This window comes from Jaculus jaculus, chromosome 15 (assembly GCF_020740685.1).
Source record: "Jaculus jaculus isolate mJacJac1 chromosome 15, mJacJac1.mat.Y.cur, whole genome shotgun sequence".
Taxonomy (NCBI): Eukaryota; Metazoa; Chordata; class Mammalia; order Rodentia; family Dipodidae; genus Jaculus; species Jaculus jaculus.
Window position 1 is genome coordinate 72,583,618 of NC_059116.1, and position 70,339 is coordinate 72,653,956.

Below are 70,339 nucleotides of genomic sequence, written 5' to 3' on the forward strand. Positions count from 1 at the left end.
CCTCCAGGAGGCATTAATTCCCAAATCTCTATCAGCTGGGAGCCTAACATTCAGAACACTTAAATTTATGGGGGACACCTGACTCAAACCCCCACACTGGGCAAGGGGTCAACCTGAGTTCTTATACCCAGGACACATGCAAAGCATGTGTAGAACCACACACCTGTAATCCAAGATAGGAAGTGGAGATGGGACCATCTCTGTAAGTTCCCAGGCCAGCCAGCCTGGTGTGTGTTGTGGGGAAAAGCAGAGACCCTGCCTCAAGCAAGGTGTGTAAGGTGAGGGTCAACCCCCAAGCTTCTCCTCTGATGTCCACCTACTCACTGTGCACATGTGTGTGGCCACACTCTCACATACACATAAAGATGAAACAAAATGTAAGAATGGTTTAGTCATTTTTCTTGTCACCCAGCATTGGCTCTTGCTTTGCCCACTTTATCTGCTGACTTCCTTGGTTCTATGAGTTTGTCCTTCAAAATAATCTCTCCATCCATTCTTTCTTCCATTAGGTGTCATCTATTACCTCCCACCAGGGCTCCTGCCATGGTCCCCTGGTTAACTCCATTTCCTCCGTCTTTCTGTCCTCCAACCGGCCACAGGCCCATTGTCAAACCTATGTCTATGATTTCTCTACTAAGGTACATGAATGTCTTCATGCTGGGTACTGAGGAAGTCCCAACTTTTTGACCTGAGTTCTCTTTCTAGTTTTATATGTTGTCTACAGCCTTTTTTAGTTATTTCTATTTTTACTTATTTATTTTGGCTTTTCGAGGAAGGGTCTCGCTCGAGTTTGGGCTGACCTGGAATTCACTATGGAGTCTCAGGGTGGCCTTGAACTCACAGCAATCATCCTACCTCTGCCTCCCGAGTGCTAGAATTAAAGGTGTGTGCCACTATGCCTGGCTTTTTTTTTTTCAATTTTTTTTTATTAACAACATCCATGATTATAAAAAATATCCCATGGTAATACCCTCCCTCCCCCACCCCCACTTTCTCCTTTGAAACTCCATTCTCCATCATATCCCCTCCCCATCTCAATCAGCCTCTCTTTTATTTTGAACATCATAATATTTTCCTCCTATTATCATGGTCTTGTGTAGACAGTGTATGCGTAGCTTTTTTAAAAAATATATTTTATTTATGTACTTATTTGAGAGAGAGAGACAGACAGACAGATAGGGAGAGAGAGAATGGGCACACCGGGGCCTCCAGCCACTGCAAATGAACTCCAGATGCATGTGCCACCTTGTGCATCTTTATTACATGGGTACTAGGGAATCGAACCTGGGTCCTTAAGCTTTGCAGTTAAGTGCCTTAACCATTAAGCCGTCTCTGCATCCCTACATGTTGTCTACATAGGATATGCTAGCATAGAACCAGCCCAGGGCTCCTCCATCCCTGCTGTCAAATATGCCCGTGCCCTTCCCTCTGTCTGCAAAGCCCTTGCTCTTCACGGCGCTCTTCCTAGGAAAGCCCTGTGAAGGGGCTGTGGGCGAGGCTCGGTGATGACACGTTGGCTGAGCATCTGCAGAGCCCCGAGCCTGATCCTCAGAACGGTAAAAACAAAACCCTGGTGACAGCCGAGCTGCGAGACTTCCCAATCTGCCTTGTTCTCATCCTCTTTGTTTCCCCCCCTAGCCAGAGTCTCACTGTGGCCCAGGCTGACCTGGAACTCCCTCTGCAGTCCCAGGCTGGCCTTGAACTCCCAGTGATCCTGCTACCTCAGCCTCTCAAGTGCTGGGATTAAAGGCAGTTTAACCTCTCATTTAGTTTCATCTCCCTCATCACACATAGCAGCATTGTTATTTTTCCATCTGATTCATTTTTCCTGGAGGACTCTCAGCTTTTCAGGGGGCTAAGGTCTGGGTCACTCACTTCTGGGCAGGCCTTCTGCATCCCAGCTTTAGATTTCCCCTGATACTGACGCTCTATGGGCTTGTTGATTCTATAGCTGAAAAGCGTATTTATCATTAACTGAGCCTTCAAAGACCGTGACTTGAGCCTCTTGGTCACAGGAGTCTCTACCTCTAAGAAGTCTACACAGCAGCACCAACAGGCGACACTTCATTCTTTCTTCCTATGTCATTTTTTTGAAGAAAGGGTCTGAAGACAGAGTCTCACTCTATAGCCCAACCTGGCCTGCAAATCACCGTGCAGCCCTGGTCATCCTCTTGTTTGGCTTCCCAAATGCTGGGAACACAGGCTCATTTTCAAAGGTAATGAACACAGACATTAAAGGTGGGGAGAGAGCTCGCCAAGTCAAGTGTTTGTCTTACAAGCATGAAACTGGAGCTCAATCCCCAGAAGCCATGTGAAATTCGGGGTATCATGGCACACACATGTGATTCCAGAGCTGGAGAAGTTGATTTAGGAGGATCCTCGAGGCTTACTGTCCACCCAATCCAAAATAATTGGTGAACTCCAGGCCAGTGAGAAAGTCTGTCTTAAAAAAAAGGTGGGCAGGGGCTGGAGAGATGGCTTAGTGGGTAAGGCACTTGCCTGCAAAGCCAAAGGATCCCAGTTCAATTCTCCAGGACCCACGTGAGCCAGATGCACAAGCGGACGCACACATCTAGAGTTCGTTTGCGGTGGCTGGAGGCTCGGGTGTGCCCATTCTCTCTTTCTCTCTCTCTCTCTCTCTCTCTCTCTCTCTCTCTCTCTCTCTCTCTCTCTCTCAAATATATAAATAAAAATAAAATATTTTAAAAAAAGAAAGGTGGGTGGCACCTAAGGAGCAGCATGTGAAGCTGTCCTCTGGCCTTCACAGGAACACACACATGCCTGCATGTGTGTACACACAGTGACACACATACAAACACATGTATGCGTGTGTGTACACACACAAACACATACATACATATATTGCCAGATGGGTCTTTCTTTTTGACATGAATATGTGTGGTGTATGAACATGTTTGCGTATACGCACATGTGTGCACATGCATGTGCAGGTCAGAGGATGGCATCAGGCGTCTTACTTGAGAGTCTCTCACTTGAGCCCAGAACTCACAATCTGGCTAGTCTAGCTGTCCGGGAAGCTCTGTGATTAAAGCCAGGCCAGCACAGCCACCTGGCCTGTATGTGGGTCCCAGCAATGTGAATTTAGACCTCATGCTTGCATAGCAAGTGCTTTCTCGGTGGATGAGTAACTGAGTCATTCTAATAATACTCACAATGACCATTTGTGAACATTTATACCATGCCTTGCACCCACAGCATGTTATCACATTTCATTTTCATAGAAACCTCCACTTGACAGATGAGAAAAGGTATTTCCTAACATCCAAGAACATGTGATTTCTGCATTCTTACTGGACCCTTAATGAGCTCGTCTTGAGTTCTGGGAGCGTAGGGAATCAAATGGCCCTTAGCCTTGTGCCTAACCTTGAGACGATCCGAGTTTATGCAACCACAGGTCGTCTTTGTGATGGGGCACTCATGTGGAATTTACCACTTCTATTAATCAGCTATGGCCACGAGTCAGTGTGGTATCAGAGGCAGAGAGGCAGTCAAACCTGTTTGACTTAACGCCTGAATCACCGCTTTGCTCATTGTCGAAGACTTCTGCATCTTCCCTGCAGCACCGAGCGTTCAGCAGTGTCTGGGACGCAGTGAGCACCGCGTGCTTCCACGGATCCCCTTTTAGACTTACCGCGCACATCCACCTGTAATGCACAAGCGCACGTTTGCCGCACCCACGTGGAAACACATCTTTGAAAAGTGCAGAAGGCAAAGCTCGTTTTCCCTCCAGTATCCTGCTTCCGTCGCGCTCCAGGAAAGTCAGAGAGCTGAGTCCTAATCCATGGATGGCTGAGGGCAGCTCCTTCCTGGATAACGTTAGGAAGTTGGTGTGGATAAGAGCTCAGGGGTTGGTGAATCGGGTCCCAGGGGATTTTCCAATGTCTCGGTGCTGCATAGAAAACACGAGGCCAGCAGCTCTGCGAAGCCGAGGCCTCTGCACAGAGAGGAACACGTCACCACCACCGCACCCGCTCTGTCTCCCTGAGTGGAGGTCTCTTTCTGAGACGTGATCAAGGCTGGTCCCCGACCCAGACATCAGAGTCAGAATGGATCTCTCACCGTCCTTTTCCTCTAGTGAGCTCAGCCCTAAACAGAAGCCGACCTTACAAAGCATTCTCTTTCCAAGTAATGAGGAGGTTGTGTGAATACATTCAAAATACATTATAGGGCTGGAGAGATGGCTTAGCAGTTAAGGTGCTTGCCTGCAAAGCCTAAGGACCCAGATTCGATTCTCCAGGTCCCATAACCCAGGTGCATATGATGGTGCATGCATCTGGAGTTCGTTTGCAGTGGCTAGAGGACCTGGTGCACCCAGCCCATTCTCTCTCTCTCCTCCTTCTCTCTGTCTCAAATAAATAAAAATTTAAAAAAATTAAAAGAAAAAAATACATTATAAACATGTATGAAATTGTCAGAAAGAAAAATAAAGAACCCTCCCGCAAAAAGTATTCTCTTTCCTACCCAAATATTGGGCTTTTTGTTTTTCCCTTTAAAAAAATATGTATTTAGTTGTTTGTTTGTTTTTTTTTTCAATAAGAGAGAGAGAATGGGTGCACTGGGCCTCCAGCCATTAAAAATGAACTCCAGGTGTGCGCCCCACTTTGTACATCTGGCTTTATTTACGTGGGTACTGAGGAATCGAACCCAGTGTTTTAGGTTTTGCAGGAAAATGCCTTAACTGCTAAGCCATCTCTCCAGCCCCATATTTTTTACTTTTTATTTTTATTTGTTTGCTTGCTTATTTACTTACTTACTGTTTTGTTTTGTTTTGTTTTGTTTTGAGAAAGAATGTCACTCTATAGCCTAAGTCAGCCTCATAGAACGGCCTCAAACACATGGCATTTTCCTGCCTCAGCCTTCTGAGTGATGGCTTAAAAAAATGAGTCACCACACCTAATATATATATATATATATATATATATATTTTAACTTTATTTTTGTTTTGTTTTGGTTTTCGAGGTAGGGTCTCACTCTAGCCCAGGCTGACCTGGAATTCACTATGTAGTATCAGGCTGCCCTCAACTCACAGTGATCCTCCTACCTCTGCCTGGGATCAAAGATGTGCACTACCACACCCAATTATTTATTTTTAAAATGGTAGGGGGGGATCTGGAGAGATGGCTTAGGGGTTAAGGCACTTGTCTGCAAAGCTTAAGAACTCAGGTTTGATTCCCCAGAACGCACATAAGCCAGATGCACATGGTGGCCCTGCAGTATCCATTCTCTCTCTCTAATAAATAATTTGTTTTTAATGGGCCCTAGTTACGAGGCTCAGGCTGGACTCAAAAACACAGTCCTAACTGAGTGTGGTGGCTCATGCCTTTAATTCCAGCACTTGGGAGGCAGAAGTAGAAGGATCGCCATGATTTAGAGGCCACCCTGAGATTACATACTGAATTCCAGGTCAGCCTGGGCCAGAGTGAGACCCTTCCTCAAAAAAAAGGAGGGGCTGGAGAGATGGCTTAGCAGTTAAGGCGTTTGCCTGCAAAGCCAAAGGACCTCAGTTCGATTCCCCAGGACCCACGTTAGCCAGATGCACAAGGGGTACATGCATCTGGAGTTCGTTTGCAGTGGCTGGAGGCCCTGGCACTCCCATTCTCTCTCTCTCTCAATCTGCCTCTTTCCCTCTCTCAAATAAATCAATAAAAATAAAATATCTTTAAAAATCAATGCAGTCCTCCTGCTTTCCCATGTGCAGGTGCTCAGAGGACAGGGACAAAGGGCCAAACATGGCTCCGCACAGTGGATGTGGAGATCTGCTCTGCTGGATGGGGAGGAGGGAAATCCTCATATTTCAAGGTAACGAATAAACCTAAGCTGATCTGCATGTAGACTTGGAATGCCGGAGTGAGCATGTACGTGCGTGAGCACAGACGTGCCTACTCAGAAAGATACAGACCCCCACTTTCGGGATGACCCTCCTCCCTAAGCTGCGGCTCTGCTCTTGTCCAGCTGCGTGCCTGCCTCTTCTGAAGACTCCAGAATGCACCTGGGTCCACGTCCAGGCTCGTGTCCACACTGCCAGTATTTACTCTGGACACCAGCAGTGTGTTTAGAAACCAGTTCAAACAGAGCATTATGTTACAACAGTTTTCAATATGGTCCAACTCTTTGACTTCATTCTGAGCTAGACTCACACTCTTGAGGATAACAAAATAGCCCACAACGGAGCCAGCAGCTCGCTGCCGGCTCTACACCCTTTACCTAAGGACCCCTAAGCCATAATTACCATGCTATCTGGGGGCCTTGAAATGAAGAAATTGGCTCAGAGGACGGTGAGGCCCATTGCTGATATCATGTAACGAGTGAAAGTTAGGACAAAGACTAATAACCTCACATTCTGCATATTTTTCACCACTTTCTTTCACAAACCTAGTGATTCCAAGAGGAAGGCAAAAGTTCAGAGATCAAATCCAAACTGTTGGCCGAGATCCACGTTTCTTCAAACTGATGCCTGTCCTTCTTGCCCTTTATAGCACGTACAGAGAGAGATGCAGATGCAAACCAACCTGACTCAGACTTAGAGCAGGGATAACAGTCCCTAGGGACTTAGTATGGCAGTAAACATCTAGAACCCCAACACTTGGGAGGCTTAGTTAGGCAGGAGAATCTAAAGTTCAAGGCCAGCCTGGGCCATATAGGAAGACCCTGTCACAATAAATAAATAAAACAAAGGCTAAGCACCGGGGTACACGCTTGTAATCTCAGTACTTAGGAGGTAGAGGCAGGAGGATTACCACAAGTTTGAGGCCAGCCTGGCCAATGTATCAAATTCCAGGCCAACTAGGGCCACTTAATGAGATCTTGTCTCCAAAGGAAAAGGAAGAGAAGAAGCCGGGTGTGGTGGCACATGCTTTTAATCCCAGCACTGGCGAGGCAGAGGTAGGAGAATTGTGTGAGTTCGAGGCCACCCTGAGACTCCATAGTGAATTCCAGGTCAGCCTGGGCTAGAGTGAGACCCTACCTCGAAAAACCAAAGGAAAAAAACAAAAGAAAGAAAAGGAAAGGAAGAGAAGAAAGGAGGAAGAGGGAATGGGGGAGGGGACAGCGGAAGAGTGAGAATCTCTACCACACCCTCCCAGGCTCAGGGACCCTTGTAGAAGAGGTGGCAGAAAGTACGTAGGAGCCCAGAATGGGGGGAGTGTTCTGGAATGCTGCCCTTCAGACACAGATGGCCATGGCACTCATGGCCTCACAGTGGCTGTCACTATCTACACAAGACAGGATTAAATGAAGTCAAAAAGAAAATGATGAGATGAAAATAGAAGAGTGGGCTGGAGAGATGGGTCAGTGGTTAAGGTGTTTGCCTGCAAAGCCTAAGGATCCCAGTTCGATTCCCCAGTACTCACATAACTTCAGATGCACAAGTTGGCACAAGGGTCTGGAATTTATTTGTAGTGGCTAGAGGTCCTGGCACACCCATTCTCTATCTGCCTCTTTCTTTCTCTCTCTGTCTCTCTCTCACTCTCACTCTTAAATAAATAAAAAATTTTTAGAAGAAGGACTAGTTGGAAAAAAGTTTCAATGTAGGGAGATATGGAAGGGGGCACAAAGAAAGGTGGAGAGAGGGGATTATGATCAAGGTGCATTGTGTGTATGAATGGAGGTTGTTAGTAAAAAGTTTAAAAAGAAGCCTGGCATTGTGGTGCACACCTTTAATCCCAGCATTTGGGAGGCCAAGGTAGGAGGATCACTGTCCGCTCTACGGAAGCCTGGTGTTAAAGAATGAATTCCAGGTCAGCCTGAGCTACAGTGAGACCCTACCTCAAAAAAAGAAAGAAAAAAAGAAAGAAAGAAAGGAAGGAAGGAAGGGAGGAAGGAAAGAAGGAAGAAAGAAAGAAAAAGAGGGAAGTTTAGGGGATGTACAAAAGAATGTCAAAATCAGGTATTTTGCAATTTGTTGTGGTTGTTGTTGGTTTGTTTGTTGTTGTTGTTGTTTTCGAGGTAGGGTCTCACTCTGGTCCAGGCTGACCTGGAATTCACTCTGTATTCTCAGGGTGGCCTCGAACTCACAGCAATCCTCCTACCTCTGCCTCCCGAGTGCTGGGATTAAAGGCGTGCGCCGCCACGCCTGGCTGTATTCTGCAGTCTTATTGACCAATTCCAGTTGCCGGCATCTTCCATATCCCTGTTAGTGCCTTTACACAACTCACTGGTTCAGTGCACAACAGTACCTTGTTAAGTACACAAGCTGCTCACAGAAGGAAAGGCGTTTGGATTTTCATGTGGTTTTGGTTTGTCACAAATGCCTCAGTATGTTCTTCTGTCCCGTGGATGCATACCACCATATTAAGTCCTTAAAGTTCTAAGCAGAGAGAGAGAGAATGGGTGTGCCAGGGCCTCCAGCCAGTGCAAACAAACTCCAGATGCATGTGCCACTGCATGGCTTTACGTGGGTAGGGGGGGATTGAACCCAGGTCATCAGGCTTTGCAAGGAAGTGCCTTAACCGCTGAACCATCTCTCCAGCCCCCTGAGTCATTTCTGATGATTTTAAGTGGAACCACGTAGTCAATGAAACAGGGGTGAGTTTCAGTGTGATTCACAGAAGTATTACCCAGCTTTTTCTGCACAGCACAGACTGTGACCAGTCTGTTTCTCAACTCCCAAAAAACGTTTCATGCCTGGACCCCGGATGCAAGACCAGTCCAGAGCAGACGCTTTCTATTTGACACCTGGGGACCTTAGACAGAATTAATTCAGACCTAGAAACAAGTGTACCAGGCAGGTTTCCCCAGTAGCACCCTCCCACTTCAACAGCCTTCCCTTCCAGTATTGATTGTTTCCACCCATTTTTGGGTGGGATTTTGTTGTTGTTGTTGCTGGGGTTTTTTTTTGGGGGGGGGGAGGCTTGGTTTGGTTTGGTTTTTAGAGGTAGGGTCTCACTCTAGCCCAGGCTGACCTGGAATTCACTATATAGTCTCAGGGTGGCCTCAAATTCACCGCAATCCTCCTACCTCTGCCTCCTGAGTGCTGGGGTTAAGGGCATGCGCCACCACGCCCGGCTTCCACCCATTCTTCATGATTCCATCCTCCCTGCTGACTCTAGACAGTTCTTCCAATGTGGGATTTTATCTTGAATCAATTCCTTGGATTCTTGGTTCTCCAAAGAATTGGAACATGGGTCTCAGCATGAATGTGTGAGAGCAATTTTCAACACTGTTCCTTTAGGGCAAGTGAAGGTTCTCAAACCAGGTCTCAAATGGTGGCATCAGGTGACTGTGAACAAATCCTGGACATCTCTACTCTCCCTATCCAAATGGTCCTTGATGCTTAAGACTCCTTTGACTGCAGCCAGCCTTTAACTAAACAGGGAAGCTTGGAAGGTCTTAAGTGATGAAACAGATAGTAAGCTATCAGTAGTGTCAGTGGAATTGATCGATCCAAGGATATTGTTGTAAGCATAGTTCTAAAGGCATTGCATAAAGTATTTTCACTTAATGCTTACAATGGCTAATGCATGGGCTACATCCCCTCATCTCACATGAAATCAACGAAACCGACAGAGGAGTCAGAATTTGTAAGGAGGACACTTGGTTCCACAATATGTGCCTTTCCCCACTATGCTATAGCTAGAAAGGTGAGGTGACAGGTGACTAATTGTTCCAGGGCTGTCCTTGACCATGGCAGCTCGGTTTGCAGATCAAGGAGATCTACTTGGTCCTTCCTATCCTTATCTCTTCCCTAGTCTTCCATCAGATAAGTGGCTCTGGATGGTATGTCCCCTGACTGTCTCCTCCCTCCCCTGAGCCCTCATGAAGATTAAAAACTAAAGGCAAACTCGCAGCGTTCTGAAAGCTAGGAGCTGGGTGGAGTGGCGCACACTTACGCCGCCTCACGCAGTGCTGGAGGGGGCGATCTGGAGTGGTCACGCAGGGCTTCACAGGGACGCTGATGTCAGCCTAGCCTATGTGAAGCTGCGAATGAAAACCGACAAGTTGTCCCCACAGGCTGGGCCTTTCCCAGCCCCTTTGTTCTCCTCAAGTCAATGGCATCTGTGATCTGTGTCCTCAGGAGTCCATCTTATGTTTTTAATGTTTTTAAATATATTTTACTTATTTGCAAACAGAGAGAGATAAAGTGAGACAGAGAGAGAGAGAGCACAAATAGGTGCTCCAGGATCTCCAGCTGCTGCAAACTCCAGATGTGTGCACCAATGTACATCTGGCTTTACATGGTACTGAGGAATTGAACTCAGTCATTGGCTCTACACGCATGAATCTAAAGGCTGAGCCTTCTCACCAGCCCTCCTTTTTATCTGGTTAGATACTTATTATTTATTTGCAAGGAGAGAGGTGCACACAATGAGAGAAAGAATGGGCATGCCAAGGCCTCTTGCTACTGCAAATAAGCTCCAGGTGTATGCAGCTCCTTTTTTGGGGGGGGGGGTTGTTTTGTTTTTCCCAGGTAGGGTCTCCCTCCTCTAGCCCAGGCTGACCTGGAATTCATTATGTAGTCTCAGGGTAGCTTTGAACTCACAGCAATCCTCCTACCTCTGACTTCTGAGTGCTAGGATTAAAGGCATGCGCCACCACGCCCAGCATCTAAGCCAAGCCCAGCAGCTTGATTCAGAAACCAAGACAAACCAACCACAAAGTACACAGATGAGCTTTCCAGCTGGTCAACCAGGACAAATGTACCACCAGCTGCAATGGTGGCATGTCAGTGATAGGGGAAACCAACTGCTCTTTGATTTGACTTGAGGCCCGCTCCATGGGAGGGAATTTCTGCCTGGTACTGAAAACCTAATCAAAAGCCTATGGCTTCAGAGGTCATAAACCCTAAGAGTAAATTACTACTGCTGTCCTGCTAAATGGATATATTATTTTCACAAAATTGCCCTGTAAATATTTGTGTTTATGCCCATATGTTAATGCTACTCTCACTTTTGGTTAGAAAACTTCTCTTTTCAGGTGGTAGTGACCACTAAGGTGACTCAAAACTCATGAAAGTGCTGAGAAGAAATGACTGAGGAGTGTTCAGCACTGAGACATCTCTATCACAACCTCCAAGGCTCCACTGCAGAAGAGGTGGCAAAAAGTACCTGAGAGTCAAGGGAAGGGAGGAGCGCTTTGCAGTCCTGTGCTCCCGACACAAAGCGCTGTGGCGTGTATGACCGTGGTGGCTGATGCTACTACAAGACCTGCTTGCGGAGGGAAAAGGTGATGACATCAAAATAGAAGAGAAGCCGGGCGTGGTGGCGCACGCCTTTAATCCCCGGACTCGGGAGGCAGAGGTAGGAGGATCACCATGAGTTCGAGGCCACCCTGAGACTCCATAGTGAATTCCAGGTCAGCCTGAGCTAGAGTGAGACCCTGCCTCGAATTTTTTTTTAGTTAAAAAAATAATAATAGAAGAGAGACTAGATGAAAAGAAGAAAGGATTCTTTGGAGGGGATGCTGGGTATGAGGAAAGGGAAGGTGATGGAAGGGGATTATGATCGTGGCATATTGTCTGTACGTAGGAGGGTGTTGATATAAAATTAAAAAGTAAAATAAAATGTTCTCCCCCAAGTAATTCTGTGGGGCAGGGGATCCTGTTAAACCCATCATCTCCGCCCTCATTTCCCAGACAGAGGGAGGAAGATTGTCTTTCTTTTCTAGGCCCATCTAGAATTTCAACAGGGCCAAATCATATTAATTAACAGTAGCCAGGCTCTCTCAGATCTGGGATGAAAGGCAAGAGGCCGGGTAGAGCATACAACTATTAATATTATTATAATTATCTTTTATGACAGCTCCACTAACCTCTATTGCTCGGCCCTGGTTAATTTCTCCATTGTGGAAGGAGGGCTCTTTTATTGGACCAAGTGTCTGGTGATTAGTTTGGTTGACTTTTACCAGCCTAGACATAATCAAGGGTGGCAAGTCTCTACAGAGTGTCTGGAGCCCCGTTATCTCTCTCAAGTGTAGGGCAAGCTGGCAACAGGAAGGAGAAAGACCTTTGTTTGAAGCTCGTCTGGTGGGCAAGTGTCTTCCTTCACTCTCAGAAGGGGAATTTCTTTGTTTATTTGTCGACCATTTTCTAGTACTGGGGATTGAACGCCAAGGCCTCACACGTTGTCAGCAAGCACTTCACTGAGCTATAGATAGCTACAGCCCTTTTAATTATTACTACATTGAGCCAGGACCTGGGTACATTGCCCAGGCTGTGCCCGAATGTGCTCTGTAGGCCAGGCTGGCCTTGAACTTGTGATCTGTCTAAGTTTCCCATGTAGCCTGTACCATCAGACTTTCTGGCTTTGGAAAGAGAATGCTTTATTTTGTTTTGTTTTGTATCTTTGAGGTTCTCATGTAGCCCGGGCTGGCCTCTAGTTCACCACATAGCTCAGTATGATCTTAAACTCATAATCCTCCTGCCTCCACCTCCCAAGTATTGGGACGACAGACATGAGCCAACACTCCTGACTTGGAGGGGGTCTCGAAACTGGAGACTTCCTCCTGCAACACTGGACTATGTTCCCCAAAACTGCTAATGAACACCAAGCAATCAAATGTAAACATAGCCTTCCTCTACGGCGAACACTCCCTGAGGGACCTGTGTGGCCCTGAGCTGTGGCTGTGAATGGTCACCCCGCCATGACCTTCGCTTGCTATGAGATGTTGGTCAAGTAACTTAACCTTTTGGAAGGAAGGGTTAAACGGCGAGGCCGCCTTACAAGAGGGAAAGTGCTCGACAATCACTCAGCACAACCAGAAAGGCACTAAAAAAAAATCACAAGGACTTGGAATCTTCTTCTTTTTGGGGGGTGGCGGGGGGGACAGAGTCGTGCTCTGTATGTCTACCATGTAACCCTGGATGGCCTTGAGCTCTTGGTCCTCCTGTCTCAACCTCCCTAGTGCTGAGATCACAAGTTGTGCCATCATGCCCAACTTGGCTTCTATTTTTGTGCATCTGGCTTACATGAGTCCTAGGGAATTGAACCTCGGTCCTTTGATTCACAGGCAAGCTCCGTGACAGCTAAGCTAAGCCATCTCTTTAATCCGGCTTCTAATGGTTTTTCTTTTCTTTTCTTTCTTTCTTTCTTTTTTTTTTTTTTTTTTTTTTTTTTTTTTTTTTTTTTGAGGTAGGGTTTCACTCTAGTCCAGGCTGACTTGGAATTCACTATGTAGTCTCCAAACTCTCAGTGATCTTCCTACCTCTGTGTCCCGAGTGCTGGGATTAAAGGTGTGTGCCACCACGCCCAGGTTCGGCTTTTTTTTAAATAACTTTTTATTGACAACTTTCATAATTGTAAACAATATCCCATGGTAATACCTTCCCTCCCCCCACTTTTCCCTTTGAAACTCCATTCTCCATCATATCTTCTTCCCCTCTCAATCAGTCTCTCTTTTTCTCTCTCTCTCTCTTTTATTTTGATGTCATGATCTTTTCTTCCTATTATGATGGTCTTGTGCAGGTAGTGTCAGGCACTGTGAGGTCATGGATATCCAGGCCATTTTGTGTCTGGGAGAGCACATTGTAAGGAATTCTGCCCTTCCTTTGGCTCTTACATCCTTTCAGTCACCTCTTCTGCAATGGACCCTGAGCCTTGGAAGGTGTGATAGAGATAATGCAGTACTAAACACTCCTCTGTCACTTCTTCTCAGCACCATGGTGCCTTCTGAGTCATCCCAAGGTCACTGCCATCAGAAAAGAGAAAGTTCTCTAGCCAAAAGTGAGAGTAGCATTAATATAAGGGTATGAACATTAAGAGAAGTGCTTACTGGGCAGTTTGGTGAACAAAGTGTATACTTTTAGTCAGACAGCAGCAGACATTATACCCTTAGAGCTCATGACTACCCCTGTTTTAAGTTTTCAGTATCAGGGATGTATTCCCTCCCATGCAGTGGGCCTCCAGTCCAATTAGAGGGCAGTTGGTTTCCCCTATAACAGACGTGCCACTATTGCACCTGTTGGCTCATTAGGCCTGGCTGGCCAAATATAAGGCTTGCAGTGTCCACTGTTGGGTATCTTCACTGGTGATTTCTCTCTCTCCCATTGAGCTGCGTGCAGCATGGCTTTTTCCAGCTTTCTGTCAGCTGGTCTACGTGGAGGAGGTTTCCAGCACAGCCCCAGCAGTAGGCTTCTATTTCTGATTGAGGAGGAACAGCCTTGCACAGTACAGAGCAAGAAGGTAGTGCAGCAACTGCTCTGGAGATGAGCTGCGAGTTGATGTGGCTTCTCTCTGCTTCTTTATCCTCTTAGGGACAGAGGTCATAACAGGTGCATCATTAGACTGTTGGGGGCAATGAATGACATAGGAGCCAGCCTGGGCTAAAGGAAATGCATGGTAAGTCATCAAGATTTAAGCTGGCCACAAATATAGCTAAGTAACTCACTGACGAAGGAAGAGCCTCCATCTCAAGGAAACCGGTGCTTGAGAATAGAGAAGACCACTAGAGTTCTCCTCTGGCCTTTGCACACACATGCACATCTGCACCCACACTCACGCTTATATCACACATCACACACAGAGTGCACACAAACACAAGTGAAAATAATAAAATTAAGTTAAAGTTCCCTCTAAGTTGTGCCGGGGAATAACCCGAGTGCACACACGTTGCCACGCCTGTGCCCCAGCTACTGGCAGGAAGGGGTGTCCGCCCTGAAGCTGGAGCCACGGTAATCGGAGGGCAGGAAGGTTGGGCTGGAGGGGCACATGGGGCTCTTGTATTAGACATTCCATATTTTGTATGGACAGTTTGATCCCTTAAGCTCTGAAAACACCCAGAGGGCAAACTGTCAGCACCCTGCACAAGAATTTTGCCCTGAACAAAACGACCTTTAATTCTTAACTGGTTTCATATTCCACATGCATATTCCTCTTTGGTCATTCCCTAACATCTTAAATGCATTTATTTGCTAGTAGGGTTTGCGTTCTCTGGCCAAGAGCCACTGATTAACATCTAGTCTGCAAACCATGTAGAAACGTAATCCTTAACAACATGGGGCAACTTCCCAGCAAGCCAACACATTGTATTGATTTGCAAGCTGCAGTCCAATTTGAGCATCCTTTCTCACTAAATTATAGCTGGCTGTCTGCAGTGAAAATTCAGCATCTGCCATTCAGACCCTAGCATCAAGGTGTAACCCCTTCTTGTCAGATCCTCAGCAGACATGACATTCAGAGGGGCCAGGCTGGGAATGGCGCTCTCGGTTGGCTTGTGCCTAGCATGCATGAAGTCCTGGGTTTGAGTCACAGCAGCACATAAACGGAGTATGATGGCACATGCCTGTCATCCCAACATTCAGCCTTCAGAGTGCTGGGATTAAAGGGTGCACCAGGGGCTGGAGAGATGGCTTAGCGGTTAAGCGCTTGCCTGTGAAGCCTAAGGACCCCGGTTCGAGGCTCAGTTCCCCAGGTCCCACGTTAGCCAGATGCACAAGGGGGCGCACGTGTCTGGAGTTCGTTTGCAGAGGCTGGAAGCCCTGGCGCGCCCATTCTCTCTCTCCCTCTATCTGCCTTTCTCTCTGTGTCTGTCGCTCTCAAAATAATAAATTTAAAAAATTAAAAAGAAATACTGTTTAAAGGGCGCACCAGTATGCCCAGCAGAACTTCTTTCTTTTTAAGATGTGATATCAAGGAGAAGTTCCATCAGGGAGATCTTTCTCTAGGAATGAACATCTTTGCTCAGTGGTAAAGCAATGTAGGGTTCCCCTAAGTTTAAGACTCTGGGGGTTAGGGAGATGGCTCGGCCCTAAAGGCACCTGTGCACCAAAGCCTGCCAGACTGGGTTTACCTCGCCGGCACCTATGGAGAGTCAGATGCAACGCGGCACATGCATCTGAGAAGCCACCTCAAAAATGGGGAGCGCAGCCAGGAGAGCCCACAACCCACAGGCCAAGTAGTCTGATGCTCATTTGCAATTTGGCAGCTGCAAAAACCCCAGTCTGAGAGAAGACTATGCAGACATCTCAAAGGGGTTGTCCTCTCCCTACACACGCCAAGTCACATTACCAAATAACAATTTTAAAGACTCTCCCTGTTGTATTTTTCAATTTTTTTAATTGTTTAACACCAAGAACAGATGCACCAACACCCCCACAATCTCTGGGGACAGGCCTTGCTGTGTCCCTGAGTAACTGGGATAGACCCCCGGCTTCAGTTTCCCAGGCGGTGGCCCAGAGATGGCTCCCGCGCAGTGCACGGCAGGGCTGTACAGGTGGGAAAGGGTGGACTGAAACGGGCCTCCTTCTTCCCTCCTCTCCTTGCCCCTTTGGCCAGCTGGCTTTGAGGGCACACATGTTGCCAGGGCTCCTCTATCTGGGGGAATGGAAAGCAGAGACACTTAATCTCCAAGCTTCACCTTAGACACGGCGGTAGTTGAAACCTCCCCGTGCACCCGAGAGCCGCTGCTGCTGCTGCTGAGCAGGGCACGCTGCACTGCGGTGAAAATGGGGTGCATGTGTGCGGGAGGGAGCAGGGGAGTGGGGCTGCTCTGAAACCCAGAAGGGAAAAGCCACGGAAAGGGCCCGTCTACCCCACAGCCTGGCTCTTAGGTGTGGTATGCCAGGGCAGCAAATGTGAACTCAGCTCTGAGCTCCCTGCTCCTCCTTATGCCTCGCAAACACCTGAGTCCAAGTGCGGCTCTGGGCGCATCTTAGTACCTGTGCACATGGTAACCCTCTTTAGGGGAAGGCTGACTGCACGTGTAGTTGAATTAGATGTCCATTTGCTTGGTATGATCATTAGAAGCCAAGGAAGGCTAGCTTTCTCTTTCTCTCCCTCCCTCCCTCCCTCCCTCCCTCTCTCTCTCTCTCTCTCTCTCTCTCTCTCTCTCTCTCTCTCTCTCTCTCTCTGTGTGTGTGTGTGTGTGTGTGTGTGTGTGTGTGTGTGTGTGTGTTTCCAGTGCTGAAGGGGGAATCCAAGACCTCACACGTGGACATCCTAACCCAGAAGCTTGTGTCTCTCTCACCCAAGTACATTCTCTTCATCACTGTAAAATTCTATTCTGCAAAACCCCTTTCATTTGGGTAAAACCTGGACATACAAATGCCTTCATTTACATACAATTTTTCCCTTTTTGCAGGAAGTTGAGCTCAGAGCCTCCCTCACACATGCAAAGGAAGCACTCTACCTCTGAGCTACATCCCCAGGCACCATTTTCCTTGTTATTGTAAAACCAAGTCTCACAAAGTTGCGCAGGCTGAACTTGAACTGTCTTCCTGTAGCCAAAGTAGACTTTGAACTCACAATCCTCCTGGGATTATATGCCACCGTGTCTTGCTTATATGTAGTCTAAAAAGCAGATTTGTAGTGATCTCTGTCATTTTAGTAGTCTCCGCCATTACAGGAAGGTCCCAAGTAGCAAGTTGGTTTAGAAAGTTTTCCCTCCTGCCCGACAGAGAGACCTAAAGCCCCAGGGTCAACACGCCTCAAGACCGTCCTGTCACACCGCAGGAGCAGGCCACCACACCCTCCTTTCCCTTGAGTGCTGGAGACCCCCAAGTTCTGGACCCTCTGCCGTCAGTCACCCTGGAATGAGTCTTAGAAGCCAGGTGCTGTGTTACTAGCAAACCTCAGTGACCGCCACCATCCTGGCCCCTACTGTCAGGGACAGGCTACTCCTAACTGGTTCTAATTTGTGTGACTTTGGACAAGTTCTTTTTCTTTCCTAGAATATCCACAGGATGGATAACAGCATTACAGAGCTTTTCTTTCTCCTTTTTCTTTCTTTTTTTTTTTACTTATTTTTTTAATTAATTTATTTATTTATTTATTTTGGTTTTTCAAGGTAGGGTCTCGCTCTAGCCCACGCTGACCTGGAATTCACTATGCAGTCTCAGGGTGGCCTTCAACTCATAGCGATCCTCCTACCTCTGCCTCCCCAGTGCTGGGATTGAAGGTGTGCGCCACCATGCCCGGCCCTTTTTCTTTCTTTTATATAAAATTTTTGTTTTGTTTTGTTTTTGAGGCAAGGTCTTACTTTGTAGTCCCAGACTGGCCTTCAACTCACGGAAATCCTCCTACCTCTGCCTCCCAAATCCAAACTCTAGGATTTTTTTTTTTTTTTTTTGTACAGACTCTCGTCCAGGCTGACCTGAAATTCACTATGTATTCTCAGAGTAGCCTTGAACTCTCAGTGATCCTCCTACCTCTGCCTACTTGGGATTAAAGGCATGTATCACCACACCTGGCTTTCTTATTTTATTTATTTGCTAGTTTGTTTGTTTATTTGAGAGAGAGAAAAAGAAGAAGAAGAAGAAAGAGAGAGAGAATGGGTGCTCACCGGGGTCTCCAGTTGCTATAAACTCCGTAGGCATATGCCACCTTGTGCATATGGCTTACATGGGTCCTGGAAAATCGAACCTGTATCCTTGGGCTTTGCAGGCAAGTGCCTTTAACTTCTAAGCCATCTCTCCAGCCCCCTCGTGCTTTCTTTAAAATACATTTTAAAGGGGGCTGGGATGTAGCTTGCTTTTCATGTGAGATGCCTTGAGTTTGGTCCCCAACACAAAAACAAAAATAGTATTTGGGGACTTTTACAAACTTTGTCAATAAGTATTAACTAATTTTATCTTCAGAAAAAATAATGTAAACAACCTTTGAATACTTTGAATTCTCCAGAAGCCCATTATGTCCATAGGGCTTCCCCGACCCTCAGCACCACCTAGAAATAACCAAGATGGGCTGGTTTCTTTGTGGGACTACCTGGTAGTTCAGACGCTTAGTTGCCACCAAATCCCTGTCACCAGGTCCTCTCCACAGCACGCCACTGAATCAAGAACTCGGTTTTAGGAACCAGTGGCTTGGTGTCTCCGCTGGGCACCTCTGAGTTTACAGTCACAGCCCCAAAGCCACTTCTGCAGCGGCAGCATCTCTCCTCCGGGTGTCTGCACATCTACATGCCTTTGGGGTTCTTGCAGGAGACCAGGCCTCCTCCACGGCGCCCGCCGGGAAGGTGGTGTTTTGTAGGCATGGCTTTGGCTGCGCTTCTCTTGGGGACTTTGGCTTCTGTGGGAGAGGCTGGGGTTGGGGGAGGGGGCCCACTCTCCAAATCCCCTCTCCAAAGCACAGTCTAACAAGCCATGCACACAGACATGACAGGGGATTGGGGAAATGCACGGCAGACAATGTAGCTAATGTACCAAGATCCCCTGCAAAGAAGTCACAGGCGAGTCAGGAAAGGACCAGGGCGCCCGGAAAGGAGGTGCTTTTTATTATTTATTTATTTATTGAAAGTATTGATCTACTTCCTCCATGTGTCCTCTCCTCTCCAAAGGGAAAGAGAAAGAGCAATTCAGGCAGAATTTCTTACAGGACAGATAGGACCACGAACCTCCTGCCAAAATGAGCAGGACAGATCAAGCCTGTGTATCCTGCGTAAGCAGAGCCTGGACACATTTCAGAAAAATCAAACAGTCCAAGACAGAGGCGCTGACTCCAGTCAGAGGTTGACAATCATAAAACACAAGTTAATTTCTGTTTTATGAGATAGTATGGCTGGGCGTGGTGGCGCACACCTTTAATCCCAACACTGGGGAGGCAGAGGTAGGAGGATTGTCATGAGTTCAAGGCCAGCCTGGGACTACATAGTGAATTCCAGGTCAGCCTGGGCTAGAGTGAGACCCTACCTGGAAAAACAAAACACAAAGTATAAATAAAAATAAACAAACAAAAAAGATAGTCTGAAGCACCAATGACGGGGGAATCATCCAGACCTTTCTGGAATCCTCTGGATGATTTTCACTCCAGGCTTCTCAAATGCCACTTTTGAAAATTCTGAGCCAAGCTTGATGGCCCATGCCTTCAATCCCAGCACTTGGGAAGCAGAGGTAGGAGGATCACTGTGAGTTTGAGTTTAGTCTGGGACTACATACTGAATTCCAGGCCAGCCTGGGTTAGATAAGCAAGACCCTACCTGGAAAAACGAAATATATATGTTGGGGATGTAGCTCGGTTGGTAGACTATTTGTTTAGCATGTATGAGGCCCTGGATTACATCCCCAGCACGGCAAAAACCAAGCATGGCAGGCAGTATTGACCCCTCTACTTGGGAAGCTGAGACAAGAGGACAGTTAGCCGGAGGCCAGTTTGGCCTGGGCTACAGTCTCTCTCTCTCTCTTTTTATCTCTCTCATGCAGAAGTGGGTGGTGTGTTGCTCAATTGATTTGGGTAATGAACAAAATTTTTGTCCTGGAAATAAAATTACATTGTATCATTTAAATGTTTTCTTTGGAACTTTCAGTCTCTCCTTGGCTTGGAAATAACAGAGAGGTCGACAATGACTATTATCCAGGAAAAAAAAAAAATCACATAAAATGGCTCTAGAATAATAAAGGAGATTTAGAGTTCACGATATGTGACACGGGAATGGAACAAAAGAGAAAAACGGAGTAGTAAGGTCGCTAAATCTTTGCCATGTAAATAGGACATTTTGCTGCCCTGAGGAACACTACAGCCTGGTAATGGACTGTACCTGAATTTATGAGTTTGAATTTGATGAGCAGTTGTTTTACAAAGTCAGGTTTGGAACTGGGGCTGTAATTTAGTTGGTAGTGTTTGCCTAGTATGCATGAAGCTCTGGTTTGATCCTGCACCCCAAATGTCACACATGGAGGTACATTCCTGCAGTCCCAGAACTCAGGAAGTAAAGGCAGCAGGATAAAAAGTGTAAGGTCGGGCTGGAGAGATGGCTTAGCGGTTAAGCACTTGCCTGTGAAGCCTAAGGACCCCGGTTGGAGGCTCGGTTCCCCAGGTCCCACGTTAGCCAGATGCACAAGGGGGCACACGCGTCTGGAGTTCGTTTGCACAGGCTGGAAGCCCTGGCGCGCCCATTCTCTCTCTCCCCCTGTCTTTCTCTCTGTGTCTGTCACTCTCAAATAAATAAAAATTTAAAAAAATATTTAAAAAAAAAAAGTGTAAGGTCATCCTTGGCTACTTGGCAAGCTTGTGGCCAGCCTAGGCTACATGAGACCCTCACTCAAAACAAACAAAAACAAAAAACAGACAGTCCCTCGTCAGGGGAGTATGCAATGCCTTTGCACAATTTTAGACATTTGAAGTAATGACATGAAATCTCATGATGAGGAGTAAGCTTTGAAAACCATTTTTTTGTTTGTTTGTATATTTATTTATTTATTTTTAGAGGTAGGATCTTACTGTAGCCCAGGATGGCCTGAAACTTGCCCATTAGTCCCAGGTTAGCCTCAAACTCACAGCAATCCTCCCACCTCTGCCTCCTGAGTGCTGGGATTAAAGGTGTGCGCCACCATGCCTGGCTTGAAAATCATTTTTCAATCTTAGAGACTAGACATTTGTCTCAGAAGGCAGGTTTTGGGTATTCCCAGTTCTAACATGACTTCTCTGCTTGGGGGATCACCCAGACACCACAGTTCATGCATTCTCTTAGGGGGAGTAACAAGGTAAATGTCACAAAGTAAGAATGACATAGTTGGTGTCTTGGCTTATTTCCTGGTCTGTTTCTCTCTCTCTCTTCTTTTTAATTGATTTGGGATGGTGGCGCACACCTTTTGAAATATTTTAATTTATTTATTTATTTGACAGAGAAAGAGGGGAAGAGAGAGAGATAATGGGTGTACTAGGGCCTTCAGCCTCTACAAACTCCAGAGGTGTGCACCCCATTGTGCATCTGGCTAATGTGGGTCCTGGGGAATCGAACCTGAGTCCTTTGGCTTTACAGGCAAGTGCCTTAACCTCTAAGCCATCTCTCCAGCCCTGCTTCTTTTCTGACAGGATCTCACACTCCCACACGATGCGCCTCAGCCTCCTGAGTGTGCTGGGTCCACAGGCTTGAGCCACCCCACCTGGGCTATTGTGTTTTCCCTTTCAAAATGTGGGGTTTCTATTGTATTTTATTTGCAAGCAGAGAGATACAGTGAGAGCGAATGAGCATGCCAAGGCCTCTTGCCACTGCAAGCAAACTCCAGATGCATGTGCCAAAAATATTTTCTCACATATTTCTTTACATGGGTACTGGGGAATCAAACCTGGGCCATCAGACTTAGTAAGCAAGTGCCTTTCACCACTGAGCTGATTCTCCAGGCCCAAAATAAAATTTTGTTTGTTTTGTTTTGTTTTGTTTCAAAGTAGGGTCTCACTCTGGCTCAGGCTGACCTGGAATTCACTATGTAGTCTCAGGGTGGCCTCGAACTCAGTGATCCTCCTACCTCTGCCTCCCGAGTGCTGGGATTAAAAGGCATCGCCAGGGGCTGGAGAAATGGCTTAGCAGTTAAGGCGCATGCCTGCGAAGCCTAAAGACCTGGTTCAATTCTCCAGGTCCCACGTAAGCCAGTCTGGAGTTCATTTGCAGTGGCTAGAGGCCCTGGAGAGCCCATTCTCACTCTGTGCCACCATGCCCGACAAAATAAACATTTTTTAAAGTAGCTTTTATTTTGTCAATGTGTGTAGTGAAGTGCGTGTGCATGTGGTAGATGTGTGTGTGAGCGCGCAGATCTGTGTGTGCTGAGCACGTGTGCGGAGGCCAGAGGGAGACATCGGGCGTTCTCGTCTATCCCTCTTCTGCCTTGTTCTGCTGAGCCAGAGTCTTTTGCTGAACCTGGAGTCCAAGTGATGCTCCTGTCTCCACTTGCCGCAAGGCTGGGGTCACAGAGATGTGAGGCCAGGCCCAGGTGGTAACATGGGTGTGGGACTTGAAGCCGGGTCCTCCAGTAAGCACCCTTACCTGCTAAGCCATCTCCTCAGCCCCTGGTATTACTATGGACTTTTGTCTTGTTATTGTTGTTGTTGAGAGGCAGGGTTTCACTCTAGCTCAGAATGACCTGGAATTCACTATGTAGCCTCAGGCTGGCCTCGAACTCACAATCCTCCTACCTCTGCCTCCCAAGTGCTAAGATTAAAGGCATGTGCCACCACGCCTGACTACTTTTTTTTTTTTTCCCCCTGAGGTAGGGCCTTGTTCCTGTGGAAGCTGACCTGGAATTCACTAGGTAGTCTCAGAGTAGCCTTGAACTCACAGTGATCCTCCTACTTCTGCCTCCCAAGTGCTGGGATTAAAGGTGAGCACCACCACACCCTGATATTTATTATTATTGTTATTATTGTTGTTTTGAGACAGGGTCTCATGTACCAACTCAGGCTGACCCAGAACTCGCTGTGTAACTGAGGATGATCTTGAACCTGGAATCTGTGGTCCTCCTGGCTCTACTTCCCGAACGCTAGGACCACCAGCTGCATACACCAGTCTGATGAGGTGCTGGAGCTGGAACTCCGTGTTCAAACACACTAGGCAAGCACTCTGACTGAGCCACAGCACAGCCTTAAACAATGGTTTTGCATGAATTCCAACCCTGGCTCTCAACAGGTATTTGTTGAGTACGTGAAAGAAGCGCTTATTTCTTTATTTTTGCTTTCTCTGGTTTTGTTTTGAGAAAGCTAGCCTGGAACTCACTATGTAGCCCAGTCTGGCCTCAATCCCTTGAGTGCTGGGATTACAAGTGTAAACCACCATGTCCCTCCACTCCTCTTGAAAAAAGTGTTTAAATCCAATTGTTTTTACCTCACAAACTTCTACCGTTAAGTATGAGTTCATAAATAGCATAACTAGAGAGTTGGGGTTTTTTTTTCTCCCCCTGTTAGGTTAAGCTTTTTAAAGGTTAAAGGAAAAAACCCAAATCACATGTGGTAGCTCATCCATACCTATAATCCTAGCAATCAGGAAGCTAAATCAGGAGGATTTCCCCAAGTTTGAGACCAGCCTGAGCTACATAGCGAGAACCTTGGGCCAGCTCATGTTACACTAGAAGATGCTTCCCCCCCCCAAAAAACAAAAAAAGCCAGGTTATGGTGGTACACACTTTAATCCCAGCACTCAGGAGGCAGAGGTAGGCAGATCGCCGTGAGTTCAAGGCCACCCTGAGACTACAGAGTGAATTCCAGGCCAGCCTGGACAAGAGTGGGACCCTAAAAACAATTAATCCAATCACCATATGGCCCCTCCCTTAAGCCTCCCACATCTCACCACATCTCAAATATCTTCTGTGGATAACCCAGCACGGCTCCTTCACAAGTGAGACAAGACAGAATGAAAACTGATTAGGAGGGATTTAATTTACTCAAAAATATTTTCTCAGCATTTTAGTTCTGTAAGCTTGTCCTATTTTTCTAGATTAAGCTTTTCTAATGTTCTTCCACTGTCTCGTTATTTAAAAAAAACAAAAAAAGAACAAAACCACTGGAGTCACGAAGAGATGGCAACATTCTGAAGAGTAACTAAATCATTGCTATCATATACACACAGAGTTTAAAGATTGGGCATCATGTTCGTGAAACATCTTAGAAGGTAAATCAAAGCACACCACGATAAAATGACGGTTCTGTGGAAGAAACAGCGTAAATCTTGCCACGGTGGTTATAGCACCTCCCACAAGCAGCAGAGGCAGCCTGAGGTCGCCTGTGTTCTCCCACCCTTCCCCATTCCTGGAAGGTCAAGAATTTGAACTCCTTGTTCTTAAGGTGAAAGGGCATTAACTCAAATCTGCTCGTGAGAAGAGGCGAATGGAGAGACATGAACGTATACAGTCTCCAGTTTAATATAGCCATTCATGATTCTTTTCTTTGGTCCATCAGGAGTGATGTGGAAATCAGAATTATTGGTGATTAATTAGGAGTGAGCCAGTGAGGTCTCCACTTGCATCACACTGGTGCTCTTTTCCTTTATCTCAACATTCAGCCTTATGTTTCAGGTACTTGCTAAGAAATCAGAGAGACAATGAACAGGTTTTTAAGTGTGTGTGTAGTTACACATTCTGGGGACAGGCAAAGGAAACCATGCAGCCCGTTTAAGTTGCTTTATTTCATGTCTCCCCAACACTCTAGCTCAGGAGCAGCCCCGCCTGCCTAGACGTCAAGCAGGAACGCGCCCATCAACTGCAGTGCTCCCCGGTGATGCTAAAGTGGGGACCTGCTCCCACTTCTTTGAGACAACTGTCTACTTAAGGTAGCCAAGGCAGGCAGGCAGCTCACTAGAGAACCTCAGAAGTTGCATGAGCCCCACAATCAATTCCTCTGGACTGTAGTAGAATCCAAATGCTCCCATTCCTAATATAATGGGTGTTGCCTCTCTGAGATTAGCAGTGTCTCCTGGGGAATAACGTCACTTGGGGAGAACTTAAAAGAACCTCATTTTCTTTAAATCATCTAGAGCTCCAAGATTCTACAAGAGTTTGGCCACCACTTTCATACAATGCTGTTTTGGTGTTTTAAAATATTTTAACTTTATTATTATTATTATTATAGTATTATTCCAACAGACTGTTTAGAGGCAGTGATCACTAACACAGAACACGACGGGGTAACAGTCAGCCAGGTTGCTGGAAGGACGCGCCTGTCAGGCGGGGTCGCTGACATGCACAGGGGTAGTAAGTACATCCACTACCACCCGCATCGCCTGGGCCGCAGGGGAGGGAGAAGACAGATACCGCTGCACCTTGAGAAGCTAGTTAATAAATATCATCCAAAAACAAAATGGAAAATAAGCCCTCCAGAGTACATCCACCTTAGGTCAACTGAAATTAAGCTAGTTTATTTAACTGAAAATCAAAAGAGAAGGAAAACATTAAAACCAAAAAAAAAAAAAAGCAGTTCTTAACACTAGCAGTAAATAAATTTGTACAATTCAATCTGTATAATATGATGAAATAAATCTACATCTTTTCTTATTTTGGTGCTTTGAATTATACATACAAACAACAATTACAGGGACTTGTTCACGAAGTGTGTAGGCCTAGAAATGACATTCTGAAACCTTCGCTGGCAACTGTGAGACATTAACACTGATTGCCCAGAACTGAAATTTCCTTTGCAAAGGCCCACAACCTTGAACAAATGATTTGCCTACAACTTTTTTTTAACTTTTTATCTTTTTTTTTTCATTTTTTTCTTCTTTTTTTTTAATGCATCAAACAACTGTGGCCAGTGAAAAGAAATAAAACTGGCAGTTTGTCCATTTGGATATCAGACCTAGTTTCTTCTGAGTTTCCATACTTTATTTCCCCCATGTTCCTTAAAATTCTTGGCGTCCTTCATGCCTTTCTTACAGCTATCCAGGTGCAATAAAGTCTTCCTCGAATGTACAGTATTTCTTACAATATAAGTTATATGCAATGTTCGGCATTATTTTTTCACAGCACTAGAGACCCTGTTAAGTAGGGAATGAGTCTGAATGGCTTATTCACAAATGGGATCCCAAGTCAGTGGTTGGTACACACACCACCGTGAGCTTCTCCGCAGAAGAAGCAAACATCATTTTGCTTTCTGCCTTCCAAACCATCTATCTGTTGCTTTTAGGCTTCATGATACTGCTCCTGCAAAAACGCAAGTACAAGGAGTCAGAGGGGCTCGCTCGCTCGCACGCACGCACGCATGCACGCTCGGAGACGTGTGCGCAGCCGAGCAGGGCTCGCTCTAGCCCATGGCGGTGACCATGCTGGAGGGGTGGTGAGGTCCGAAGGAGAGGCCGGAGGGCGGGTGCATGGGCGTGGGCGTGGTCAGCATGTGGCTGGAGTGGCTGAAAGGGGAGATGTGGCTGAGGGACGACATGTGTCTGGACAGGGCGGCTGGGTTGAAAGAGCTGCTCTTGGGGAAGTCCTCCAGAGTGTCATGCACCTTTTTGCACTTTTTTGATTTGCTAGACATTTTCCGGTTTCTGGTCTGGATGCCTTCCTTCTTCATAGTCAGGGGTCTGTTAATCTAAACAAAGATCAATTTTTTTTTTTACTTTTTTTTTTTTTTTTTTTTGCTGCCTTTCAAATGACACGGGCGTTCACACAACAACATGGGTTCTGCCACCTGGCCCAGGTCAGGGATCTGTTTCTGTTGCAGTGGAGCCTTCCTCCCTCCCACCTGCTCCTTCCTCGTTTCCACGGCACAAGGGCTACAGGTGTCAGGGGCGGGTTCGGGCTGACAGCTTCCATTGCTTCCAGAGACCATAGGCGCACTGCTCACCGATTAAGTTCATCATAATTTGGGGGAAATCTGCATACCCCACCTAGTATGGGTCTATTTCTCTGATGGGTAAAACATAGTAACTTGCCTGGCTTCCTTGGAAAACCCTCAGGGTACTTCGTGGAAGTATGAAGAAACCTTTCAGAGGACAATAGCATTGTGTGTTCTTGCCTGGCAAGTCCACTCTGAGTCTTGACAAGCAGGGCCAAGGTAGTCACTAAGTGTTGGAGTCCCCTAGCCTTGGAAGTAGTGGCCGTACTTCTCTGCATATGGGCCTCCCTCCGAGCCAGCCCATTCACTAAGCATGCTATCAGAAGCTTCTGCCTCGGAATATTCTAGGACTTTGGGGAGAGCAGGGGGCGGAGAACAGAATTCAGACCCCTGGACACTCTAGGCAAGGGCTCAGTCGTGGAGGGGCCGTGGAGCTCTATCTGCAGCTCCGGGACCTGTGTGGACACAAGCTTTTCCAAAAGCTAAGCGCTCGCTCATATCACAGCTGCACTCTGCTGCCTCAGCAGCTCCCCAGAGGCTCCCCACTTCTAAATGAGCGAAAAGCAGAGATCAATCAGTCACCAAGGATCTGACGACCACCTGTGATATGCAAAGCCCTTTGCTAGCATGCAAGCACCCTCATCGTAAAAATGACCAAGACTGCATCAAAATAAAAAGGCAGTGACAAGACGCTACAGAGCCCAGCATGGTACATCTCAGTACTGGAGGATGGGGAGAATGGAGAATTCCAAATGAGCCTGGAATGGATGGATGGACAGATAGATAGATAGATGCACTGTCTCAAAAAAAAAGTAAAGAAAGAAAGAAAAAGGACTCCTAGGCTTTTACTATGACACCCAAACTGATCATCCCCTTGCTTCCTGATAAATTGCCCTTTATTTAAGCTTTATTTTTATTTATTTATTTATTATTTACTAGAGACAGAGAGAGAGACTAGGAATGCCAGGGCTTTTAGCCACTGCAAATGAACTCCAGACGCATGCTCCACCTTGTACATCTGGCTTACATGGATCCCGGGGAATGGAACCTGAGTCCTTTGGCTTTGCAGGCAAGCGCCTTCACCACTAAGCCATCTCTCCAGCCAGAATTGTCCTTTTTAAGTGTATCAGCACTGGGGCCCAGAATCAAGGACAGAACTTGGGCAGAGGTAACAGAGGCTTCTCTCCACTTGGAGTTAGTTAGGTCAAGGTCATCAAGTCCCACAAATCTCACCAGAAAGAACCAACTGCAACATCTGACCATATTCCCAGGAACACCATCAGGAGACTCAAGGAGTGGCCATGAAGGGCCGAGTCCTGTCTGACTTCACAGGGGAAACAGCCACTTCCTAGGCTTCTTAAGGACTGAAGAAAGAAGCCTCCATGGCTCCAGGGTCCGCCTGGAGCTAGAAAAAATGACCATAAAAGAAGAGATCCAAAGGCCGAGCGGGAACAAACCACTGGGCGCACCAAACGTGCGGCCGGCTGGAGCTACCAGAGCACACCCAAGAGGGAGTCAGAGCCCCACGCTGGAGCTCCGGGTGTGTTTGCCCCCGTGCCAGGAAGACGGGAAGAAGGAGGACACAGAAGAGCCTAGGCCGCTGTCAGAGAATGTCTTCGGGCTCCGTCTTCCAGTTATCATCAACAGAAAAAGGCAGCCCACAGAGACGACAGGAATCAACTCCTACATCACACCACCTTCCCCAAGGTAATGGCCACATACACCACTGTGCCTGCTCGATGCGCACAGCAGGTATCTGAAGACAATATCTGGTTACACAGATACGTGCTCCCAGATAGCTAGTGACACCACCACCTAGATATGCTGATGGAGAGATAGGCACTCATCAACCACCCAGATAAGGAAGCAACCCATGGCACACATGTGCAGACATGGCATGGGCAGAACTGAACACGTGCCAAGAAAATGGTCACAGATTAGTATCTTGGATTGTTAAATACACATAAACTGTCTCCTTTGACGAATCCCTACTCAGTGAGAGGAGACAGAGGAACGCACAGGTGAGAATGAGGAAGTCTGGCTCTCGCTCTCTTCCGGTCACGGGAGTACAGCCACGAACACAGAGCGAACTAGGGACAGCACAGATATCCAGGCGTGACCGTTCCGGCCTGTCATCACAGGGAGCCTGTGCACGTTTGCGGCCCGCCTGAGCCACACAGCGAGTTCCAGGCCAGCAGCAGCCATAGCGGGAGATGTATGACCCTGTCTCGAAGCAGCAAAACCAAAGACAACACCAAACACTCGGAGTGAGCAGCGGAGGCAGTATATGGCTTCTCTTTGATTCGAAAGCTTCAGTGAGCCGGGAGTGTGGCTCAGTAAGATGGTGCTTGCCAGGAACCTACAAGGCCATGGGTTCCACCTCCAGAGACACGGAAAAATATCACATTCTTCAGATACATATATATATGTATATATATTAAGATGAGATACAAGTGGTATTTATCTCATCATGACTAGTTATCCAAAAACAATTTTAGCTAGCTAATTTCCCATAATTCCTGTACCTCCAAGGACACAAGAAAGAATATAAATGTATGACAGCTGATTATAATTTTGTGATACTCCAAAGGACAGAGGCTCCTTTCCAAGTTTCTCCAACAAGCTCTGAGGCTCCCAACCTCCCAGGAAAGACTTCTGAAATCAGTCCTGGCTCTGCGACTTCACTAGCTACATTACTTTGCACTTGCCACTAGCTTTTGCAAGTCACAAGTATGGTGGCGTACACCTTTAGACCCAGCACCCAGGAGGCTGAGGTAGGAGGAGAGCCATGGGTTTGAGGCCACCCTGAGACTACATAGTGAATTCCAGGACAGCCTGGGATAGAGTGAGACCCTAACTCAAGAAAGAAAAAAACAAAAAAGCCGGGTAGGGTGGCACATGTCTTTAATCTCAGCACTTGGGAAGTAGAGGTAGGGTGGCTCTGAGTTCAAGGCCATCCTGGGAGTACAGAGTAAGTTCCAGGTCAGCCTGGGATAGAGCAAGACCATATCTCAAGGGGGAAAAAAAAAAAACCTGAAATAAGAGTCATAAGTTCCTCAAGTTAAAACTGAAGTAATAATTTTTTTTTTTCTCTCTCTCTCTGGGTACATGATGACACTATTTGGAGCTGAATTGCCATCAAGTAACATGAAAGTTCCTGGAAAGTCATAAATTACAACTCAGAAAGTTGCAAAGGCCGTGCTGATGACTAGAGAACCAACAGACACTACCGCACCAAAGCTGCCTGGTCTTAATCACACATCTTTCTAGCTCCTTGGCAGTGAGCAAGGGAACCCCAGATTAAACCAGGCCTTAGTTTAACTGCTGATAAATCTGCCTATGTCTCAGCCCAGGATCTAGGAGCAATAGGTGAAGACTGTGTCAAGAGACACAATGCCACAGGCAGGGAGAGGAATGTATGCAACTCGTTCCCTAAAAGACTAAAAGACGCAGAGAAGTGGACTGACCCACAAGTCTAATGATCTTCCTCCCCAGGTCCCAGTATGGTGAATAGCCCAAAGCAAAAATGTCTGCCTCTTCCACCATGCAGTTTATGACTTTGCCAAGAGCAAGAAACATCAGGAGAATCAGGAAAAGCTAAAGAGAACAAGGCAACAGTTTTTGTTTGGGATTAATGTAAATGTGAGGCCTTCTTTTGGGATATGGCTTGTCGGCAAGAAAATAAATAAATCTAAAACAGTGCTTCAAGGGAAGATATTACAAGATTAAAAGTGACCCAGCCAGACCTAGAAAAGTGGCGATGGTTAGTTTGTAAACAGGATCTGGAAGGGGAAATGGGGTTTTCCCTTGGCATGACAACTTCACCGGGCACTTTCCTCAAGTGTCTGCCTGTCGGGGGGAAAGCTGGTTGGGACATAGACATTTGATGAAATCTCTCAGACCTCCATTTCGTGTCTTTTATAGAGGGTCCATTTGAATTCACAGCAGTTACAGCTAAGATTTCTTCCCCTCAGCAACCACATAAGCCTCTATGGCTCAGGAAGAGCGGTACCCACATGTAAGTGCAGCCCTCTCTGCTCCTCCTACCCCCTTCCTCCCCTCTCCCACTTAAAATGCAAGGAAACACCAAAATGGAACTGGAGATTTGGGTCTTCCAAGGTCATCTTTGCTCCTCAAAAACCTACACCTGGCAGACTGAGAGGCTAAGCTTTATACACAATTTGTCCAATAAACCAAGGGGGGTCGTGGCCCTCTCTACCTTTGGTTTCTGTTTTTTGTTCTATTTTGTTGTTGCTGTTTGAGACAGCATCTTGCTATGTAGCTCTGGTTGACTCAGAATTGGCCTCAAACTCATGGCAATACTCCTGCCTCAGCCTTCCAAGTGCTGGAATTATAGTTGTGTACCCTTGTATCTGGCTTCCCTCTCAGTCTTTAAACTCTTTTCCATGCCAGCAAAAGTTGTTTTCTAAGCTACATCCTGCTGAGTTTGGTGGTCCATGCCTATAATCCTAGCACTTGGGAGTCAGGGGTTCAAAGCCAACCTTATCTAAATATTAAATTCAATCAAGACCATCCTGGGGTGACAACAGACTCTGTTTCAAAAAATTAAAACAGGGCTGGAGAGATGGCTTAGTGGTTAAGTGCTTGCCTATGACACCTAAGGACCCCGGTTTGAGGCTCGATTCCCAGGACCCATGTTAGCCAGATGCTCAAGGGAGCTCATGTATCTGAAGTTTGTTTGCAGTGGCTGGAGGCCCTGGCATGCCCATTCTCTCTTTCTCTCTCTCTCTCCCTCTATCTCTCTCCCTGTCTGTCTGTCTGTCTGTCTATCTATCTATCTATCTATCTATCTATCTGCCTCTTTCTCTCTGTGTCTATCACTTTCAAATAAATAAAAATAAACAAAACAATTTTAAAAATATTAAAATGGCTGGGCATGGCAGTGCACGCCTTTAATCCCAGCACTCGGGAGGCTGAGGTAGGAGGATCATTGCGAGTTCGAGGCCACCCTGAGACCACCTAATGAATTCCAGATCAGCCTGGGCTAGAGTGAAACCCTACCTTGAAAAAAAAAATTAAAATTAAAATATCAAACTAATAAGCCTTACTGCATAGATTACTGAGATCTATTTGTTTGACCCCAAAGAGAGCAACTGATACCCTTCAGGGATCCGGCTGGGTGGCACAGTTAGAAGAACCCCTCCCGGCAAGTCCTCCTCCTTGGTGGCCCCAGTCCCACTTACATTGTGCAGCTTGTAGTAGAGCCCACAGGCATTGCAGACAGGGTCCCCGTTCGCATTCCTCCGCCACAGGGTGGTCGTGGTGGTCTGACAGTTAGCACAAGACGTCCCCGCTCTCCTTGCCGCTGACTGGGGTGGGGAGAGAGAAGAGGACAAAACCAAAACAAATGTCAAATGTGTTGGCAGAGCCAAGGAGACAGGCTTGAAAAAAAGAGAGACAGACATTATCGTTGAAATCGAAACTAGCAAGTGGGCCAGGTGAAAGTAGGAAAGAGCCCAAATCCGCCTTGAGACGAAAACATGTCGCCAATCCATTGTACCCGAGTACGTGAGACTTTCGCACAGGGTGCGAACCGAGCCTGCTCTGCTTCTGGACAGAACTGAGGAAGAGCAGGGAGCCAGGACCACCTCCCTAAGAGCAACCATTCTCTTCCTCTGACCCCAGAAAGGGCACCCAAGGGCCCACCTTTAAGGACAGTCATGCTGAATTAACCAAACTGATTCTGGTACCAAGCTTTTAGTCAATTTTATTCAAGCATGGCCAGGCCCACAAGATAAAAATAAAACAAGTAGCTGGAGAGATGGCTTAGAAGTTGAGGTACTTGCCTAGGAAGCCAAAGGACCCAGGTTCGATCCCCCGGGACCCACATAAGCCTGATGTACAAGGTGGCGCATGCAGTTTGCAGTGGCTGGAGGCCCTGGCGCACTCATTTTCTCTCTCTCTCAAATAAATAAATAAAAATGAAAATAACTCTAAAATAAGCATAAAAAAATCAGGCAGAACTGCAATCTTCAGCGAGGCTGCTGGGCCCCGGGGTGCACTAACAGGAAAGAGTCCAGTGGAGCCTGGAAGTCATTGCTGGAACCCACATCCAGACATGCTGTAGAGCCAGGTGTGGCAGCCCTTGCCTGGAATCTAAGCAAGACACTCAAGAGCCTGAAGCAGGTAAGTCGCTGCCAAGTCAAGGCTAGCCTGGGCTACACAGTGAATTCCAGACCGGTCAGAGCTACCCAGTGAGGGAGGCGAATTACTGAGAGCAGTGTACCGACCCGTATGTATGGAGCTAACCTAGAACATTTCGACAACAAAATTGGTGGGTTTTTTTTTTTTTTTTTTTTTTTTTGGTTTTTCAAGGTAGGGTCTCGCTCTGGTCCAGGCTGACCTGGAATTCACTGTGTAGTTTCAGAGTGGCCTCAAACTCACGGCCATCCTCCTACCTCTGCCTCCCGAGTGCTGGGATTAAAGGCGTGCGCCACCACGCCCTGCTGTTTTTTAAAGACTCTCTCAAAAAATAAAGAGGTAAAAAGCTGGATTATGAAGAAAGAACTGACAGTGTGCCAACTCACAGTATATCCACTCTGCCCTCCAAGGAGGCACCTTTGCCATACGTGGCACACACTTAAGGGGGACATGACTGGGGATGCCCCGCAGGACAAGTCAACAAGATCCTGCTCAACGTGTGAGCATCTTAAATTTACACAGGTGATACTTTCAGACTTGGTCACTTGTGACTTCCGGTGCAAACACCTTTCCTTTTTCAGCAGTCATTATTTAACGAGACAAACTGTAGAAGAAGCCCATAAGCTCTCCAGCAGGAATCTCTCCTCTCATGCCTCCTCAGGGAATTAGGTATTTCCTCCAAGCGGGAGAGAAGTCACGGGTCAAATGTCAGCCTCAACTTGAATTTAAATCCTTTGCTCACTTAAGCCTGTAATGCCAGCACCTGGGGGGCTGAGGCAGGAGGACTGCCCTCAGCACGAGGCTACCTTAAGCTACAGAATGAAACCTTGTCTCAAAAAAAAATTTTTTTTCTGGTTGTCTATTAAAAAGGATTACTTTCACTTTTTGATGAGTTTATCGGGTGACTATTTTCTATGCCAATAATTTCTGAGAAAGATTAAATTCAAAACTTAAAAGAAAATGGTATTATCATTTATTAACATATTCCTCTTCCTCTTCCTTTCTCTCTCTCTGCTTCTTTCTAATTTTTATGATTATTATTATTTTGGTTTTTCAAGGTTTTTCCTCACTCTAGCCCAGGCTGGCCTGGAATTCACTATGTAGTTTCAGCCTGGCCTCAACCTCCGAGCAATCCTCCTGCCTCTGCCTCCCGAGTACTGCAATTAAAGGGGTGCGCCACCACACCCAGCCCTCCTTCCTCTATCCTCCCCCTTCCTACCTCCCATCATGAGAAGAAACAGTAACTCAAAAGTGATTCTTTCTCCTGTACTCAAAATTAACAGCAGAGAAAAGGCAGATGAAGAAGAGAGAATTCAGCTAAAGCAAGAACCTTCTGGTTTCTTCCGGGAACGGGCAGCGTAGCTCACCGGGACAGCACACGCTTAGCATGCAAAAGGTCCTGGATTCAATCCTCAACACAATTATTTTTTAAAAGTAAAGGGCTGGGGAAATGGCTTTGTGGTTATGGCGTTTGCCTGTGAAACCTAAGGACCACAGTTCGATTCCCCAGGACCCACGTAAGCCAGATGCACAAGGAGGGGTGGCATGCGTCTGGAGTTCGCTTACAGTGGCTGGAGGCTCTAGCGTGCCCATTCTCTTTCTCTCTATTTGCCTCTTTCTCTCTCTCTCTCTCTCTCTCTCTCACTCTCTTTCAAATCAATAAATATACATTAAAAAAAATTTTAAAGATAAAGAATGGAAGGGCAAAAGAAGGGAGGGAGAGAAGAAGGAAAGGGAGGGAGAAATTTCTAGAACAAAAAGCTACAGGAATTCTGGATCCTGGCACTCTTCTACCAATATTTGTGAAGCACAAAATTGAGCCAAATACTGAAAGCTGTCAGGTATAGAAAATGCAGTGGCAATTTTAAACTCACCAGACTAATTCCCTTCCTTTCAAAGTCATTAAATTGTTCCAAAGATATGCTCTTGTAGGCTTTAAATAGCTCTGACTTAAAAAAACAAAAAAAAAAAAACTTAACAGCCCTTCTCTAGCACAATGGGATATTACTGTTTGACCCCCCATTTTGAAAATAACTCACTGAGGTCAGGAGTATTGATGCCAATCACCATACCTAGAGCCACCTGCCTTGATGACACATCGTTATTTAATACTTAGGAAGAAGGGGTTACAACAGAAACAATGCCTGACGGTTTTTCTTTTTGAGGTAAAGTCAATATATGTAGACACCCTGATTCAACTCAGCAATATTTTAAAATTTTTATTTAGCTATTAGGGAGAGAGATTGAGAGAGAATAAGTGCACCAGGGCCTCTAGCCACTGCAAACGAACTACAGACACATGTGCCCCCTTGTGCATCTGGCTTATGTGGGACCTGGAGAATAGAACCTGGGTCCAGTCCCTTAGCCACTAAGCTGTCTCTCCAGTCCAACTCAGCAATTTTGAATGTAGTAAAACTAGAGCTCCAAATGAAGATGTTTTTTGTTTTTGTTTTTGTTTTTGTTTTTTTGGGGGGGGGTTTTTCAAGGTAAGGTCTCACTCTAGCCCAGGCTGACCTGGAATTCACTATGTAGTCTCAGGGTGTCTTGAACTCATGGCGATCCTCCTATTTCTGCTTCCCAAGTGCTTGGATTAAAGGCGTGCACCACCGCACCCGACCAAATGAAGAATTTGAAATGCCCTTTGTGATATGCTGAAAACGCCTCACATACAATATGCTACAGATATGTCTCCAGCCCTACAAACTTTATGTCTGCTGGGTTCAGTAGTGGGAGCAGAGTACCTGAATAAATACTTTGATAAAGCAGGCCTCTCTGCCTTTTTCTTTTTTACATGCTTGTCTTTCTTTCTTTGAGAGTCAAGAGAGACTATGGGCATGCCAAGGCCTCCTGCCACTACAAACGAACTCCAGATGCATGCTCCAGTTTGTGCATCTGGCTTTACACGGGTGGGTAGTAAAACATCAAACCCAGGCTGATAGGCTTTGCAAACAAGCTCCTTTCACCACTGCGCCATCTCCTCAGCCCTCCAGCCTTTTCCACTGTAAGAAGTATGTGTGAAATCGGCATTCTAGTGAAGGCAGGTCTTTGGATCTTGCCTGCCATCATCTCTTTCGCGGCAGTGCGAGAGTGGATCTCATGGAACGGGCTGGGTGGGCCCCTTCAGTGAACCGCAAAGGTTGAAGGCAAAACTACAGGCTGGGCTTGCACAGCGCACCCCCACACCCCCACAGGGAGCGCCCGCAGCCCCAGAGGAGTGGAAGCAGGGACGAAGGTACCAAGGCGTGACATGTCTATATGAAATATGTTGATGATGATGATGATAATAATAAAGCATAAAAAGCTACAAGCTGGGCCTGGCATGGTGGCGCATGCCTTTAATCCCAGCACTCAGAGGACAGGGGCAGGAGGTAAGTTTGAGGCCACCCTGAGTATCCAGTGAATCCTAGGTCAGCCTGGGCTAGGGTGAAACTACTGGGGGGGAGGGGGCAGAGGGACTTAGGGACTTAGAAGCTGCAAAGACAGCGGAGGGCAGAGAAACCTGGGAACTAGGAAGCACAGCTCTTTGTGAGGCCTTCCATCCTTACACCAAGGAAGTCAGGGTGGGGGAGGGGAGGAGAGGGGAAAAACTGAACTGGGGCATTCAGAAGTCAAATACTCATAAGGAATGGAAGGGGGTAAAAGAAAGGGGAGAAGAGGAAGGGAGAGAGATAAGGCACACCTTTCTGTGCCCCTTTATAGTATGTGTATTTATACAGAACCCAAGATAGCACCCACCCAGGACAGAAAATTAAGACAGACAGCTTAGACTGTGAAAGCCAGTGAACTCGAGAACTAAAAGCAGTCGTTACTGGGAGTTCTACAGTCTCCCATGAAAGGCGAGGGAGCCCAGGATGATACAAAATGGGAACAGAGCCTCCTCTGCAGCCTCCACAGACAGAGGAGCAAAATGCCAAATGAAGACCTTGACAATTCTTTCCCCTTTTTTGTCTTCACTTTAAAAACGTACTCTACTTGTGCCATGACTTATTTTAACAAGAAGTATTTTGTTGTTAGTTTTGGGTGGTTTTTTTTTTTTTTTTTTTTTTCCACTAAGGCCAGGTTTCAGTGATTGAGAACATTCTTTTGTGGTGTGGTCACATTCATTCTGCAGTAGCACCTCCAGCCATCTTTTTTTTTTTTTTTTTCAAACACTTCTTGTTCTGATCCGTCTAAACATCTTGATGTTTAGGTTGGGGAAGCTGAGTTGTTGTTTATGAGTTATCTCTAGTGCTCAGATATCCGGCAGCTTTTTCCTAGGAAGTCAGTTTTGCACATTAGAGAAAGGAGAAAAAAAAAAAAAAACCAAGTGCATGAGAAGAAGTGGGGGAGGTTAAGATAGTTGCAGAAAGGGCAAAGGTCAGATAGAATAAAGCCTGGAGATAGATCTAGGATTGCCAAAAATTAAAGTCACATGGGCACTTCCATCCCTAGAAAGTTGTTCCTTTTTCTAAAGACAATGTGAAAGGTGTTAACTTGCACTACAGCCTAATGGGGAGGAAAAACAATGTTTAAAAAAAAATACAGGCGGCCTGTTTGTTTTAGGGTTTTTGTTTTGTTTTTGCTCCCCCTTTTTTTTATCCCTTAGGGTCTGCCTGGGGAAACTTTTCCCTCTCCACTTGATGAGTTTCAGCACCACCAAAAGCATTCTGATGTCTTGAGGGTGGGTAGTCATCTGCCAAGCTTACGTTTATTTGTCTGTTACATACACGTGCTCTTCACTCTGGTCCAAGCTTCCAGAGTCAAGCTTGCAAACAAATCCCTCCTGTTGGTATTCCTAATGTGCCTATCAGGGCCACGTTTTCACAAGGGTTTCTAACGATCAAGAAGTTCAGGAAAGAAAAAGAGAGGAGGGGATAGAGAAACTATCACCCTATGGATAAGTAGTTCAAAGAGAAAGTGCCACCAAGTTTACATGAGACGGAACGAGAGGAACCATAAACCTTTTCCCAGAAGAATTACTTATGCAAAGCCCTCATGTCTAAACATCAAGACAGCTGAAAATGTGTGATGGCCCTATTACTCTTTGTGTGTGTTGTTTTTGAGAAGCTTCCTTTCATGTAGCCCAGGATAAGTCTGAGCTCATGAGCCTCCTGAGGATACCTCCATCTCCCAAGTGCTGGGACTGGTGGCATGGGCCACGGCACCAGCTAGCCCCGGCAATCTCCAAGGGCACCAGAGGGTCCTCCACAGTCTCGGGGCTGTGACTACTTCCTTCGAGCACACCTTCCACTACCTGTGGTACATGTTCTAGAAGAGCCCTGGGACATTCTATCCTCGTACTAAATGTCTCTGTCCCTGATACAGTAATTATCAATGCATTTTAAAATCAGTCATGTTGGTACTGCTAAATTAAATTATTCTTCTGGGAAATAATTTTTAGATGTGATAAGCAGTAAGGAGCAGACCTGTTTTTGAGAAGTGACTCAAGAAACATGAAGGGAAAAAGATGAGGTTGCATATAATTTAAAAAGAGAGGAAGAGGGGCTGGGGAAATGGCTTAGTGGTTAAGGCATTTGCCAGCGAAGCCTAAGGACCCTGGTTCGATTCCCCAGGGCCCACATAAGCCAGATGTACAAAGGAGCACATACATCTGGAGTTTGTTTGCAGTGGCTGGAGGCCCTGGCATACCCATTATCTCTTTCTCTCTCCTTCTCTTCCTCTTTCTCTCTCTCAAATAAATAAATCGATAAAAATTTTTTTTAAAAAAAAAAGAGAGAGGAAGGGGGCTGGAGAGATGGCTTAGCAGGTAAGGCATTTGCCTGCAAAGCCAAAGGATCTCAGTTCAATTCTCCAGGATCCACGTTAGCCAGATGCACAAGAGGGCGCATGCATCTGGAGTTTGTTTGCAGTGGTTGGAGGCCCTGGTGCACCCATTCTCTCTCTCTCTCTATCAAATAAATAAATAAAATCTATTTCAAAAATATTTTTTAAAGAGAGGAAGAGAGAAAAGAAAATGTGCCTAAGCAAGCTAACCTGACTTTGAGCTATCTGATAATTTCTTACAAACAGCTATCCTTGTAGAAAATACAAGATAAGTTATGTAGGAACAGTTCTTACGAGGTGAACTTACCAGCCTTCGCTTGGGCTTGATGAGGGGCCGGTTCTGTCCGTTCATTTTGTGGTAGAGCCCACAGGCATTGCAAAGGTAGTGCCCAGTGCCATCTCGTCGCCACAGTGGGGTTGAGGTTGCCCCGCAGTTCACACACTCCCTGCCTTCTGGAAACAAGATCACAGATAAGTCACTTATGGAAGGCAAACATGCAAAAAGAAGACAGCATTCAGAAGAAGTTAAACTGAAACCGAAAACGTTTCCTCCTTGGATTGTGGAGAGCACTTCCCCCCTCTCTTTGCCAGTGGCCCAGAGCCCTGGCCCTTCGCTGACGGCGCGGGTGCTCCCTGCGCCCAGAGGTGCCAGTGGGAGGAAGGGCAGGCAAGAGCACCTGGGGTTGAGCCTGCTGCACCTGATGAGGAAAATGAGGCAGCGGAAAAAGAAAAAAGGCAGACTGCAGCTTCAAATACTTCCCCGAGGGGGAAAAAAAGTTCTGGGTCTGCGACAGTCAGTGGCTAAAGCAAAACATTTCTTTCAGTTCCCTCAAAGGACAACAAAAGGTGACCCATTATTGCCACCAGGACTGTCTACATAGATTGATTAAATAATGAAGATTAGAATGGGGGGAAAGGAAAGATGAAATCAATGGCTACACAGATCAACAGATAGTAGAGGTCCAGATTGATCAATTGACTGATTGATTTGCGTAGCTAGAGCTTTAGATTGTGCTTCTCTCTCCCCCCACCCCCCTTGAAACACCCACACTTCCCATAGTAATCCAGAGCTACTAGATTGAAGTGCAACTATGGCCTCAGCCTGACTGGCCAGGGCCTGCTGGTGGGAAACACAGCAGTCTTTACACAGAACTGCAGGTGGAGAAGGAGAAAGGAAAGGGCAGGAAGAAGGGAGAATGATTCTGTTTTATTAACAAGTCAGACAAGAAGCAAGTTAGCCAAGGACAGGGGACCGACTGGTCAGGCTCATTAACCAAGGCCTAACTGCAGCTCCTCTTTCTCCAAAACCACAAATAAACAAACAAAAAACCAGCCAGGCCAGTTGATTCCTGATTCCCTCCCAGAAATGGGGCTGAGAACCAGGGGCCCACCCCCAGAAAGTTCCTTGGAAGATCATCTAAATTTACCATGATGGGCCCTAGAAAGTTGCCAAAATGATCTCTTTGCAACTTGTACAAGAAAAGAAAGGATCCTTCCAGAAAAATCTCCTCCGCTTTGGGGTGGGAGATCCTAGAAGGCTCAGTTCTCTCATCCAGTTGGGGAGCCGGGACCCAACCTTCCTGCAGAAGCAAGTGGCTCAATTCAAGTGGGTCCTTGGAAGACAGAAAGCAGACCCAGTTGGAGGAGGGACTCAGCTAGAGCATGCGGGAGAGAAAACGGCCCTGGAGCTTGCTATGGAGGCTGGGGAAGCAGCTTAGTGGTAAAGCACTCATCTAGTATGTACAAGACCCTGGTTTAATCCCCCAGTGCTGAGGAACACACACACACACACACACACACACACACACACACACACACACGCACACACGCACACACACGCACACGCGCACACACACACGTCCTGAGAGATTAATCAGCAATGACAGCTTTCTAAGAAGATTGGTGCGAGGAAGTAGACCCCGAAAAGAGCTCCGGGAATTCTGACTCCTCTAGAAAGAAAAGTCTGCCTTGGTAGCCCTGAGACCTAATGGGCCTTTGGAAAGCACCAGCTCAAAATGAGGGAAGTAGGGTGTTCCCGCCTGCGGACTGACTCCGTAACGAGTTCTGCAGGAAAGGTACAAGCCATGAGCCCCTCCCCCACTCATCGGGGGTGCTGTGCACAGGTTTGTCTTACTTGCATTTTCAAAGTCATTTCTGAGCACAGAATTTTTTCCCTCTCCAAATTCCAAAAAGGCTCTTAGAATGGTGTCTCCAGAGGACTCCCTGTGTCCTGGGAGTCCCTGGGGACTATAGATTTAAAACTCCAGGCCAACGTGTAGCTCAGTTTAGCAGAGTGCTTGTCTAGCACGCACAGAGCCCTGGGTTCGATCCCTAGTGCTGGATAAACCCGCATGTCAGGGCACACTTGCAGTCCTAGCGCTCAGGAACTTATCCCAGCACTCTGGAGGTAGAGGCGGGAAGACCAGGAGTTCAAGCTTATCTTTAGTTACATAGTGAAAACATGAGACCCTGTATGCCTTAGAAAGTCGTAACAATAACAGAACAAATAAAAACACTGAAGAACCTTGCACGTGGAGCCAAGGGCACTCTCTTAGGGATTCAACCTCTTTTCTGGTTGGCTAAAGGGACTCTGGAGTGCCTCACATCCAGACACTTTTCATTTAGGGTCAAAAAGCCAAGGGATGTGGCAGACTGGATATGGAGAAGGCAGGAAGGAAAGAGGTAAGAGGCAGCCCAGCCAGGAGGCCCTGCATTTCTGATCCCCCGCAGATGCTAAAGGTGCAGGCGAGGGCCTTCCTGGGGCTGCCAGGTCTTACTCTTCATCCTGCCCACGCAGGGGCCACTTGGGCTCCTGCCCTGAGCACGCGCGGAAGGGTTCCACGCGGCCTCCATCCCCGCTGGGGGGTTCAGGATATCTATCACACAGCTGCCTTGAGCACAATAGATGGCTGCCCCATCCCCATCCTAGGCACCCTGGCTCTCAGGGGGATCTGCCAGCCGGAGGTGGCCAGGTTGATTTCCTTTCCTTTGTCACACTGGAGGGAGGGGACAGCTTCCTTTTCAGAAGCAACAAGGCTGCCCGCCAGCAGAACACTGCACACTAGTGCAATTTTCTGTCTTGATTCACTCGGCAAGTTTGCGATCGCCTGGTGCCGGAGTCTCTTGTTCCTCCTTGCCTCCAGCCTGGGACTTCAGCACATAGCCAATTTTCCTAAGGGAGGGTCTGACTCCTGCTTTCTCTCTTCCCCTCTTGGCCCCTGCCTGCTGTGAGCTGCTCAGGCAGACACCTCTCTCTTAGGTGACAAGAACCACAGAGCTGTGAGGCCTCTTGACATTCAACAGCCATTTTCAAACACCCCTTAGGCTTCGGACTGAAACCCTGAAACTGGGCTGTGAAGGGGTTAGGAAGAGGCCAGAAGTTTTTTTTGTTTGTTTGTTTGCTGCTTCGCTGATTGTTTTGCTTTTCCAGAGGTAGGTGGAAGGAGACCACAGTCAAAAGTGTGATCAGAAAAGCTGAGAAATGGTCCTGCGCAAAGAGGATGAGTCTTTTGTTTGCAAAGAAAGATCCCAGCGCTGAAAGCGCAGGCAAAGAGCAAGCTAGGTGCCTAACCACAGCTTGTAACCGTTTCTCCAAGGCGGCAGCAGCAGCAGCAGCCCTGACCACCGCCTCTTCTCGGTCTCCTTCGACAAATGCCTTTGCAAAGAGGGGGAAAAGCAAAGGAAAGGAAAAGGAAGGAGTTAAAACTAAGAGAACCCCCTCTGGAAGAACTCCCACCAGTCTGTCCCCTGTACACAGAAAGCTTCTAGAAACTTCCTTCCACACTCCAAAAGTCCCAGGCTCCCTTTCTGGCCAGGTATGCCACCCTTGGTTTCTGTGACTGTGCGAAAGGAATAAGAAGAAGGAAGTAAAAATCCACATTTCAGTGAATTCTCTCCTTCACCAAGTAAATAAATAAGATGCATGAGTAGGTATTCTTAGCTGTGGTTTGGGGGAAGTTCCTTCCATTTTCCTCCCTCTGTGTTCGCAATCCGAAGGACCCAGGTGAGAGGAAGGAACAGACCAAACCGAAGACTGAAAAGAACGTGCGCTCAGTCCAGGGAGAGCAAACCAAACAGGGAAATGAGGGCAAAGAAAGTCTTTTTGGAAAAGTCACTGGGTCCCTCCCCCAAACACACACAACCACCATACCAGCCTCAGAGACCACAGTCTCCCCATCCCAAAGCTCCGCCAGTAAACAGAAGTTGTTTTTAAAAATCCCACTGCGACCTCAAAACGCACAGGCTCTTTGAATCCAGCTGGTTATTAGGAGCTGTTTGCAGCCCATTTCTCATCGGTCCTGCTCCTCCACCCCAAGCCAGGCAAGCCAGCTCGTCTCCTCTCCTCTTGCTTTCTTTTTCACTCCAACACAAGGCTACCTCTTTCTCTCCTGCCTACTTTCATGACTGAATATGCAGGTCTGAGTTTTTCTGTCAGCCTAACCGCATCCGGACTCTATTAAAGTTCCTGGCTCAGGATAAACAATGCAACTGTCGCGTGCAGCAGTCTGAAAATAATTGGATTAGCTAAAACATATCAACTAAATAGAGACAGCCCTGCTCAGGCAGTCAGAGTGAATGTCACCCTGGAAAAAAAAAAAAAAAACCTGAAAACTGATCTCATGGTCACTGGGCTCCCAGAACCCTCCCTGTAAAGTTTTCCAAACCCAAGCTTTGGGAAAGCAGTCCCAAGACCACTCGGTTGCTCATTCAATCCTTAAAAGACAAATAATTTTTACCTTTGTTTTCTTTTTTTAATGGGATCTATGTATATAGAGGTCAGAGGCAAGCAAGGCTGGCCCACTCTGAAATGAACACACCTTAGGAAACATAGCCATCTTTACAAAATCCTATCTAAAAATAAGCTTAACTCCAGCCACTGAGGATCCTTCTTTTGACTCAACTGCTTTGTTTAGAAACAACATTTATGACGGATTTGTTTTATTGTGGAAGCAAAAAAAAAACATGTGTGCGCGCGCATACTTCCATGCCAGCCACATCAGTAGAACAACTCGGCAATGAGCTCTGAAACGTGGTGCCTTTTGAGAAGAGAGGCAGCCGCGCACCTGAGAGCCCTTCTCCGCCCTGCAGCCTCCTCCAGCTTCAGAGCAGCAGAACCATGTGTCCTGCTGCGGCTTCCTGCCCCTGCCCACACTAAGAGCTCACTGGAAAGCCAGTGCAGGTAGCAAACTGGGCCATGGGACATTTGATTTTTCACTCAACTGGCTTTCCCACCCAGCCCCCTTCTGCTCCCAAGTTCTGTGAAGACACTTTATTTTTTTCCCCAAGACAAAGAATACCTGTGCTGCTTTCTCAAGATTCCTGCCTCTTCCTCAAAGTGACACGCTCACACTTTATTTCTACACGTCTCAATAAAGGACAGTCCTTTGCTATGGACCGAATGACCCTCTTGTGCGCTGAATGAAGAGGAACAGTGAGAATGCAGAGGCCAAAGGAGTCACAGGAGGGACCTTGTGTTTGTTTAGGTCGAAGGAGGTTTCTTTTTCTCTTCTCTCTCTTTTTTTTTTTTTTTTTTTTTTTTTTTTTTGGTTTTAAATACTAGATTTATTCCTCAGCCTTCCATTTGGTCTTGGATACTGGCTTAGAGGTTGGCGTCAGAATGCAAACGTCCTGCGGCTGGCAGCGAGGGCATTCCTTTGTTTTTGTTTCTTTCTCCTTTGCAGGCTCAAGGGAGAGGTTTAACTTCAGACCCCACTTCCCAGGACAGAATGAGTTCACAGACACCTCATTCTTCCCAGGCTGAAGGAATGGGAAGAGAGTCTAGCTCACAAGGCCTGGGCCAGCACCCCCAGCATCAAGGGGTCTTTCTAGCCTCGCCCTGGATGCAGGCAAAGAAAGGAGCAGGGCCCTAGAGAAAGATGCCCAGGGGCGGGGCTGGCTCTTACCTGTGCTGGATCGCGCCTTGGGCCTCGACTTACATCCGAACCCGGTGGGGGAGCCCCCCAACAGGCTGCTGGGGGGGAAGAGTCCGGAGCTGTACTCGGGCACGTAGGGCGGGTAGGTGGTGATGGGGTGGTGGGCGGAGGACGAGGCCCCTCCCAGGGCGGTCATGCTGCCCCGCGAGTGCGGCGCCTCGAGCTTCATGCTGTCGGGCAGCGGCACCTGGTACTTGAGGCACTCTTTCTCGTCCTGCCTGGCCGAGCCGGCCGAGCCCGGGGTGGACAGCGATGGGTCCGGGGAGACGTCCTTCGGCGGGGTGGGCGGGAAGGTGAAGAGGTGCGGGCTGGAGTGGCCCGCCGCCAGCGAGGACGACGAGGCCGGGGGATACACGGATAACGGCCCGGGCGAGCCGTGGTGGATGGACGTCTTGGAGAAGGGGCTGAGGTTCCAGGGCGAGGCGGTGTGGTGGCTGCCCAGCGCTTTGCCGCCGTCCAGCCAGGGCAGCGATCCGTGCAGCAGAGGTGGGCGGCATACCTGGCTCCCTGCGGCCGCCGAGGTGGGGAGGAGACAGGAGAGGGAAAGGCGGTGAGAGGACGGCCCCCACGCACACCTGGGGCCTCTCCCCGCACCTGCCAGCTCAGGCCTACTGTAATTCCGGGGGTCCCAGGAGCACCTGGCCAGCACACCTTAAGAGTGAGAAGAGACCCTTTCCACCCCTCTGCCACACCCCTGTCCATTAGACCCAGCAGAAGGTCAGGTCTCTGCCCGACACACCCAAGAGGCGTTGAGAAGGCAGAGGGGAAGGTCTCTAGGCTCTTGGGGCCTAAATCAAATTCCCGGGGATCCCTCTCTTGAATCTGCCTTTTGATTTAGTGGCTTCTTTCCATGGTCCCGAGTCTCCCATCCCAGACTTAATCCCAGCCAGCCAGGTAAGAGAGTCAGCCCTCGTCGGTGAGGCCTGAGGATGAAAGAGGACCACACCACACCTCAACACCAGGAAAGTAACCTGGACCCCAGAGAAAGGCCCATGCAGGAGAAGGCTTGGGAAGGGACAGGGGGCATGTTAGGATGAGTTTCAGAAATTCCAATTCAGTGCTCAGCCAGAATTGGCAAGGCTGCTTCCAGAAGACCTGAAATAAGATTTACGAGATAATTTTCATTGTTCAAGCCCTTGAAATTTTCCAAGCCTGGCTACTAGAATAGGGGCAGGTTTTGGTGGTGGTGGTGGTTTTGTTTCCTCTTCTACTGTCTCCTCACCTCCCAAATCTTACAGGAGAAGAAAGTAAAATAAGTCCCATAGGACTTCATGGCTCTCTTTTTAATCAGGTGAATTTTCACCTCGGAGACACCAAATTCCAGTTTATGTGTTTATTTGAAAGCAAGGTTGACTTACAGGCCTTCATTTAAAATACACAAGTTTAAAGGAGCTGTAAGAAGCCTATTCTCTTTATCCATGTGCAAATGAACACACTATTGATCTTCCCTTCCAGTACCTGCCTAACCATTTGACGTTCTATCCAACCCGTAAGAACAATACTGAAACTAAAATCTTTAAGACTGAAGCGGGGGAGGAGAGTTGAGGGAGATGGAGAGTTCTCCGAACACCAAGGGTTAAGATTCGGATTATGCAGGAAGTAGTAGTACATAATATTAAGTCTGCATCTACGGCATTTCCACTTAACTGCTAATCTGCAAGAACGCAAGCAAAGAGCGCCCCATCCGCAGAAATGATTGTTTAAAACCTGGCGACAGCAGGCCAGAGGACGCCTGCTGCCGGAGGGGGTATGTCACAGGCGCCAAAGACAGCTCTGACTGGGGGGCGGAGGGGGGGGGGTCCAGGCAAACCTCCCTCTGGCTGGACAGACCAAAGTGAACATCTCCCCTAGAATTGAATTTTTGCTGTTTCTTCCTTAGGAACACACTTTCAGCTGAGAAGTATTAGTTTTTTTCCTTCCCCAACCACACATGGCTAGGTTTCATTCCTTTTCTTTTTCTTTCTTTTTTTTTTTCCCAGAATTCTCCTAAACTTCTCAAAGTGAAAAGGGAAAGGCAAGTGGAATCGTTCCTAAAGAAGAAACCCTGATGCACCCTAAATCCCCTGTGGAGGCTCAAGTAGAACTGTGGTAGGCCGGAGGGGAAAATAAGGCCAGAGGTGCTGGTAATGGGAACAACCCGAAATCAAAGACTCAAAAAAATTCTGCGCAACCGGGAATCTAGCAGATCTGACATCTATCCAACTTAAAGCAGTCTTTCCCTCCCATTACAGAGTGGGTCAGCCACCAGAAACTCTTTTTCAAAGCCGCCAGTAAGTAGAAGGCCTGCCTAAAATCCAACGCAGTTGCTTTGGGGAAAGCCCAAAAGAAGGGAGTGGAAATAAACATTTTTTCATAGGCCTTTCTGAAAATGTACAAGGTGAAACACATTAGGGACGCTGGCAGAAGAAACCCCCTTGGGACAACTGTGGGAGAACCGGGAGCGCGAAGCTCCGCAGACAAGCCCCGTTCGAGGTCGGCCTGGCTGACACTGCAGCTGAGCCGGGCCGGGCCGGGCCGGGGGGCCCCGGGGACGCGGCGGTGAGCGCCCGCGACCTCCCGGGCTGCACATCCTGCGGCCACCCGCGGGCCGAGGACGGCATCCCGGCGCCCGCCAGGTGAGCGCCAGGCCCCAGCGACCCCGGCCCGCCGGCGGGGACAGGCGCCTGCTGCGACTCTTCTTACAAACACACTCTCCTAACCAGCTACATCGCTCATTTCCGGGCCCCAATATTTTGCATTTAAAAAAAAAAAATGAACCAGGAACAACACTTAGGAGCTCCGGCTCGGGTCTCGGTCCAGCCCCGAGTCCCTCCCGGCTTCCCGGTGCAGGAGAGCCGGCGCGCCCCGGTGGACTCACCGTGATGAGTCGGAGGGTACCTCTGCACGGTGGCCCTCACCGAGTTTCCGTAGTAGGACGGGACGTGGTTGCCTTGACCATCGATGTTAAAAAGTACATCCACCTCCTCCGGCAGGGGGTACTGCGCCGCGTCCATGTAGGAGTGGCCGAGGCCAGGGTGGTGCGAGTCCGGGTGCTGCCCGTTGAGCACGGCGGGGTGGTGGTGGCTCACCCAGCGCGGCTGGTCCGCCGTCACCTCCATGGCCTCGGCTGCGCGCGCTCGCTCGCGCCCTCTCGCCGGGCCCCGAACCCGCGCGCGGAGAGGGAGGGCGGTGCGCCGGGGAGGTCCGCGCGCTCCTGTCGTCCAGGGACCCGGACGGTCGTTTAATGGTTCGTTTGCAGTGGGAGAATGAGAAGGAAAGATAAGAGGGTTTGGAGGGGGGGTGGGGATTTTTTTTTTTTTTTTGGAGGGATAGTTTGGCAAAAAGAAGGGGAAGGAAAAAAAAATAAAAAAATAAAGCTATACACGGCGGGATAAAAGGGGACCAAATTGCAAATGGATAGCGAGACCGCAGGAATTGTGGAAGTGTGGCTGCCCTGCCCCGGGCTTCCTCAGCGCTCCCGAGACTGCGGCTCCTTGGGTCACCTGCGAGGGAGAGAAGGGGAGATCTGGATGAGCCGGTGAGTACTTGAGCACCTGAGGTGGGGGAGAGGGGGCACAGCACCTTTGCTGGAGCCCCCGCCTTCTGGGCGCAGCCGGGACACGCACATGCACGAGGGGACCCAAGCTGGAGACTCCAAAGCCATCCCGACAGCCGAGCTCGCGGGACCCCCGGACTGACTCCGGAGCTGTTAGAACTTGGGAGAGCCAGTCCCTCCCTTCGGGGACATCCGTCCCGGGACCTTCTAGCCGACAGAAACCCTCCAAAAGGAAGAAAGGTGAGCGGCTTTTTAAATAAATAAAATAAAATTTAAGTTGCCCCAAGTGGAGGGAGGGAGATCAAACTTTAAAAAAAAAAGTCACAGTACCAACCTGGTGGCGAGAGGAGGCGGCGTGCGACCTGCTCGGTAAGATTGCGTAGCTCGCTCTGTCTCACTCGCTCCCTCTCTCTCTTTCTCTCTTCCTTTCTCTCTCCCTTTCTCACTCTCAGAATTTTTTTTTTTTTTTTACAGGGAATGCATTCTTTCTGAAAGTATCAAGACGGCGCCAGGCAGCTCAGTGTTCGCAGACAGCTGTGGCGCGACGCAACTTAAGGAGGTCCTGGTGTCATCCGCGCCGAGGGGGAGGAGCCTGGCGCTGGCAGGAGGGGACAGGATCCCCGGCACAAGGAAACCGCCACCCGAGCCCGCTCCAGGACTTCACCCCGACCCCACCCCACCCCACCCCCGCGCCGCGCAGCGCCGCCCCTCCTCCCGCCCCGGCACTGACCGGAAAGGGGCGCCGCGGAGGGCGGCCGCGGGCGGAGGGGCGGAGGGGCGGCGGGCAGGGTGGGCGAGGCTGCCCGGGGGGTGGGGAGGAGGTGGGGGAGCCCCGAGGGAACGCGCGCTCGGGCCCTTTAACTGCAGCCCAGCCGATTCACCCGGGGCTCCGGGGAGCCTTCCCTCCGGGAGAAGCCGGCCGGCCTGCCCCATTCATAAAGTCGATCTCTGCAGGCCGGCTCGGAAGCCGGCAAACTTCTCACTTAGGACCGGGTCCGGGGTGCGGGGCAGTTTAGCACCTTGGGGACTGTGCTCGCGGACTGTCACGTCATGCCCAGGTGTCTAAAGGTCTGCCTCGAGGGCCACTTTGCTAAGAACCCGGGCGAAGGGGCGACGACGGCTGGGGTTGGGGACGCCGGTGTTATTTCTGGGGTCACCGCTTCCACCACCCCCCCCCCCCGTGAGCATGCTCCAGCTGTTGCAGCTGTCTTCTCCAGACCTAACAAGATTTGCAGCAATCGATGTGTGCTTCTGACAAGAGTGACACGGCGATGGACGGAGAGGGGCGTGGGGGCCACCGCGGCTCACGGGTCTCCCCCAGCTCCCCCCACCCCCGAGTCGCGAGTAGAAACCAGCTTGGTCTTGGCTCCTCCCCTTCGCCCCCGCGCACTCGGCCTCCCGGCGACCTGGAGCGCAACCCCGGCCTCCCGCGGGGGACTCCGCCGCAACTCGGCGGGGCTCCTGCGGGTGTCCCGGCCGCGCTGCGCCGGGAGCCGAGCCCCGAGCGCGGCCGCCGCGGGACGGCCTCGGGCTGGGCGGGGCCACGGCGAGGGCCAATCAGCGCGCGCGGCTGCGGCCGCCCCGCCCCGCCCGCCCCGCCCGCCCCGCCCCGCCCCGCGGGCTGCAACCTCCGCGGCCCAGCTCGGTCTTTTGAGCCACTGCATCCCCTAGCGGCGCAGACGTTCTTGCAGGCGCGGTCCCCCCCCCCCCAAAAAACACACAAACATAACCCGGACCCGCAGAGTCCGGTGGGGAAAAAAAGACTCCAGGTTCACCCCAGGGGACCTGGGTGCCAGGAGAGGGTGCTTCACCCGCAGGCATTCCCACCCGCTGGGCTGAGAGCCGGACCAGGGGACGGGGGTGGAAATGAAGACTTTATTCCCTCTTCACTCTGTCCTCTAAAATATTCCCCAACGCAGAGATTCCGCACAAGCAAGCGCTAAAGAATCCCCGCCCCGTGGTGAAGGCTACACGTGATGGGTGTGCGGGGAGCGCGTGGCCGTACAGCCCAGTCCTTCCAGACAGAGGAGTAAAGTGGATTTGGCAGCATGGACACTGCGAGCTTGGGTTTGGACTTTCTCTTGAATTCTCTCCTTAAATCTGGTGTCTGAAGTCACGGCTGAATATCCATATATGAAAAACAAAAAAGGAGATGCCTAATTTAAAAAAAAATTCTCCCACGTTTCTCCAGTGCCCACTTGGTCTCGCGTTTATTAGCGCGGCCCAGTAAAAGAGCATCGATTTTTCCTTTTATTCTGACCAACTCATCTCTCCTGGGCCAATGAAGCGGCCAGCATCCTTAGTCCAACTCACCACGCTCTCAAAACCTTTTAATTATTTATTTGCTGTCTTACATTCACCGGAAACCACTCCATAAGTAAAGAGAGCCGACCAGACACACACTTTTGCTAAGAGATCCGGGATTAACATGAAATTGAAAAAGAAAAGAAAGAAGTACTTATGCGCGTGTTACTCGGGAGTGTGTAAAATAGCCACCTTGAATCTAGTTCACAGCTTTGAGACGACCCAAGCCAGCACAAGATGGTCCTAGGCACCAACACCTACAAGCCCCCCAAAAAAGGCCAAAGGAGAGCCACCTTCGAGACCAGAAATATGCATGTATACACACACATATACATACATACACATAGCTGCTCGCGTCAGGATTTGAACACTTAACTTTCAGCGGCTAATAACTGTTGTTAAAATCCAAAATGCAAATGTTTGTGAAAAGGAGGCCTGCCCGCGTAGCGGCGCCTCTCTGAAAAATGTGGTAGTGACAAGAGACAGGATTATTCGTTTTAATTCAATCACCAGCCGAGCTACAGTGGGATGCAAAAGGGCGCTCCCTCCCTTGGAAAAATAAAAGATCTAGAAGGCCTCTGCAGGTCTGGGATGGTTTGGGGCTAGCAGAGAGAAGTGTGGGGCGGGAGGGGGGTCTTGAGGCTGGATGCCTAGGGTAATGGAGCCAGCCTGTAGGGGGTATTTAACATGTAATTCCCAGCCGGTCCGCCCCTGTTCCCGGACTGACAGTGGGTAATTGGGAAAGAGGACGTTGCTCTTTTGATGGCCCGCGCCGGCCAGTCTCGCCGACGCCACACTGAGTTTGACGTCACGGGCCCAGCCCCAGAGTCAGAAGCAAAGAGCAGGGTTGGGGGAGGGAAAAAAGAGGAGGGGGATACGGAGGAGGGCGGGCCGAGGTAGGCTCCGGGACCCACGGGGAAGGAAGGGGGAAGGGAGCAAGGCCCGGGAGACTGTGGCGCGTGGCCTGAGGCGGAGAGCTTGGCTGCGGGGGTCTGGGCCAGGCCAGGCGCCGGTCTGACCCGCCTCGCCGGCAAACGCCAGGCCAGGCTTCCTCCTCCCGGGGCGGGCGGGGGGGGAGGGGAGGGGGCTTGGGGCGGCGTGGGGGGGGAGGGAACGGGTGGTCCAGATTCTCCAGTTGCCTGAGCTCGCAAAGCCGTCCTGGCCTCCCGCGAAGACACGTCAGCGCCCTCCAGGCACACCTGGAGTGCCCCCTTCCCTGGCACCCAGGCCCTGTCCTAGCGTGGCGCGATCTCGCTCCTCCTGGGGAGCAGCTGGCCCAGCTTGGCTGGAGGTAAGAGGAGGCCACCGAGGAGGATGCTGTCGCCTGCGCTGCCTGGAGCCTCTGGCTTCTGTATTGCGCAAGGCCTCACGCACTAGGGTAAGGGGCTGATGAGCGATCTAGACGCCTGGGACTATGCATTGTGGAGCCGGGCAGGCAAAGGCACAGCCAGTGCCCTCCCGGAAGCCTCATCCTGAGGCCGAGAATGGGCAGTGGGAGCCAGTTAGGCTTTTCTGAAACCTAGGCCTTGAGGCAGCTGCAGATGTAGGCGTTAAGTTGTGCAGGGTATGTGTGCCCTCTTGGGGAAAGGGTAAGAAATTGAGTTGACTTTCTTTTTGGTTAGGGTAAACTGGGGCCCAACCCCTGCACACACATACACACACACACACACACACACACACAAACACACACGCCTATATGAAGATCCCTCCCACCCGCATTCCCAGGGGCGTTGAGACCCTATCCTAGTGGAAGTGGGCAAACCCAGCCCCCCCCCCCAGGCCCGGACGTTAAGTAGGTGGAGCGGGTGCCTCGGCCTCAGCATGGGGTCGCAGACCCAGAAGGCGTAAATTCACGCAACCAGCGCTCCCCTATCCCCCACCCCCACTGGAGCCTGGCGTCCGGTGCACCCAGGCGAGCTCCGCGGGGCCGTGCTGCGTAAAGATTCGGGCCTGAGGCATGATTGCAGATGGACGAACCTCAGGATCGAAGTCCTAAAGTTACTGGTCCGCGCAGGGGTAGAGAGAGTGCCTCGGGACGCCCGGGGCAGTCATTTGAGCGTGTTTACTTAAGGACTTTGCAAGCGTAGCGCGCGCGAAATAGTCGGATTTCCAGAGAGGCCGCAAATATTTGCAGGAGGGAGAAAGAAGCCTGGCCGCGCCGCTGAGTCCTCCCCTCGCCCCCCCTTCCGAGCCCCGGCGCCGGCTCGGGCCGACCTGAGCTCGGGGGATGACTGAAATGCAGCCGGGAACCTGCGGGGCTGGGGGGTGGGGGGGTGGGCAGAGCCACACCGAGGGCCAGGAACTGAAGCGCAGCCTGGGGCCTTGGCGAATCGGGAACAGAGGACAAGTCCCTTCCCATTCCAGCTCGATCAATCTTCCCGGGCTGAGATCGGTCAATAAAAACGGTGTGAAATGACCGTGGTCGCTGTGCATTTAAGGAGGAAGTGGAGGCCAGAGGTGTCGAGGCTGGCGCCGGCGACCCTCGCCAACGGGGTTCGCAGCCCCGCGCCGAGCAAGCATCAGGCCCCGGCGCAGGGCGTTGCCGTGAATCCAGTCGACCGCGCGGGGCCTTTCATTGGGTGTCTCCATTTTTACCGTGGCCATTGTTGAAACAATTAGCCGGAGACAATAAGCACGGAGAAGCGTTTAATTCTATTCAGTGCGCTAGCTGCAGACACTGGAGCTGGGGAGGACTGGCCCGGGCTAACCCGGAGGGTCTGTTTGGGAAGGTATAGTTTCTGTTCCTTACTCTTTGGGTAGGAGTTCGAAAGGGAAGTCTGAGGCCAGACCCGACTGAGACAGGTCTCGGCGGGAAGGACGTCCTGGGTCTCCCCAGCCCTAGCTGGGCACCACAGTGCCTTCCCGCCGCCGCGCGCGTCTCTGTGCCGGTTGGGTGGAGAAAAAGCCGGGAAAAGAGAGACGAGGCCTCTTAGCCTCGGTCACCCGAACCACATCCAAATTACCTTGCCAGTCAGGGGGAGGAGCAAAGCAGAGACCCCTGCATGTGTGGCTGACGCACCTCCATCTCCAAAGGAGCCACCCTCACTACCCACCACCATCCACCCCCACCCCCCAACCCCCCGCCTCTGTCTCGGCCTCGGGATTAGGTTACCCAGGCCGGGCGAGGATTTTTACTGGATACGAGAATAGCTCAGGTAATGCTGTATAAACAACTCGCCGGCTGCGGGGCGGGAGGGTTACGCCGGGGACACGGGCCCCAGGCGCCACCGACCAGCCGGGCTGAGCGCACGGAACCACGGGGTAGCGGGCTGTGGCGCGGTGTCCCGGGCTGCACAGGTTAAACACATAGTACATACAAATCACTGTACCTCTCACCGATGCCCCCTTTCTTTTTCCCGTATGAGCTGAAATGTAGAGAGAAGCCACGTCAAAAACGTGACGGAAACGCAACAGACAGGCTTGATCCCAGCTGGGAATGGGGGTAAGCAAAATCGAGCCTTCAAATACCACTCAGCGAGCAAGCCACTTGCAGAAGTAGAGATCCCAAAACCTCGCTGGCCATGGCAAGACGCTGGTGGTGGAAACGTCCAAATGGAAAACCCGCAGCTGAACGAGCTATGTACCGACAGCTCTCCTCCCGGCTCCCACGCCCACCCGCTCTGGGCTTGGGGTCTACCTTCCCTGCGAAATGAGCCACCGCTGGGGGTGGGTCTACTTAGGCCCTCTTTTTGTTTTACTTGTTCATCTATCACTGTTTAAAACCCGAAAGGAACCCAGTTCCGGACAGGAGGAGAGGCCGAGGGAAGAGATGCTCTCTGCGATTACCCCTTGCACCCCGCCCGGGCTCGGGCCTGCAGCTTCGAGGGATCCTGACCCTCCCGCGGCCACCACGTCTTTCCCCGCTTGAGAAAACCCCCGATTGTAGCAAGATAAAAACCGAGTAGGCTGGGGGCGGAGAGGAAAGGGGCTGACGGACCGGGAGAAGATAGGGGATTTCTGCTTTCGAGTTGAACCGGGCACCCGTGAGGGGGATGGTAACTGGAGGGGTCTCTCTCACTCTCCTGGCCTTGGCAATTTGGGGACAAATAAGGAAAAAAAGAAAGGACTGAGGCTCCCCAGCGGGGAGGCGCAGTTACCCCAGTTGCACCCGCGGCGTGGCTGAGCGCCCTGAGCGCGCTCTTTCGGGTCCTGGCCTCTCCTCCCAGAAGGTTCTGGAGGCTTAACTGCTGAAGCCCTTGAGACCCTGGTCCCCGCACCCAGTAAAGTCGTGAACCAGACACTTGTACGCTTGGACCACGGAATCTTAGCATTTGGGGCATACAAGGTGGTGCCCTGGAGACTCGGGCCGCCGGCCTCGGTCACCTGTCCCATTTCCCCCGACCACCCAGCGAGCACAAGCGCTTTTCCCGAGCCCCGAGCGGGCGCCAGCCCCTGGGCGCTTGCCCCAGCACTGCCCCAGCTGCTCCCGGTGTGCGCTTCCGTAGAAGATGGGCTTTATCCTGGGGATAAATTGGGATGTGACTGTGGAGGGGCCAATTCACCCTGGGCACCAAGGGCAGCGGGGAGGTGGGAAGTGTTGCGTAGCCAGGGCAGGTAAAACCGGGAAGGATGGTTCTGCCCCAGATCCCGGGGATGGCAGGGACGGGATTTTTAAAAACTTGAATCCTCGCTGCCTTTGGCCGCTCTAGTGAACCCCTAGAAAAAAGCTGAGAATATTCCTGGCTCTGTTAGTGCGAAGCAAGGCTTCGGGTGCACCCCAGGCTTCTCCCCAGGCTCTGGGCTAGCGCTTGGCTCACCGCCGCCCACCACCTTGTGAATCCCAGCAATTAGTTACATAAAATAAAACAGCATCCGGACACACGTGCCTTCTTCACTAGCGGCTGCAGACCTTTTGCGGCAGGACAAGCCCCGGCCTCCCAGAACGCCTTGGCAATGGTTCCCCCTCCCCGCAGACTGCGCTCCCGGCCAACGACGCCCCAGACCCCGTAGCCCCCCCCCCCCGCAGTGAAGAGAAAGGGGGCTCCCTCGTTCAAATCGTTAGGGTGAAAAATAGAAGTAATTAGAAATACTGGGTTGGCACACAAAGACTGCGGAGAGGAACAACACATACCTATGTGTGAAATGGCTCAGACACCGACAATGAAACAGCCCCTGGAGATTGTCAAAATAGCCCACAGCGAAGACTTCCCACTCGGGCCCTACCCACCGTGTTAAGATCCCTAATTCTCTGCCACCTTCTACCTCGGGGAGGGCACAAATGGCGAGAAGGCGGCCTCCCAGGACAGCTCCCACATAGCTGCAACTTCCCCAAGGTCTTTGTACGGCTCTGGGCTAGTGGCATCCCTGCAGAAAGGAGGAGGCCAGGGATGGATCCTCCCATATCCTTAGTGCCCCCCTGCCTGACCCCCATGCTGTGTACCTTCGGGCAAGAAACTGGGCTTCAGATGGTAAATAAAGGAAAATACACACTGCTCTATGTGCAGGCTTTGGGTAGTCGTAGAACCACCCAGTACTGGCCAAGTCAGAGTGCCTGGTGGGCTGAGGAGCTCAGCCACCCGCCGGCATCCTCCAGGCCCAGCTGTCTGCTCAAGCCAGGAACCTCCAGCTTCACCCAGCTGCAGGCTTGAACCAGGAAGCTGGGCCTTCGGCTAGATCTCAACTTGGGCATCAGTCAGAGTGCATGCCAGCTGACACCCCTTAGGTCCCCATCTATCTGAACAGACACCACACCCAATCCTGGCCCAAGCTGGTGGGGGCTACTGCAATTCTTCCGAATGATGCAATTAGCTAACAGGAAGCCCCCTACCCACAAGTAGCTATTTGAGCTGCAAGCCCCTCATATACAGTCACCTGGATGGGCTCAAGCTGCCGAGACTAGGTGGTCAGCAGCCCATCACCAGCAACTACCGAGAGGGAGGGAGGGAGGGAGGGAGGGAGGGAGGGAGGCTGAAGGGCTGGGGAAAGGATATTTCACTATTTACCCCTTCGAAATCCACATCCACAACCTCAAGGTGGACGTGAGCAACAGGGGAGGAAAGGACCAGGAAAAAAGGGAACCAAGCCTACACCAGGGGGAGGTGCCCTGGGTGGAATCAATCCGGTGGGTCTCCTCGGGCACCCTGTGGTATCTAAGAGGAGGAAAGGACACGTACAAATTAAACTGTCCTGCCTGGACCCACTAGGCTTCCCTTCCATTTTAACACCATCCGTCCTTGGGAAGGGGTCCTACCTCTTAGTGACATCATGGAGATCTGTTGGTTCCAAGTCCCAGGAGACAGTCTAAATCTTGCCTTCCATACAGCCCTAGTTACTAGTCACCCTCTCTGAGAGGCTGTGGGGTTTTGCACCCACCTCAGGGTGCCTCTGGGAGCAAAGGCATGCCTCCCGACCTGGGAGGGGGGGATGTCAGATGCCAAAACATCTGGGTTCCAACTTTATCTTACAGCGCACATCTGGTTCTTAAATTATATGCAGAGACAATGAGCGTAAACATACACTTGTAAGCAGAGAAAAATAAACACGGAATTGACACTTGGAGGCTGAGCCTCCTTCAGAGAAAGGCTCCCGGGCAAATGAGTTCTTTTCTCCCGTCTTTTGCCTTCCCTGCCATAGAAAACGTGCCCAGTCCTTCCCAACCATTCCTACCACTTCTTTTTTTTCTCTCTCCATTTTTCCTCTGTGTTCCTACTTCTTACTAGCCCTTCCTCTCAAACAAGGACGCCCGCACACTCCTCCACCGCGTTCCCCCAAGGTCACCGCAGAAAGCCCAAAGATTCCCAGCGAGCAGAAAGAACAATGAGAACCGGGGTCCAGGTCGCTTCCTTCCCGAGGCGGCTGTCGGCGCGGAGCCGAGACCTCCTCCCAGTGCTCGGCACGTGGAGCAGCGAGGGGGAGCGCGGAGGGAGGGAGGGAGCCGTGCTCACTGACCTGGGCGGCTTGCTCCAGAAGGCCAGCTGTTTTTTATTTTATTATTATTTTTTTTTTTTTCCACCCGACTTGCCGGAGATCTGAAGGTAGCAGTGACAGGCAGAGTTCGCCGGTGCGGCCGCCGCAGCCTCGCCCGGGTCCGCGCCGCGCCGCCGGAGCAGCGGCTCTCCGGGCTCTCGGGCGGGCTTCCAGCGAGAGGGGAGCCCGGCGCGAGCGCGCCCTCGCCCGCAGCCCCCTCCCCTGCGCCCGCCCCCGCTCTCCGCCGAGAGCCGAGCTCTTCCGGGTTGCGGGGGGGGGGGGAGCGGGCGGCAGGGGGAGGGAAGAAGAACGAGGGGAGGGAGTGACGATCACCCCCTTTTGCAAACACGCAAACCGCACACGGGGGGCGGGGGTGAAACTGAGAGAGCTGGAGGGGGCGGGGGAGGAACCGCGCCTGAAATGGGACCTGCGCCTACCCAGGCGGCCGCGGTCCTCGGTGTCGCCGGGGCTGCGGACTGGGTGGTTCCCACAGGCATCAACACCTCGACTGCGCTTTCCCTCTCACTTTTGGAAGAAGTGGGGGGACCCTATGGGAACGTGTACGGGTACAGCCAGTGACTAAGCAAGGCAGTCTCCAAACTAATGAGTGCCTCGGTCCCCGGGGCGCTGCGCCTTCAAGCCCCCCGCCCTCTGCCCCGCCGGCTAATCGAACTCAGAAGGGGAGCGCTCCCGGACTAAGGGTGCTGCGGCTGCTCAGACCCCACATGGGCGCACAGACTGAAGGCTGGGAAGGACCCTCCTAACCATCAAGGGCTTTTGTTTTGCTTTGCTTTTTAAGTTTTTTAAAGAAGACTTTTGGGGGCGGGGTGTGTACCTCCAGGGAAAATGCCACAAGGCATGAGAAACATGGAGAAGTAAAATGTGTGAAGGAAGATCTCACCCTCTTTGGCTAGCCCGGACCCAGTCAACTGCTGCACTTCTAAGGGAGTCTTCTCCCTTCTTTCCTTCCCCACCCAAACAGCGAAAGATCAAAATCATACGCGGAATCTGTCATGAATAAATTTCAGCAAGAGTAAAATGAAACTCCATAAACACTGGGGTAGAAAGGGTCAGCGTCCATTTGTTTTGACAGGTCGAGTTTTCCCTTCACAATATTTATACAAAAAGAATATGGAGACTGACTTTAAAAATAAATACATCTTTGGGGAGAAATAAAACAAAATTTGTCCATGGCTGGGCCAGAAAGTCAAGAAGTTTCTGGAGCTCTCGCTGGTTGGGTTGGAAGGAGTGGCCCGGTTTCCTAGGGCGACGCATTAAGGTGTAGCCAGTCCCAGGGCGGTAGGGTAAAACCACTGGTCAGAGCCCAGAGAACCCGCAGTGCGGGTGGAAGGGGAGCCGAGGCTGGAGGAGAAAGAAAACCGAAGGCCCAGAAACGTGGGGTTAGGTTAGAGAAGCGTGGGCACCGTGAATGGAGAGAGGGATCGGGTAGGGGAGCGGTGGTGCCACGATGGGCAACATTTCGCCCTAGGAGGGGTCCGTGGCCTGCCTTTAGCCCCGATAAACCCCAAAAAACTGTTCCTCAACGCAGACGTAGACACTGCATCCCTCTGCGCCCCCACTGCAGACCCTGGTTGAGTAGAAACTCTAAGTGGGCCGAGCAGCGCAACACTCGCCAGTCTGGCCAAGAGCAAAGAAAACAGTCTCCAGGCCCTGAGGTGCCCCCCAGCCTCACCCGCCCGTCGTTAGCCCCGCAGCCCCTCAGCACTGTCCTTCTGCCTTCTGCCACCAAGTGGCAGAGCCACGCTGTCCCCACGTGCTTGGAGGACGCGGAGAAGGCCACCCTCTCCACAGTCTGTGCCCAACCTGTTGCCTGGACGCTCCCCGCGGGACTGCCTGGGCCGTGGAAGGAAAGCCAGCCCCCCCCCCCGAGACGTTCACACACACACACACACACACACACACATCTCTCCCTCCGCTCAAGCTGACTAGTGGGAGCGTATTTGTCACCCAGGTGGCGACAGCCCTCTCCTTCGCCTCTTTTGCCAGGTGTTATGTAGCTCGAACCCCCAGCTGTCTGTCCGCTAGGCTGGTGGAGCGGGTTTGCTCCTCCCCAGCCTCTCCTTCCCATTTCTAGGCGCCTTTTGAGCTCCTTGTTGTTTGCGCTCCTCTTTTTCCTTACCCTCCCACCACCACCACCAAGTTCACCTACAGCCTGAAAGCCCTTTCCCCTAGAATCTGGGTCCCACGGTGCGGTGACATATTCCGAGACCTGAGACAGTCTTTATTCTTTCGTCTCCCAGTCCTCCTCCCCGACCCCGGCCACCAGGCCCTGCGCGCCTGCCCGCCCGCGGGCCACTTCCCCGGAGCCTGGCTCGGGTGGGCCAGGCTTTTTTGCGGACGCGGGCACCAGTTCTGAAGAGCTAAAGGGATGCGCAATTGTGATCACGCGCACACACTCTCCATCACTCGAAAACCACCAACGGAAGGAAAGTCGCTGCTAATGGAGATTTAAAAAAGAAAAGCCAAAGGACTTCATAAAAAAATGAACAGTTTTTTTTTTTTTTTACTGCAATGTCCAAGAAAAGGCAAGGTTGAACACCCCCGCCCCCCGCAAGTTTTGCTGTTCCCATGGACAGAGGAGTGACTTCTTCCAGACCTGGAGGAGATGAGAAGGTGGGGAGGACATGAGGTAAAGAAAGGAGAGAATGTGTTTTGAGAAGTAAACAAAGTGAGGGAAAGGCTACTGGTCACTTAGTCACATTTCCTGGGCAGAAAAAAACAGTACTGAAGATTTATTCTGGATTCATGCTTCGTGGCCGTCAGCTGGGCACAGTCCAAAGCTATTGCTTTAATGAAGCTACAGATCGCATCCTGAATTTTAAGAATGATTACTGCGTCTTGAAGTATGTGGGTGTGTGTGTGCGCGCGCGCGCACGTGGGCACACTATACTCCTTATTCAGGGACGTGACTGTGTATTGCACAGTATGGAGCAAGGGAGCCCAGCTGGCTCGCAGGCTGCTTGGACCTGACCCTTACTGAGAGGACTGGAGGCTCCTCTTCCCAGATGTTAGTGAATATGTTCATTAAAGACATTTGAGTCCTCAGAACAAACAGCTAAGGCACAAAGGCCCAGATGCCCTTAATGGCCACTTAGCTCCAGGTTCTCCACCACTGGTCACTTTTCCCCTACCTTGCATCCCAGTGCTCTGCCGGGGGCGGAGTCTTTTTGAGTCCTCTTGCCCTCCACCAGAGCACCTGCTGCTGACCTTTCCACTACGTAAGCCTGTAGGATCCACATCTTCCTTTCCAGCTGCGGATCTGTGGTTGAGCTGGCTAGGGAGATACACTGAGGCTGTCAGGCCTGGGGACAAATCTTGGCTTTGGGACTTTTTCTGGAGGCAAATGAGTCACCCTAGTTGCTATCAGCATCCCATTAAATCCCAAGGTGTGTTCATCAGGTTTTCCGAGGCCACAAGCTAAGGCATTTGATTGGACTTGAAATATAACGCAGAAATCGCTGGGCACGTGGAGGGAGAAGATGGATTAGTAAATGACTAACAGACAATAGGAACACGGAGCCCAGATCTCAGTGATGATGGCCATAGAGATACAAGGTTCATCTGCTAGATTTTGTTTTTTATAAAGGAGACCCTCCCCCCTATAAGAAACAGATAATCGCTGGCAGAATCTCCAGTCTTTCTAAGAATGTGCGGTCAGTTAGAGTTTTGTATGTAGGGCCAAGCAACTTGTGTTCATACTGTATGCTTGCAGGCTCTCAACATTCCATTTATTCTCCCCTTAAACCAGTAAATATTTTTCTCTCTGTCCATCAGTCTTCAACATCATCCCACTTTTTAATTCTTTTTAAACCTTTTGATATACTCCAAGATTGCTTTAGGTCTTTCAAGTGACAAGTTGCTCAAATATTAGCCTAGCTCTAATTTTCCAAGCCAGGTGTGATGGCTGATTCTTGGACTCCCAGAGCCCGGGCAGCTGAGGTAGGAAGATCATAAGTTTAAGGTCAGCCTAGATTACATAATGAATTCCAGTCTGACATGAAGTAGAATAACACCCGGTCTCAGAATACAAACACAACCAAAAGAAAAAGCTAATCTTCCATCACTTTCACTGGCTTTTAGTTTATGATAAATGTGCAGAAGAAGGGTGGGAGTTAGAAGGGCGCAAAGGAATTATGGCCAAGAACCCAATTTTTTCATTTTCTCTTCTTCCTTCTCCCCCTCTTAATAGAACGTTTATATTAAGCTCGCCTATCAGGACTGTGTCTTCCCGAGGGAGAACTGCAGTCTCATTGGGGGTGGGTGACGGTGGGGGGGGGAGGGTTGGGTAATATGGACCTATGAATGTCTCAAATGAAAGTTTCAAAAGCAAACACTGGAAATTAAAAAAAAATGAGACCTATTCCACCCAGGCGTCCTAAATAAATAGCCCCGTTTGCAAATTCCTATCAATTATTACGTGATGGGAAAAAATCCTATCTGAAAATAAAGCACGTGGACGAGGAGAATTTTAATTAAATCTTACTGTGGATATAATAGCATGGAAGTGATTTTTCATTCGGCGCTTGCCTGCTCACCAGTGTTTTATGGCGTTTTCTTGCCTCTGACTTTATTTTAAAATATTAGACGAGGTGGAGAATTATAAACGACTCTTTCCTTATCTGTACCGCTCACATATCCAGGATCAGAGGAGCTGATTAAGAAAGAAGTCAGAGGCAACGTTGGATTCATAATGATTTGGAATAATGAATCCTTATCTCTGTTTTCCAGATTATCAGCCTTTCAGCTCCCAATGTTTTGTTACATGGGATAATTTATTGCATCTAATACATCACAATGAATCTGATGGTAGAAAGTGATGGCCAACGTTGTGAAAAGGGGGCCCTTATTTTTTTATCCTGGGGCAATGAAACTGCTTTTTGCAGTTTTTAATTGGGAAAATATAAGGTAGATCTGATAAAAAATTTTAAAAAGGGGGGTGGAGAGCTGGGTATAATCTTGCCTGCCCCTGCTTTACCAAGCTGCTCTTTAATTAGTGTGTCAATTTCAGGCTGAAATTAACAAGATCGACCTGAAACTGGTGCTTAGTTTTTTTCCCCCAGTGCTGAGATCCTAATTTTTAACATGATTTATTTTTATGAAAAAGCAGATAATTAATCATAAACACTGACTGAAGCACCGGGCCAAGTTAAGATAAAATGCCATTTGCATCTTTATGTAGAAAGATACCAATAATGTTATTTTTTTTTTTTTTGAGTTTTCTGGCCCCTCTCCATCTTTCTTGCCTCCAATGCAATTGGTACCCCCATTGCTTACTCCAGCCCCAACCCAAGTAAATGAGGGGGGAAAAATCGATTCCAGGTTTCTCTGAATATTCACTGCTCTTGTTTATAAAAGTACACACATGCGTGCACACACACACACACACACAGAAAGAGAGAGAGAGAGAGAGAGAGGGAGGGAGGGAGAGAGGGAGCTCTCCTGGCTTTGTCTGTTAACAGACGCAGAATATGCATAGGTTTAATTTTCTTAGAGAACAAGGGTGGGTGGATCCTCCCAGACTGACTCCACCTCACCCCACACCTTTTCTCTCACCAACTTCCTTCCATTTTAGAAAGAAGAAGGACACACATCTCATTTAATGGCTAATTAGTTCCAATAATTGGCATTTTTGTTTCTTTTGTCTCTCGTCCTAACACCAAAAGAACAAAAGCCATGGAAATGCAACAGGCATTACTGGCCTCTTACAGAGCAGATTTCAGAATCCAAGACTCAGCCAGCAGCTCACTCACACCATGGCCACATCAGGCTTAGGGACTCAGAAGGGGCAAATGTCATCAGTAATTTGCTTTTAACCTTTCTGCGCCTGTTGATTACTTTCTGGCTGCTTGGATCAAATCATCACTGGAAATATGCAAACCAGTGAAAAGAGATTCATACATATTCGCTCTCCATTTGTTTCTCCTGACGTCAGATCATAATTTATTGGTAATTGGATGGCTTGCATCCGAATACTGCTTGTCTGAAATTCCCCCATATCTCTCTAGGTTGCAGAAGATTTTGTACAGGCAAGTGGGGAAAAGATTTGGGTCTTTTTCTACTGTGAGTTAGTTTCTGTTCACCATAATCCCCTGTGGTCTCCCCCATTTTCTCCCACACTTAAGAACATTTACTTGTGGGCTTAGCAGTTAAGGCACTTGTCTGCGAAGCCTAAGGACCCAGGTTTCATTCCCTAGTACCCCCATAAACCAGATGGACAAGGTGGCACATGTGTCTGGAGTTTGTTTGCAGTAGCTAGAGGTCCTGGAGCACCCATTCTCTGACCCCTCCCTCAAATAAATGAGTTTTTAAAAAGAACATTTACTTCTTACTGTGTGAAACCCGGTGGTTTTTAAAATTTTTTTCCTGGTACTATAACTTCCCAACCAGTTCTTGAGACTGAATTGTGCTAACAAGGACTAGATGGAAGAAATTGTGTGTGTGTACACACACACACACACACACACATATATGTGCGCACGCGCAAAAGCAGGGATGGGATCCGAGGAGACAAAGTATCCTTTCAGCCTACTTAGATGTCCAAGTGTCCAAAAGTGATCCCATCCTTCCCACCTTACAGATTTCCCATGCCTGGAATCACCTAAGATTTTCTTTCTTAAGTTCAAGTCTTTTATTCCTGAGCTTGCCTCACACCCTCAAGCAAAAAAGATACCGAAATAACTCTGGTATCTTGAAAGCTTGAATTTTTATTATGAAGATGCATCAGGATGTAGGTTTATGTAGAGGCAGACCCTTGAATTTTTGAGCCACTTCCCCTTTTTCTTTTAGTTCACTGTGGCCTTACTACAATGGACCTCCGGTTTTGAGTTCCAGTTCTGCATTTAATATTGCAAGCCTTTCCTCATCCCCTTCTCCTGCCTTCTCTTCCCCTTTTCCTCTCTTCCCTTCTCTTTCTTTATGACACATCACTCCAAGAATTTCAAGTATCAATTATAAGTAATATTAATTTCTCAGTCCCAGCCAGCGAAGTGCAGATGGTCTGATAGGGACATGAAAGCAGGGTCTCCATAGATGAAGCAGACCACTGGAGCCTACTGGGCCGGCTCCCATGCCCAGCTGAACATTCAATTTTCCGGCATTATCTCCGCACTTAAACTCGCTTTCTCCATTTCTGTGCCAAGATAAATTTGCATAATATTTGCAGCTGTAATTAGCTGATGCGCATCTCCCAGCTTCCCCCCCTTGTGCTCCCCCTGCATTTGGTCTTCTATTGATGCCACGTTTGATCTTTAATATCACAGGATTCCCGATAGAGCATTGCATATCTTATCTTCTGGGCTCCGAAATCTTTTAAGAAGGAGGGGGAAAGGAGGGGAGGGTGCTGGGGACCATCGTGAGTGTGGAGGACGAAGGTCTCACTACTCCGTGTGTGAAAAGGTTTACCAGTCCAGGGACTGGCGAGTTGGGGTACAGTGGGGGTCAAGGGGGGCATTCCTCAGGAGGGGGGCAGTCTTGAAAAATGTGTTACGATTTGACTCAGAGTGTGGCCATGAGGACACTGGGGAGCTGGGAGGTGGACAAGGTGTTGGGGAGCGTGGTTGAGCTGCCCTCACTCTGGGCCCTTGAGCCCTTAGCAAAACCTCTCTCCCCTTCAGTAGAAATTGGAACTTTTTGAGGCCCCTCATCTGCCCATCTGTTTGTCTTCTGCTCGTACACAGCACAGTACTCAGGAACACGGTTTCATCCTGAATGAAATGAAACATGCAAAAAAGAAGAGATAATGAAGAACGAGAAGAAAGCAAAGGGAAAGCTACTAGGAAGAAGAGAGGACGGGTGGCCTCCCCTTCGCCAGAAGAACTGCACAACGGCCCGGTCCTCGTGGTTACTGTTAATTTGGTTCCAAATTGGGGGTTTTCAGATGCCCTGTAGGAGAGAAGGCTTGAGTTAAAGGAGCCACTGGAGGTAGCCGTATTTGTGGGAATCTAGAAAGGGAGAGACAGAGAGAGGAGAGCAAAGGAAAGAGGGGGGTGGGAAAGAAGACAGGAGAGTCGATTTTCATGCCAATCACTGGAACAAATAGCTAACATTTAACGTTTACACCCGCACTGGCGGCGCCCTGGCGCTCCGCGGACCTGGAGCCCGGCTAAAATGTCCCGAAAGCCTTTGGAGAAAACGAGTTTCCAGCTATCAGGTTCTCCCCATCTCCCTCCTTTCATAAGGCTTCGGTTTCAGGCTGGACTTGTCCAATGTCTGCAAGCTCCTAAGTGAGTGTCAAGGAGGCAAGTATCAAGTAGCGCCGGGGTCAAGGCGATTTAGTTAACCTTGGGGACGCTCGAGGCTGAAACTTGTGTGGGACTCTGCGGGGGAGGGGAAGGCGCAAGGAAGGAAGGAAGGAAGGAAGGAAGGAAGGAAGGAAGGAAGGAAGGATGGATGGATGGATGGATGGATGGATGGATGGATGGACGGACGGACGGACGGACGGACAGACGGATGGCTGGAGCGATGGTGGGGAAGGCTCTGTACTAAGGGAAGGATCTGGAGCTGGTTTGAGGGGGTAGGGCAGCCCTCTGCCCCGCCCTGGCCTCCTCTGGCTTCGTGGAGGAAAGTTAAAACTCAAGAGAAAGTTCCCTTACAGAATCCTGCTTTATTCTTTCCAGCACAGCCAGTTTCTGAAACCATAGGTGAGAAAAGCGTGGTCTTAACCTTGACTTTAAAAGAATTTTGTTGTCTCCAGGCCTCAGTTTCCCCTGATGATAGACCCTTGAGGAGCGTGAACAAAGGGATGGCCAGGGTCGCTGGGGCACGCAGCGGGCCTGGGCGGCGAGGCGGCTGCGGTAGGCTCTGCCGAGCGCCCTCGGGTCACCTGGGCAGCCGCATTCCGCCAATGCGCCTCCAGACGCACTGGGGGGCACCGTGCGACCGCGTGGGAGCCCCACCGGCGAGGGCCTGGGAGCCCTCTGGAGCCCCGTTAGAGGAGCTGCCCCATGGCCAGGAGCGCTGGCCATCACCCAGGAGTCACTGTCACCCAAGTGCAGCGCCGGGGCGCAGGCCCGCACTCCTTAGGTACCTCTGCCCCGCCTGCTGCCTCTCGGGCTTGGAAAGGGAGAGGGCTCTTTGGAGCCGCGGGGGAAGATGCAGGGCCGGCGGGGACCTGCGCCGAGCCCGCTCCTCCGCGTGGAGCCCCGTGTCACGTGCGCGACGTCTGCGGGGTGGGGCGTGGGTGTCCCCACCCCGGCAGGGCCACCAGCACGGGGTGGGCGCGGGGGTCCGGCCGTCGTCCCTCCCCCTCCGCACGGAGCGGAAAATCCAGGCTGGACAGCTGCTGGCCAGTGCCCGGGCCGGGGGACCTGGCTTCGTCCCCCTCCTCTCCTCGCGCCTTTCCCCACCTAATGCACGAGGCAGGCCCTGGGCGGCCAAGGGAGACCAGCAGGGGACTGTCCCTGTGGAGGAAGGACAGAGAGGGGCCACAGGAGCCACCTGCCCGGCAGTGATGTCCTCTCAAATACCGCTCTTTGCTGTGAGCCTTTCCTCCCCCTGCCCCTTGTCATTTCTCAATGATAAGTCATGGGGAATAGTCACGACGACACGTTCTTCCTCCTCTCTCAAATTAAAAAGAAAGAAAAGGGAAAGAGAGAGGAGAGAGAGAGAGAAGAATACACACACCCAACTCCACTACCTTTCCGTTCGGGAGAAATTCTCAAATAGAGCAGTGTAATTTCTCAGTTGATTTTGATTGACATACTGTCCCTGGGATCATGTGTTAATCCCTTCTTCACTCAAGCCTTTTCATAACTCATTTCTCTCTTGCTAGATGGGGACTCTGATGGTTACCGAGGCAACGACGATAGCACTAAGCTATTTCCCTCTCTGCAAAGAGACCATTATTCCGCATGCATAGGCCATTTGCAACAGAGGTCGTCACAAAGTCATCCACAACACAGCACACGTTTATTAAACTTTTATTCTCTTTTTCTCCCCAACACAGCAACTAGTTCCCACTTGTACTGGGGGGTATCTTTGTCCTGTTGTGTATTGGTAAGGACTGCCCTGGAGTGCGGCCCCTCCCCCCATGCACACTGACACTGATCGCGGGTCTCAGCCTCTCCGCCTCCCCCGAGCATCAGTGGTCCTTGCACCGGGTCATCTTCAGGATATGAAGAGCAGGCCTGACTCTCACCTCTGCTCGGCACACTTGTATAACAGAGAACCCCTTCAGCTGCCCTGGAAAATAAAGCCACCTCTCCCTCTGCCCCAACTCTCCCCCCACCCCAACAAACCCTGTCATCTCCCACCTTGGGCTCCACACTGCCCATGCCCTCCAGGCTGGTGGCATATCTCCCTGGGGGGTCTTGGCTCTTAGAGAAAGCCACCCACCAGGGGAGGCGATGCACTCTTGAGTTTCTAGCTCCAGGTTGGCCAGAAAGCGCCCTCAGGGAGGGCAGGTTTCTAGGCTAGCCTTCTGCCCCGTGGGGGACTGGGAAGAGAGACTTGCCCTGGGGCTTCTCTGCTTAGTGGCTCTGGCGGGCAGGCAGGGTATGTAGAATGGGAAGGTCTAGGGATATTATAGGAGACCAGTCTATGTTAAAGCACATAGTTCTATTCCCAACCTTCAAGGGCACCAAAATCTAAGGGCTGTTGTGAAGGCCACTGACCGCTAAGGCCTTCATTGCCCTCCAGACCTTCCCAGTTCTCATTTTCTCTCTCTCTCTTCCTTTTTTCCCCTTCCACACCTACATCCCATCTCCTCACCCCAAATGGAAGCAGTAGACGGGAGGTGCTCAAGGCCTCCAGCTCTGCTCTTCAGGGTCTACGAACTTGACCTGGAAAGACTGCATTCCTGCTACCTCGGGCTACCTGCCCTCCAGGTGGCTGTGGGGGGCAAGCGAGTCCTCTCTGGCCGCTCTGTGGTAGGAACCTCAAGCCAGGACCCGGCTGTGCTCATTTGCACAGACCCTGGCTGGGCAGGGCCAGACTCATGCAGCTTTTCATTGCACGTGGAACCATCTGCTTGCTTGCCCAGTCGCAGGTGGACATCTTGTAATGCAGCTCGAGCTTGATCTCTTGGCACACGCAGACCTTCCCTAAGTTCAACCCTGTTTTTACAGTCAACAATCTTCCTGGCCATGATCCTTCTCTTGCCACCTCCCCTTGGCGTCTCTTCTTTCCTTCCAGCAAATCTCTGAATACTAAGAATGCTATATATGGATTAAGACCTATCAGTAGTTTTTGTGAGCCAGGCAGAAGTAACAGGATCGCTGTAAGTTTGAGGCCAGCCTGAGACGACATAGCAAATTCCAGGCCAGCCTGGGCTAGAGTGAGACTCTACCTCGAAAAAAAAAATGTTCACTTTGGACTGGAGAGATGGCTGGGTGGTTTAGGCATTTACCTACAAAGCGAAAGGACCCACATAAACCAGATGCACAAGGGGGCACATGCATCTGGAGTTCATTTGCAGTAGCTGGAGGCCCTGACACATCCATTCTCTCTCTTTCCCTCTCAAATAAATAAAAACATATGTTTGGGGCTGGAGAGATGGCTTAGTGGTTAAGGCATTTACCTGCAAAGCCAAAGGGCCTTGGCTCAACTACCCAGGAACCATGTAAGCCACATGCAAGAGGTGGCACATGCATCTGGAGTTGGTTTGCAATGGCTGGAGACCCTGGTATGCCCATTCTCTCTCTCTCTCTCTCTCTCTCTCTCTCTCTCTCCCTCTTTCCTTTTCTTGCTTTCTCAAGTAAATAAAAAAAATTAAAAATTCAATTAGTTGTGGTTCATTAAAAAAAATAGTTAAGCATTTGTATATATTCTTTCACCCTTCCTTCCTAACAGGCATTCTGCTAAGCTCTAGGACTGCCAGGGAATCTCTTTCCTTCCTTCCTTCCTTCCTTCCTTCCTTCCTTCCTTCCTTTTTTTTCTGAGATAGGGTCTCACTCTTCTAGCTCAGAGCTGACCTGAAATTCACTATGCAGTCTCAGGCTGACCTCAAACTCATGGTCCTCCTACCTCTGAATTAAGGGGTGTGCCACCACACCTGGCTGGCCAGGGAATTTCCTCTGTCCTCAAGATCCTCTAAGAAGCTATGAGAAGTTAAAGGTCTATCTCGGTTAGTAGAACACACGCCTACCAGGAAGGAACCCCAGGTTTGGTCATCAGCATTGCACAAACCAGGAATGGTGGTGTATATGTGTAACCCTCAACTCAATAGGAAGAGACAAAAGGATCAGAAGGTCGAAATCTGAGGCCAGCCTGGGATAAACAAGGCCATCTTGAGGAGGAGAAAGACGGGGAACAGGCTGCTATCTGAAATTATGCCCTAATGGTGTGAGTCAGGAGGCCAGAAGGCCAGAGTGCCTCCCAATACGCCGCCAGAGAGGCCAGCTTGCCGTGGATCTAGGGGATCCCAGAAGGACAAAAATAAAAACAGATTCAGTGGCACAGGGTTGGGGCAGAGCATGGAGAATTCAACCAGCCATGGGAAATGTGATGTTCCTTGAGGAGGACTACAAGTGAGTAAGGCCACACCACAGTGAGGTATATCTGCAGTTAAGCTAGGTAGCTTTATCTCGTTATGGCCCTTGGGGAGCCAGCGGTGGTTTTACATACAGGTGCAGCATGATCAGAATCAGTGGGAGCATACATACAGCTTCTAGATGTCACTCTTAGCATACAGCTTCTAGATGTCACTCTGGTGACTAAGTCCCCCTGTGCCCACCCTCACCTACACTCAGAATGAGAGTGTTTGCATCAATGTTTCAAATTTTAGCAAAGAAGTGTAAGTAACATTGTCTTTGCGAAGTGCAGCGCAGCAGCAGAAGTTGTTCTCCTCTGCTGGCCGTGAA

At 49.6% G+C, this 70,339-nt stretch overlaps 1 protein-coding gene and 2 long non-coding RNA genes across 6 annotated transcripts; 1 reads left to right on the forward strand and 2 right to left on the reverse strand.

Moving 5' to 3' along the window:
* Positions 1 to 25,173: 25,173 nt before the first annotated feature.
* Gata3 (GATA binding protein 3) lies at positions 25,174 to 47,875 on the reverse strand. Of its 4 annotated transcripts, none has more exons than XM_004662388.3 (5): positions 47,634 to 47,875; positions 44,747 to 45,283; positions 39,151 to 39,293; positions 32,123 to 32,248; positions 25,174 to 26,672 (listed from the first exon to the last, which is right to left on the reverse strand). In XM_004662388.3, the coding sequence occupies exons 1-5, from the start codon at positions 47,872 to 47,874 to the stop codon at positions 26,388 to 26,390; spliced, it is 1,332 nt and encodes a 443-aa protein (XP_004662445.1). In that variant the 5' UTR covers position 47,875; the 3' UTR covers positions 25,174 to 26,387. The 4 variants fall into 4 exon arrangements, with proteins under 4 accessions (XP_004662445.1, XP_004662444.1, XP_044990510.1 ...); XM_004662387.3 differs by having other exon boundaries at positions 39,151 to 39,296; XM_045134575.1 differs by having other exon boundaries at positions 26,473 to 26,664.
* A 172-nt stretch (positions 47,876 to 48,047) lies between these two features.
* LOC123455027 lies at positions 48,048 to 48,899 on the reverse strand. The gene is made up of 2 exons (XR_006633647.1): positions 48,646 to 48,899; positions 48,048 to 48,258 (listed from the first exon to the last, which is right to left on the reverse strand). It is a non-coding gene; the product is annotated as an uncharacterized LOC123455027 (long non-coding RNA).
* A 2,887-nt stretch (positions 48,900 to 51,786) lies between these two features.
* On the forward strand, positions 51,787 to 55,397 carry LOC123455028. The gene is made up of 3 exons (XR_006633648.1): positions 51,787 to 51,906; positions 53,981 to 54,057; positions 54,346 to 55,397. It is a non-coding gene; the product is annotated as an uncharacterized LOC123455028 (long non-coding RNA).
* The last annotated feature ends 14,942 nt before the right edge of the window (positions 55,398 to 70,339 follow it).

Excerpts from the sequence above, each read along its gene's own strand:
- Gata3 (XM_004662387.3), bottom strand. The coding sequence starts at position 47,874 with ATGGAGGTGACGGCGGACCAGCCGCGCTGGGTGAGCCACCACCACCCC. Across the intron at positions 45,284-47,633 it reads GTACCCTCCGACTCATCACG|GGAGCCAGGTATGCCGCCCA; the intron begins GTGAGTCCACCG and ends CGGCGGCCGCAG. Across the intron at positions 32,249-39,150 it reads TCAAGCCCAAGCGAAGGCTG|TCAGCGGCAAGGAGAGCGGG; the intron begins GTAAGTTCACCT and ends TCCCCACCCCAG.